At 44.5% G+C, this 72,089-nt stretch overlaps 2 pseudogenes; one reads left to right on the forward strand and one right to left on the reverse strand.

Annotated features, from left to right (window-relative positions):
• Positions 1-4,508: 4,508 nt before the first annotated feature.
• On the reverse strand, positions 4,509-20,569 carry LOC131278784 (transmembrane protein 132B-like; annotated as a pseudogene).
• Positions 20,570-34,552: 13,983 nt separating this feature from the next.
• LOC131278928 (DNA repair protein RAD51 homolog 3 pseudogene) lies at positions 34,553-38,679 on the forward strand (annotated as a pseudogene).
• The last annotated feature ends 33,410 nt before the right edge of the window (positions 38,680-72,089 follow it).

The raw sequence follows: 72,089 nt of genomic DNA on the forward strand, positions 1-72,089 counted from the left end.
GGCTGAAAGGAAAAGAAAACATACATACAGTCAAATCATACAGGTGCTGAAAAGAAAAAGAGAAGTATGGATAAAATAATGAAACACCAAAGAATATTTAAATGTTTATTTTTATGTTAAAAACGATGCGTTACCCTGTGGTTAGAATATACCTTTATATGGGGAAATGAAGTCACTTTATTTCTGAAATATTTCCAGAGAAAAGAAAAGAAATAACCCAAAAGTAATGAAGAGTAAGATCAAAGTGTTCCAGTATTTCCATCAACAATCCCAGCATGAGCGTGTCCTCTCCAGGACAGGATTCCCAAGTCAGTGCATTTTACGATGTTATGTCTCAGTGTTTTACCCATCAGTTTAGATCTTTCTGAGTGGGATGTCTGTACATTTAAAAGCTACAGCTCTGCATGCTTTTATTTTAAAATGTACTTATTTTGATACACCTCTCAATGTTATATTACACACATATATATCTGCTCTCCATAATTCAGTGTAACTTTTCCACCATCCATTCTATCATTTTAGTTAACAGAGGATATGCATTACATTACACATGCATAATTTTAATGGAGGAGATGGTTACCTAGTTTATAGGCCATTTATCTCGTTAGTACAGAGACTGAAACGGGGGGCCAAGACCATCTTTGAGGGGACGTGCAGGTGTCCTCTGGAGCTGCTGTTGCACTGAGTCCTCCAATGGACAGGCTTTACTGTGGTCCCCACATTCCCACACTGGAAGAGCTGAAGAATGAGGAGTGAAGCGCACAAAGCCAGGCTATCCAGGACTTAGAAATCATCAAGGTACCAAAGATTTAGTCTACAGTTGTGGCCATGGGACAAAAATGAAGCCATCATTTCCCCTGCATTGATGTTTTCAAACAGAAACGCCTGGCTAGATTTTAAAGGCTGTTATAGTCTGCAAACTTGACCTTGCTGGTGTGCGATATAAGACAGCTAGGAAGTTCTGTTTCTCCTCTCTTGGTGCATGTAGCATTTTGTGGGCTTTGCTAGGTGGTGTTCTGGGAGAAACTTTGAGCATCTTCTCTCCTTGCTGTCAACTGCAGTGTGTCCAAGAGGAAACTCCAGCTCGCTCCTCTGGCAGGCGATTCTCCACCCCTGCACTCCGGCCTCGGCAGCAGCCTGTCTGGAGCCCGGGAACCGTCTTCTCATGATCTCTAGGGGTTAGGCCGTGTGGTCCCCGTGAGTGCCTGAGCCCCCTGTGTGACCCACAGCCGTCACAGCTGGTGCTGCTTCAGGAGGCATCTGACCCACTCTTATGGAATGGAAGGGACTTGATAAATATTGTTTGGTTCAAGTTATTCATTTAGAGTAAGACTATGGCTAGCTCTGCTATGAACAGGCAGATGTAAGGCCCCAAGGGATTCGATTTCAAGACTAAATATTCTATGTTCCTCCCCCCGCCCCTCCATTTTAGTTTAGATATTTGGGGATGTAATGTCTATTAGTTTTGACTAGTTGGAAAACAAGGCCATGGATTCTAATCAGCAGAAAATATTTAGAACAGATAAAACTTCAATTTAAGTTCTGTTAATCTGAATAAGGTCTATGCCAAATCAGAACAACTGAAAGTCACTGATGATTCCCACTCAATATTCTCGTGCTCTTCAGTATCCACACACACACATTTGTATCTGTGTATATGTGTGTTGTATGGTAAAAGGGACCCCTCTCCCCAGCCTTTCCACTTGTTTCTCATTTTGAATTGTCTGAGATTTTTCATAAAGGAACAAAGGTGATCTAGGGTCACTCCAGCTGAGCCTTCTTAGCCCACGCTTGCTCCCGCACCGCGTCCAGCATGCACAGGCTCATGGTACTGGAACTGCTCTAACCACCAGGCGGCCGTAGCGGCAGTCCCCAGGATGGTAGTTTCTCTTGCTTCCCCAGCCTGCCCCAAATGACACCGCACACCCAAGCCATCCTCTGCAGTAGGAGACAGCCTGCTCTGTGTGGGACACTCACCCTTAACTGAGCTGAGGACCCTCAGTTTCAGAAACACCTGGGCCAAACGTGGAGGCTCCACGGAGAGAGAACTGGCCACGTCTTCCAGAGGGAGCAGGGCTCATTTAGAGAACTGCAGGCCAAGGAGCTCGTGAGCCTCTCTTTGCCCGCTGCATTGGTGAGGCCACCTCCACCACACGCTCTGAAGGGCAGTGGTGCCTTCCTGTGGCTGAGGAGCTCTTCCTACAAGGTGCTCATCTCTGGAAATTCCTTCTGCAGCAATTGCCTTGGGTCTCTTGGCTCCATTCTCTTGTCAAATTTAAGGGTTCTTGAACCTGACCAGCTTCAGTTCCAAAGCCTCACTATAACACAGGACCAAGCGAATACCTGCCTTGGATGTCAGAGGCACCTCACCTGTAATGTGCGCACTGTCCACCAACACACTGTCGCCCTATGGGCAAAAGATACAAGAAGAGCCTTACGGGGAAACGGACTTTGGCCCAGTGGTTAGGGCGTCCGTCTACCATATGGGAGGTCCGCGGTTCAAACCCCGGGCCTCCTCGACCCGTGTGGAGCTGGCCATGCGCAGTGCTGATGCGCGCAAGGAGTGCCGTGCCATGCAAGGGTGTCCCCCGCGTGGGGGAGCCCCCACGTGCAAGGAGTGCGCCCGTGAGGAAAGCCGCCCAGCATGAAAAGAAAGAGCAGCCTGCCCAGGAATGGCGCCGCCCACACTTCCTGTGCCGCTGACGACAACAGAAGCGGACAAAGAAACAAAAGCAGACAAAGAAACAAGACGCAACAAATAGACACCGAGAACAGACAACCAGGGGAGGGGGGGAAATTAAATAAATAAATAAATCTTAAAAAAAAAAAAAAAAAAAAAAAAAAAAAGAGCCTTACGGCTGCCAACGAGAGGAGCCCTGAGAGAGGCTGGGCTATGCTGACCCTACCAGGGACCCTATCGCAAGAGGGGGGACTGAGCTCCTAGGGACTAGCTCCTGGGAACTAGCCAACTGGAGTCAGAGGACCGCCCAGAGGGCTCCTGCAGCTCCTTCTATCTTTTGGTCCTCAACATTCTACTTCTTAGAGATACAAATGCCTCGACAGAGCTTACGGTGGGGCATACGAGCCCAGTGTGTGTTTTGCCAGCAATCCCATCTTAATAAAAATGTTGTCACATTTTCCTAATCATGCTTTGTTGACACCACTCATGCTGTTCTTCAAATAACATTTTCTATTTAAAATTTACGCAGGGAGGCACCTTTTTTTCCTTCTTGCCACTCGGATTTTCCAATTGTGGTGATTTTTCATAGCAACTGCTTATGCTCTGGAACAGTCATTTATTTTTAGGATTCCTTTCAGCATCCCATTGCTTTTCTCCCTTGGTGCACTCTCCGTGAAGGTTTCATCTCTGCCAAAATCATGGTTGAGGAATTTTTTGTTGTGTTTTGATCGTTGTATGGGTGAATTTCTATTTTGCTGGGCTGAAGTATTTTACTTTCTTATTTTTATTTTTGGTCTGATAAAATGGGAGGTTTAATGGACAGCTATTTCCTAAGCAATTTCCTTTCTGTGTATATCAATTCTACTTTGAGCATAATAAATTGTATTGACCGCAAGTATTCAGATAGATACAGCTGTTTTGAGGCCTTGCTGCCCTCAGAAATGGGCCCCAGGAGTTCCCCATGAATTTGCACCAAGCAGAGGATAAGGCGAAATGTTTGGTCTGTGATTCACAACTTTACTTCCAATGTTGCCACTTCATGAAGCACACTGTAAAGAGATGGCCCTCCCTCAGGGTATGTCACTCGCACTTTAAGGAAAAGCCTGGTCCAGGTCTGAAGGAGGAGAGAACGTGAGGACCAGCTTCTGAGCCATGGCCCAGAACACTGGAGTGTGGGAAACTGAAGAACACCTGACATCGTGCACGGACACCAGGAAGTAACACGACACGGCAAAGCCCGGGGAGGAAAACGCACGTGGAAATCAAACAGATCTCAAAGAAAAGACGGAAATCTCTTCATGTTTCAAAAAAGAATTCCAGAGGTCAAAGGAACCAAGTGCAGGTGCAAATGTATATAAAAATAATGAGCCGTGCTCGTAACAAACAAGGAGAGCCACATTCAGTTATCTTTCACATACGTCTAATCTCAGGCCAAGGGCAAGAAATGTCCGCTGTGCTTTAAAAGGTCTAGAATAGAAAAATCAACACCCAAATCTTTCCTAATTCCAAACGGCTTTTTGTCACTAGATGACTAACAATGTCGGTGGGGTCAGGTTTATTACATTCGCACTGAGCTAGTACCAGGCAGTATATAAAACTGTTGTCTTAGGATTTCTCCAGTCCCTACATGTGGCTGTGTTAGAAGCATTTCCCCAACTAAGCCCAGCTGCTTTCACCCTGCAGGCCTCTGCTACTTGCTTAGAGAGGATCCCACCAGCCCTCCACCAACGAAGCTGTGTCAAATCATTCCCTATTGCTCATCAGACTCACCGCTCCACCATTCAAAAAACAGAAGGCATAAAGGTGAATACGAACATAAGAAAGTCGCTCACATCTGCTCCTGCAGCCTTTCCATGTAGTCTCTGAAGTCCTGGGCGTCCCCCAGCCCCATGTCCTGGCAGACCCACTTAATGCTGTCATCGCTGTCGAACAGGATGGAGTTGGTGTACGGGCCGCCGTCCTCCGGGAGAATGGTGGTGTAGGAAGTAAACTTGACTCTCTTCCTCTTGGGGCCTGAAGGGTTTATTGGGTCAGTCTTCATTTCCTTCTCATAGACATAGTCAGGAGGTCTGAGGAGCTGGCTGTGGAAAGTCTTCTGGGAGCTGCCGTTGAGAAGGAAGTTCCTCTCCCCGAGCTGCAGCCCCCTGTCTATCATGGTCGTGCACTCCTCCGACGGGAGCGTGATATCAACGGGGTTCTCCAGAAGCTCCACCTCGTTCCCCAGCCAGACCCAGTCGTGGGAGTGGGGGATGTTGCCCTGCTCGCTCACGGCAAACCTTTTGTGTCTGTACTTCCAAGCAAACGCCACGCAGTTGATCAAGAAGACCAGAATGGCCAGGCAGAAGATGCAGAGCAGGGCGTACATGCCGATCTCCAGGTCAGTTAGCCCCCTGGAGGTCACCGTCAGGTCACCAGGACTGTTGGGCTCGGGTAATTTCCCGCGTGTGGGGAAGCTTGTGAAGGCATCTGGACCACCGCTCTTGAGTAGCTTCTTCTTCTTTCCCTCCATGGGAGACCGCGGCGTTGTGCTTTTGTTGGCACCTTCCCCTTGGCCAACAGATGTGCCATGTTGGAACCACTCCTGAACTGCCCTCTCCTGGTTTCCTTCTCACTCTATGGAGTTACTGAGATGGCCTTTATACTCCCAATCTGTGCCCTCAATGTCGTTGGTGCCTCCTTGGTGCTCACCCACACTTGGTTCAAATTTGACCTTGACATGTCCTTTACCAACAGCAAGAACACTCTTCCTCTTGGTCTTCTGACAAGGTTCACTGATCATAAGTTCTAACTTAATCAAGGGCCCTTGCCCTTCCCCCTCTGCAACCACAATCGGCCATTTGGACTGAAGGTTTGGCTGGACAGACACCACCATTTCATCCAATGACGAGACAGTGATTGAAAAATCCTTGGGATCATAAATGTCTAAAGGTGTTGCTGAACCATCACTGAACAAGATCCAAGAACTGACTATTGCTTCCTAAGAAAAATGAAACCAAAGCATTATGTTATAATCAGGTTCCTTCATGTTTGCAAACAAAAATATGACTTCCCATACATTATTCTTTAAATTTACAAACTGAGAAAAATAAACTATGTTTTATAATCTTGAACAAATTTGGCCTGCCTTGAATTGGCATCAATAATGTACTTTAGCCCCACTGGTATATAAGGAATAAAAAATATACTTCAATGAATACAGTACAATGTCTATTAATTTATTGCATGCCATACAACAGAATTTGACTTTGACCTTTCCAAAAACATTTGAAAGATCAGGCAATTTATCTGAATCAATTTCAGGTACAACTACTCAGGCTACTGTTTAGGACAGCATCGCACTGAACATTCTCTACTAGGAAGCCAATGCACTGGCTGGAGTACCTGTGGAAAGCAGCACTATGAGACTGAACTGCTTGAAAGACATGGCATCCCTGGCATCTTTATAAGTGACTCGCTGAAAGTTTAAAGATGGAGGAGAAATTTAGAGTTGACAATAATTTCAGTAAACAATAGCAATTTGGTGCCTATTAGCCATGCTTGTTTGGGCAGCTCGAACAGTTTCCAAGTACCAGAAAACACCTGCTTTGGGGAAAGTGAAAACATGAGATCCCTTGTGCACAGTCTAGCAGCAGCCCACACCTAGCACAGGGAAGCCCACTGGAAAGCAAATGGCATATGGCAGGTGGTTCATGTGCAAAGGTGTAAAACAAGGAAATGCATCCAAGCCACCGAGTTCTTTTCTCAGAAACAAGACACAATGGATAAGAAGCGGGAAGAAGCTTCAGGAATCACCAGTCCTCGCTGCAAGTACTGCAGGGATCCTCTCTGCAGGGTGTGGTAAGGGAGAGAATGTCATTTCCACTGACCAGGGACACAGGGCCCCTGGCCGCTCACCTGCTGGGGGGCTTGAAGAATATCCTGCGCAGTTGCTGTGGAGACGATGGCTCTTCTGTCTGCTCTGTGCGGCTGCAGGGAAAGAGACAAGCCAGCCACGAGCTGCACGCCCAGGTCTGTGACGGTGACACGGTCATCCAGGACAACCACTGTCTTCTCAGCCAGGATGGAGTCAGAGAGAGGCGAGAGAACCTTCGAAAGCAAGCGGGAAAGCTCATGTGTCCTCTCCCTGCAGCCACTTTAAACTCCTTAACTGACATCTCCCTCAGTGTGTTCTCCCAGCTCTCTGCTCAGTGAACGTGCTCACGGGAATGGCTTAGGCATGTGCTATGCTATTGTTGAGTTACATCTACCCACTGAAGAAGGAGTTTTACCAAGTCCACCCTGGTCTTGTCTTTTCCTTGTTTCATGTGATAATAGCAGTAGTATATTCTCTGGTAAAAGTTAAATGCCCATGTGGGTACTGGGCACTCAAAGAGTAACATTTGCCCAATAAATACTTATACTTTGAAAGTAACAGAAATGTGGTAAACCTGAAACAGGCTCAGCCATCTTCCCCTGCTCACGTGCCTTCTGACGGGCAGCTGTGTGGTCGTCACGGAAATATAACGATGACTGCGTGGGCCGTGGTGACGTCAATGGGGAAACCAGTTAAACAAGGCAGGAAGGGACCCGTGATGTCCTGAAGAGCCGGCCCTCCTAATTAACCATCTAATTTGCAACCAGTGGTGACTGAAACCTGGAGAAAAGCACGTGCTAGGTAGAATTTCTAGAACGGCCCCCAAGGACGACCTGCCCTGGTCTTGGAGCCTGTGCCTAGAGAGATTACTCCTGTGATTACGTTCTGTTAAAAGGCACAGGTGATCTTAAGGTATGGGTCCAATGTAATCATGTGAGCCCTTAGAAGCAGAGCCCCCTCCCCGGCTGATGGCAGATGGGGCAGTCAGGCAGGTTCAAAGCATGGGACAGAGTCTGGACACCATGGCTGATGATGGGGGCAGATGAGCCAGGGTGCAGGAGCCCCTGGGAACAGAGAATGGTCCTTGGCTGACATCCTGAAAGGAAACAGGGCCCTCCCATGAGGAACTGAATTCTGCTCACAACCTAAACTGGAGAATAGTCTGGATAGCTCTTCTTCGAAGCCCCCGCTTGCAAATCTGCCCAACTGCCACCTCTATTCCAGCCCTGGGAGACCCTGAGCGGAGGTGCCACAGAGCTCACTCAGCCTTCTTCCTGACGTGTGGAACTCTGGGCTAATGACAGGTACTCTTTTAAAGTGCTAAGTTCGTGGTAACTTGTGACACAGCAATAGAAAATTAATACATAATAAAACACTTATGGGGAAGCGGATTTGGCCCAACAGATAGGGCATCCACCTACCACATGGGAGGTCCGCAGTTCAAACCCCAGGCCTCCTTGACCTGTGTGGAGCTGGCCCATGCACAATGCTGATGCATGCAAGGAGTGCTGTGCCACACAGGGGTGTCCCCCATGTAGGGGAGCCCCACGTGCAAGGGGTGTGTCCCATAAGGAGAGCTGCCCAGCGCAAAAGAAAGTGCAGCCTGCCCAAGAATGGCAGCACACACAAGGAGAACTGACGTAGCAAGATGATGGAACGAAAAAGAGACACTGATTCCCGGTGCCACTGACAAGAATACAAGTGGACACAAAAGAACACAAAGCAAATGGACACAGAGAACAGACAACTGGGGAGGGGAGACAAATATATACAAAATAAATCTTAAAAAAAAAAAAACTTAGCATCCAGCTTTGTCAAAAATGAACTTATTTGCAAAATTCAAAATGTGACTTAATTAGCGTGAACAGGAATATTTTTAATTTGGAGGAAAAGATTATGTTGCGACATTTCTGCATAATTATCCTGTCAAAATTGGCTAGAAAAAATAGTTTTACTATAATTATGAAATAGAAAGCACTTAACTATGGATGTTTTTATATTTAGTGCAAATACATTGTTTTTAAACTTTTTTATCCACTGTTCAAAGTATAACAGCTAAATGGTTAAACTTCAAGGATAGAAAAAAACTAGGTCTCATAGGTTCCACAGTCTTCCATTTGTGATATGAAGAAAGTAGAGTATCATATGGGGGAAACAATTGCTTACAATGTGTGTTTAATTTCATTTTCACTGGTAAAAGAAATTAGATATCTCAATTCTCCCTAAAATGCAAAAATCATTTTGAGCTTAGATTATCAGCCTCAATGAGCACTGCTGCTCCTCCTGCTCCTCTCCTGATCCCCTCGCACACATGCCGGTTGCACGCATGCACCTGGCACACCCACATGCACACCGCCCGCACAACAGCATCCTTGCAGGTGCCCTCGTGCCGCCTGGCACCAGGGGCGGCAGCAGCAGGAGGGGCCCGGCTGTACCTGCACCGTGGTTATCCCCGGCTCTCGCCCCACCAGGGTCCGGCCATCCTCCAGCTTAGCAATTCTCGGCTCCTCCACTTTCATGAACTCGGTCACGAGGCTGGTGATGTCCAGCTGCCAGTCGGGCCCCAGCATGTAGGTGAGCTGCCCTAACTCGGGCGACTCGGCCACGAACTGGGTCAGGACGCGGACTGTGGCGTGCTGGTACTGCAGGGAGCAGCCTCTCCCTCTCTTCTCCTCGTCGTCCTCGTCCTCGCTTTCCCGGGTGGGCCTGGAAGCAAACGCGCCAAAAAGAATCAGCCCTGCCACTGCCCAGTTTCACACCCTCATTTTTCAGCTTCACGCGACACACGGAAAGCAATGAAACGGCCCTTGTGCCTGCCCGACCTGCTGGCCCGTGGTTTCACCGCCCGTCTGTCCGAAGTTCCTCTTGGGGATCGCTGTGCGCCTCGGGGGCTGCTAGCAGCCTGGGCCATGGGAGCCGGGAGCAGGCCTGCAGAGGACCCGGGCCAGGAAGGCAGGAGGGCCAGCACCGGCAGGCAGAGGCCCTGCCCTTGCCCTCTGGGTCCTGCAGGTTTGTCATTCTAAAATAATTCCCTGCGGGTGACAGAGGCAGAACCTTGGGCCTGAGGGGAGGGTGACTCTGCCTGGAGGACTGTCTGCTGGCCTTTTTTTTTTCTTTCCATTTTTTTTAAAAAGATACATATATCACACAAAATGTTACATTAAAAAATATAAGAGGTTCCCATACAACCCACTCCCCACCCTACCCCCTTATTTCAGCAACTTCTTTCATTAGTGTGGTACATCCACTGCATTTGATGAGTACATTTTGGAGCACGGCTACATAGCATGGATTATAGTTTACGTTGGAGTTGACACTCTCCCCCAGTCCATTCAGTGGGTTACAGCAGGATATATTCTGTCCAGCATCTGTCCCTGCAACATCATGGAGGACACCTCCAAGTCCTGAAAATGCCCCCATATCACAACTTTTTCCCTCTCCTGGCCCTCAGGAACTCCCGTGACCACTGTCTCCACATCAATGCTACAATTTCTTCCATTGCTAGAGTCACAGTAGTTCTATAGTAGAATACCAGCAAGTCCACTCTAATCCTTATTTCATTCCTCCATCCTGAGCACCCTGGGGTGGTGATGTCCCCTCCACCTCTAAGTCGAGAGGGGGCTCAGATCCCACGGCTGATGATGGGATTCTCCTGCTTGCAGCTGTAGACGCTCTCCGTTCCCTGGTGCGGTGGTTGACCATCCTCACCTCCCTGTCAGCTGACCTGGGTAAGTCAACGAACTGGAGAGTAGGTGCTGCAGCTCTGCGGAGGCTCAGGGCCCCCTGGCACACACGCCTCCCTGCGTGGCCTCCACTCAGGCACCCCACCCCTCACCTCACGAATGAAAATAACCACTTGCCTGAGGATCCAACAGGCCCAGGCGTGAGGGCAGCGGGGAAGGGCCCCTGGGAATTCCCTCAAAGCCGGCCCTTGAATCCCAGCTGGGCCGCTTTCAGGTCCAGCCTCCTCCTGGGCTGGGGCGCTCCACATCTGGCAGAGAAGGCCCCTCGGAGCTCACGGTCCTGAAGGCGGCAGGGCACCTCTCCCCTCCCACCTCCCTGCTCTCCCCTGAAATCCCTGCTGGAGGCGCGAAGCTGCTGCGAGGCAGGCTGCCTGGGATGAGCAGGGCGCCTCCACTGCCCCGCCCGCTTCTCCTTCCCCCCTGAGCGCACCAGCCTGGCCCACCCAGCCGAGGCCCTCCCCTGAGGCCTGCTATCCACACCCCCCTGACATCCCATCTGCCTCCTCCCAAAACAGCCCCGCCCTGCGTGCTGTCCTGACCGGGCCTGGCGGGGGACTGCCGCCTCCCCGTGACCCTCCAGGGTGGGGAGCTGTGTCAGGGAAGGAGGGGCATGACTGACGTCTCCGTGTGAAGGCCCAGGCCCAAGGCTCTGGAATCCTGGGGGCTCACCACATGCGTGACATGAGGCGTCTGACCTCCACAAGAGCCCCGAGGGGGCGGACGAGGAGGCCACCCCTGGGGTGCCTCCGCTGAAGTCAGCAGGAGTCGCCTGCTCAGGCAGGGCCCAGCCAGGCCGTCTGCACCCCCTGCTTGTTGTCTCCCACTTTATAGCTGACCCCCTTCGTTTCACATTAGCCATGAAATATGGTCCTGTGTTCACACGGAGAAAACCAGGCTCAGCGTGGTGAGGTGTGCAGCCTCCTCACGGGAAACTGCAGATTTGGGTCCGCTCCATCTGACTCCTTACACCCACTCTCTACAGCACGTCATCCCACCACCCTGAAAGTTCTGGGGACCACTGACCAATTGCTGTGTGGCTCTTTGCAGTTTTATCCCATGTAACCACCACCATAATCAAGATGCAGATCTGTTCCATTTCTCTCCACCACTCCCTCATCCTGCCCCTTCATATCGTCATTCCCCACTGTTAGCCCAGGGCAATCGCTTGTCTGTTTTCCATTTCTGTAATTTTGGTCTCTGCAGAATGTCAGAGTAAATGGAATTATATGGGATGTCACCTTTTGAAGCTAACATTTTTCCCTCAGCATAATTCCCTGGAGCTCCATCCTAGATAGTTCCCTTAATAGTTCACTCGTTTCACTGCTGAGTCGTATCCCATCATTTAGCTTTCCACAGTTCCTCACTCATCCATCCACTGAAGGACATGTGGGTTGATTCCAGTGTGGGATATTACAGATAGAGCTGCCATGAACGTTTGTACACAAGTTTTTGAGTGAACGTAAGTTTTCATTTCTCTGGGATAAATGCGAAAGACTATATTTGAGGTAATGTATGGTAAGGGAATGTATAGTTTGAAAAGAAAACTGCCGAACTGTTTTCAGAAGGCTGTGCGATTTTACACTCCCCACAGCACGGATGAGTGACCCAGTTTCTCCGTAGCCTTACCTCATTTGGAAACACCACTATTTTTCATTTCAGTCATTCTGATAGGTGTGTCGTGGTATCTTATTGCAGTTTTAATTTGTATTTCCCTAATGTCTACTGATGTTGAACACCTATTCATGTGCTTATTTGTGCTCTGCATATCATCTTCAGTAAAATGTCTGTCCATGTCTTGTGCACACTGTTGAATTGTTTACTGTTGAACTGTACAAGTTCTTTTAATATTCTATATGCAGTCCCTTGTAGTATATATGGTTTCCAAACATTTCCTCCCAGTGTACAAACTATTTTTTCCTCCTATTAACATAGTCTTTCTCAGAGGAAACGTTTACAGTTTTGATGAGGTCCAATTTATCATTTTCCCTCTCATGATTCAAGCTTATGGTATCAAATCTAAGAACTCTTTACCTAGCCCTATATCTGAAGATTTTCTCCTACATTTATTTCTAAAAGTTTTATTGTTTTGTGTTTTACATTTAAGTTTGTGGTCCTTTTGAGCTGATTTTAGTATAAATGTGAACATGGTATACCTTGACGTACATTTAGATCTCTTTAGATTGCAATTTTCAACATACAGATCCTGTATGTTGTGTTACATTACTATATATTTCATTTTCTTTGGTGTAATTGCAAATGGTATTGTGTTTTTAATTTAGGTTCTCACATGTTCAATGTTACTATATAGAAAGGTCATTAATTTTTCTATGTTTTTCTTATATCTTGTTGCTTTGCTGAACTAACTTATTTGTTCTACCAGATATTTTTGGTAGATTTTCTACACAATCATATCATCTACAAAGAGAGACAGTTTTATTTCTTCTTTTATAGTCTGTATGCCTTTTATGACCTGTTCTTGCTTGAATGTGCTGGCTGCAACTTCCAGAACTACCCTGAATAAGTGTGAGAGTGGACATCTTTGCCTTGATCCTAATCTTAGAGGGAAAGGATTCAGTCTTTCACCATTAAGTATGGTGTGAACTGTAGGTTTTTGTACATATTCTTTATCAAGTTAAAGAAACTCCCCCTATTACTAATTGACTGAAGTGTTTATTTCATGGAAAGGTGTTGAGTTCTTTCAAGTGATTTCTCTACATCAACTGATATAATTTTCTTCTTTAGCCTTTTGATAATGTGGATTACATTGATTTTCAAATGATGAACTAGTCTTGTGAATAAATCCTACTTGGTCATGCTGCATACTTCTTTTAATACATTACAGGATTCAATTTCCTAATTTTTGGGGGGAGTTTGTGTATCTGATTTCATGAGAGATACTAGTTTGTGGTTTTCTTTGGGGAAGAAGACCATGTTTGTTTGGTTTTGCTATCAGGATAATAGTCATTTCTTAAAATGTGTTTGGAATTATTTCCTCTTCTAATTTTTGGAAGAGACTGCAAAATTAGCATTAATTCTACTTTAAATGTCTGGTAAAATTCTCCACTGAAATAACTTGGGCCCCGGGGAGTTGTTTCTTGGGAACTTCTTAATTATGGAATCAATTTCTTTAATGGTTATAGGACTGTTCAGATAATCTATAGCACCCTGGTTAAGTGCTGGGAGTTTGTGGTTTTTGAGAAAATAGTCCATTTCTTCTAGAATTTCCTTATCCTTTAGTTGGCTGCTGGCTCTATATTGATAATCCATGTTTCATTCCTGATATTGATGACGCATGTTTTCTGTTTTTATCTTTGTCAGTCTTGCTAAAGGTTTATCAATTTCATTGATTGTTTCAAAGAACAAGCTTTTAGTTTCATTGATTTCTTATACTGTTTGTATATCTTCACTTTCTTTGATTTCTGCTCTTTTATTTCCTTCCTTGTGCTTGCTCTTGAAGTATGAACCTAAGATTACTGAAAAGAGGCCTTTCTTCTTTGCTAACAATGTAATTAATTTCTCTCAGCAGTGCTTTATATCTTTGCATAAAATTTTGTAATATACTTTAATTTTAATTCAATTCTATGTAATTTTTATTTCATTTAATATTTCTCTTTGACCATGAGTTATTTATAAATGTTGAATAACTTCCAAGTGTTTGGAGATTTACCTGTTATCTTTCTAATACTGAATTCTTGGTTGATTTCATTATGGTCAGAGAACATAATCTGTATGATTGCAACTCTGTTAATTTTTTCTAAGGATTTTTTTTACAATATAGCTCTTTCCATTCTTTTACTTTTGACCCACTCAAGTTTTGTTTGCAGGTAGTTTCTTGCTGACAGGATATACTTGTATCTTATTTATCATCCATTCTCAATCACTGACTTTTAATAGGTACATTGAGACCATTCGCATTTAAAGTCATCATGATATTTTACAGCTTAAGTCTGGTGTTTCACTGTTTTCTGTCTGTTGCTCCTTTGTTGGGTCCCTATTTGTCTTTTGTTGCCCTCCTGTGGGTTACTTGAACAACTTTTTAAATATTCTGCACAGCCTACTGATACCAATGTCTCACCACTAAGAGTGAAGTACACATACCTTACTTCCATTTAAGTCTTTTCATCATCCCCATTTATAAAACGTAATTGTTTCAAGTATCTCTTCTGTACAACTAAGTGTCATATCAGCTGGTGTTACCATTTTTGCTTCAACTATCAAATACTTAAGAAATTTGTGATAATTTATCATGTTTACTACTATTTTCACCCAGCTTTTATTATCCTTTCCTTTTTTAATGTCCAAACCTTCTCATTCTATCATTTTTTTTTAGTGAATTTTTTTAGAGAATTTCTTAAGGGTGGGTCTCTCAGAAACAAGTTCTCTTAGTGTTTTGTTTTGTTTTGTTTTTATTCTGAGAATGTCTCTATTTTCCCTTCATTTTCAGAAGGATACTTTAGCCAGACACAGAATTCACCATTGATAGTTTTCTTTCAGTACTTGAAAAATGTTATGTAACTTGGTTACATGGTTTCAAGTGAGAAGTTTGCTTCATTCAAATCCCTATTGGTAATGCATCATTTCTATGAATGCCTTAAAGATTATTTTCATTTTAATTTTCAGAAATTTAATTATGATGTGTCTTGACATGGATTTCTTTGGGTTTATCCTTTGTGGCATTCCCTCAGCTTCTTGAATATGTAGGTTTATGCCTTTTCCATACTTGGAGAGTTTCCATCCATTATTCCTTCAAATACATTTTCAGTCCTACACTCTTTCTCCTCTCCTTCTGGGGTTCTAATAACAGAATTTTAGATCTTGTGCTATTGTCTTACAAATCCCTGATGATCTATTCATTTCTTTTGAGCCTATATTCTCTCTGTTGTTCATATTGAGTACATTCTATGGAAATGTTCTCAAATTCACTGATTTTTATCCTCTATTCTTGAGCTCATCCAGTAGGATTTTTTTAATTTTGGTTACTGTATTTTTCAGTTCTATAATTTACTATTGTTGTTTTTTTTAAATTCTACTTCTTTGCTGGCATTTTCTATTTTTTCATTTGTTCAAGGAGATTGGTAAATACTCATGGAAGAATGTTTTTTATTCTACCTAAAATCCTTTTAGATCATTCCAACATTTGGTTCATCTGGGAACTGGCATTGATTGACTCTTTTCTCAAATATTCTAGTTCTTGGTTTGCAAAATCATTTTAATTGTATTCTGAACATTTTGGATATTATATAGGAGATACAACAGCCTACTGAAATCCATTATAGCCACCAGTCACCTAGTTTAGGTTTAGCATGTAGATGCTGACCTAATTTTGTTGCTTTTGGTTTTAATTAAAATTTGGTTTTTAGAGTCCTTGTAGTACTGTTCTGCTTTGTTTCAAGCCCCAGGCACCATGCAGGCTCGTCAATTTCTGAAGGACTATATTTCCCTAGTGTGGTAGTTTGCATGGTTTATGAATTCCAAAAATAGATAATGGATTGTGTTTATAAACTGGTCTGTTCTTCTGGGCATATTAGATTGCAGTAGATTCAGAGGTTTCACTTCTACTTGATTAAATTATGACTAAGGCTTTGAATGGGCCACATCAATAGGATGGTCGAGTTCCTGCCCCATTGCTGGGTGGGGATGGACAGAGAAAATGACACGGCAGAAGAGAGAGTTTGAGTTTTGATGCTGGAGCCCCAGGAAATAAATACAGAGGGAAAGAACATAAAGGAAGAGAGACAACTCTGTATACACAGCAGAGTCCTGGGAAGAGAATGAGCCTGACAGCCTATAAGGCTGCAGCTGAGCCCAGAGAAAAACAAGCCCAGGGAACGAGACAGGTGAGATCAGAAGAAGCTGGGACCATGGAGCCTTAAGAGGAAGGGGAAGGCTGCACTGTTGCAGACATCGCCCGCCATCTTGCTCAAAACATGGCAAATGACTTTGGTGAGAAAGTACCTCTTATGGTACCTTGAGTTGGACTCTTTAGGGCCTGGTATCTGTAAGTTTATGCCCCAAATATACACCCTTTATAAAACCCAACAGATTTCTGGTCCTTGGCATCAGCATCCCTTTGGCTGACTTATATACCTAGGACAGGCGGAAGGTTGGGAGATAATAGGCTTACGAGACAGTATCACCCACCTGGGTCTGCCTGGGTTCTAATGATAAGAATTTTAGATCTTGTGTTTCATCAGGTGAAAGTTATAAACCTTCAGGCATCAGCAAAGGATATGACAGCCAAATCACTGACTTTTCTTTCGAGCGTGCTTTCCTGACAGTGAATGCCTTAATTTCTACATCTTTTGCCATGTGGATAGGCTTAGAATTTCCAACATCATCAGGTCCTTGAATCTTTAAAAATTATCTCTCCTCTTGCATTTTACTAAAAGCAGCTACAAGAAACCAAGATGCACTTTCAAAACATTGCTTGGAAATCTCCCCAGCTAAACCTCAAACTTCATTTTCTTTTCACGGAACCACAGGACACAACTTCGTTAAACATCCTGTCAGAACACAACAAGGGTCCACCTTCCTCCAGTTTCCACTAACATGGTTCCTCACTTCCTTCTGAACTCTTGGCATTGTTTTGGTTTTGTTTGTTGCTGTTGCTGTTTTCTAAGAAAAGCTGTAGTTTACAGAAAGATCATGCATAAAATAGAGTTCCCACATACCTGCTCCATCTACATTCCACATCAGTGTGGTACCTTTGTTACAGCTGATGAGAGAACAGCATTAAAATTGCAGAATTATCTTTAGCCATAGTTTGCATCAGGATTCACTGTATTGTATAGTCTTATGGTTGTTTTTTTTTAATTTTTTATGTTCTAGCAACAACATACCACTTAAAATTTACCCTTTTAATGACATTCTTATATATAATTCAGTGATGGTAACTGCATCCACAATATTGTGTTACCATCATCACCATACATTACCAAAACTTCTGTCACCCCAAACAGAAACTCTGCACCTGTTAAGAATTAACTCCCCATTCCCGATCCCCACCTCAGCCCCTAATATTCTGTATTCTAGTTTCTGACTCTATGAATTTGCTCATTCAGAAACATTTTTAAAGTCTAAGTTTCTAGTAACAGCTAATTCACAATGATTTATGCTTTCTCTGAAACGATTTAGGATTTCTCTAAAATGCTGCTCACTTTGTTCTGGAGCCTGTTAAAGCAGCATCTTTAACACCCGCATTTCTGATCACTGTCTGTTCAAGGTGTTTGAGGCTTTTACTATCGTTCTTACAGCCTTAACCCACAGCCTGATGTCAAAGGCACTCTCTCACATTTAGGTGTTTGTTACAGCAGCACAACAGCACTAGGAAACAACGCATCTATCAGTTTTCTTTTGCAACATTTAAAAAATTACCACACATGTACTGGCTTAGAACAGTTCTATAGGTCAGAAAGCTGGGCAGTAACTGTGATGATTTCAGCACAATATTGTGAATGTAAATTAATACCACTGAACAACTTGAAATGCCACTTGAATGTGGCTAAAAATGGGAAATTTTGAGTTGTACATGTTACTATGATCAAAAAGTTTAGAAAACATAATAATAAAGGGGTCCAGAGAGGCTCAGTTGAGATCTCTGCATAGGGTCTCAAAAGGCAGAAATCACACTTTATGCAAAAATCCATGCAAAAATAGTTCAAAGACATAAATATAAGAGCTAGAACTATCATACCCCTAGAAGAAAAGGAGGTAAACATGTTCAAAACCTTGCATTAGGCAATGGTTTCTTAGGCTTCATACCTAGGGCACAGACAGCAAAGAAAATATAGATAAATGGGACCTCGTCAAAATAATTTTTTGTGCATCAAAGGATTTTATCCTGAAAGCAAAACGACAAACTACACAATGGGAGAAAATATTTGGAAACCACATATCTGATAAAGGTTTAATATCCAGAATATATAAAGAAATCATTCAACTTAACAACAAAAAGACAACCAACCCAGTTAAAATATGGACAAAACAACTTGAATAGACATTTCTCCAAAGAGGATTTACAAATGGCTAGAAAATGCATGAAAAGATGCTCAACATCATTAACCATCAGGGAAATACAAATCAAAACCACAATGAGATACTATTTTACACCCATTAGAATGGCTATTTTTTTTTTTAATTGAAAATTTCAAGTGTTAGAGAGGATGCAGAGAAATAGGAACACTCATTCTTTGCTGGTGGCAATGTACAATGGTGGAACAATTGTGGAAAACAGTTTGGCAGTTCCTCGGAAAGCTAAGTATAGAACTACCATATGATCTGGCAATCCCACTACTAGGTATATACCCAAAAGAATTGAAAGCAGAGACTCAAACAGATATTTGCACACTAATCTTTACAGCAGCATTATTCACAATTACCAAAAGATGGAAGCAAACCAAGTGTCTATCATCCAATGAATGGATAAATAAAATGTGGTAGATATACAATGGAATACTGTTCAGCCGTAGAAAGAAATGAGTTCCTGATATATGCAATGACATGGATGAACCTTGAAGATATTATGTTGAGTGAAGTAAGCCAGACACAAAATGACAAATACTATATAATCTCATTGATTTGAAACAATTAGAATAAACAAACTTATATAGTCAGAACTAGAATATAGGTTACCAGGTGATGGGGTGGGGATAGGGAATGGGAAAGCAAGGCTTAATAGGAAGTTAAATACAGGGTTCCTGTCTGGAATGATGGAAATGTTTTAGTAATGGATGGTGGTGATGGGAGCACAGTATTGCAAATGTAATTAACAGCACTGAAATATTTATCTGAATGTGATTAAATGGGGAAATGTTAGATTGTATATATGGCAACAGAATAAAAATGTTTTAAGAATCCATAGAACTACTCTGCACAAACAGTGAACCCTAAACCATGGACTCTAGTTAATAGTATAATTATAAACATGCACTCTCGTCAATTGTAACAAATGTTCAAAACCAATGCAAGGAATTAATAATAGGGTGGTATATGGGTATCCTGTATTTATTCACGATTGTTCTGTAAGCCCACAACATCTCTAATAAAGAAAAAAATTAAAAAAAAAAAAACCACTGGGAGTGTTTCCCTTTGGCATCATGGTGGAAAAAAAAAGGCTGAAATCAAGGTGCCGGCCTGGCTGTGCACTTACCTGGAGATGCCAGGGAAGAATCAGCTTCCAAGTTCATTCAGAGTGTTGGCAGAACTCAGTTTCTTATGGCTGTAGGCCTGAGGTTTCTGCTTCTGGCTGGGGGGCAGGCAGAGCCTGTGCTTAGCTCCTAACGACTGCCCTCATCCCACAGCACATGGCCTCCTCCCTCTCCAATGCCAGCAAGGGCGAATCAAGTTAGTCTCTCACCTTGAATCTCTCTGACTTCCCTTTTTGCTGCCATCTGGAGAAGACCTTCTGTTTCTAATGAGTGCAAGAGTTGGGTCAGGCCCACCTGGAGAACTTTCAAGTCTCAAGTCTTAAAGGACCTGGGGTTTTAATCACACCTGTAAAAACCCCATCACAGCCATACCAGATTAGTGTTGACTGAACACCAGGGGAAGGAGCTCTCTGGGGCCCCTCATTGGAATTCTACCTATGACAATAGGTATCACTTCTAAGAATTCTTGGGAAAAACTATTCAGTAATATTATTTCCAATTTGTAGATAAGAAAACTGAGGTTAAGTAACTTGTCCAAGATCACACACTGTGAGCGGCAAAGCCAGGGTCAAAAGCCAGGCAGCCTTACTCGAAAGCCTGCATTCTTGACTATAAGACTGCACTCCATGGATGTGGCGTGACATTTACAAGCAGGGAACTGAGAATAACATTGGAATGAATAACGGAGAGATGAGGAATGAAGATGACTACATCCTGCTTGGAAGTGATTCTTGGGCATTATTTTACTTAATCCTAACCACTACACTATGGGGTAAATACTATTTTTAGTCTCATCATTTTCTCAGGCTAAAGTGCTAGTAAGGAGCCAGGTCAGGTCCATCTGACCCCAAGCCCGGTCTGTTGGTACCTGTGGACACTGCTTCCCCAAGGGCCGGCCCACCCCTCCCCACCACCAAGATCTGGCTCGATGGGGCAGCAGGCACACGACCTCTCCGAGAGCGCTTCTACTCTCGGCCTCCTACCTTCTGCTGGGGGCCACTGGGATCCTCCAGCCCTTGATCTGGCTCAGCTCCGGGTCCGAGATCTCAATCTGCAGAGGGAGTCTGGGGGCCCAGACGGTGACCTCTAACTGGGAGGTGAAGTGCTGGTGGGTGAAGTTCACAATCGTGTCCACTTTGCTCTTCATCTCCTTCCCATTCACAAAGATGGAATCGCAGTTGTTGGAAATCTTTGGGGAAGGGGAGAGTCCTGAGATGCATCAGCAGGAAGAAGCCAAACAAAAAATCACAACAATGAGAGTTCATGAGCCACAAGAGCCTAGATTAACTAGACACCAAGACAACCAGAAGAATATGACTCATAGAGAAGCAATTTGTAGGTGCTAATTAGTGGCAGAGACTGATGAATAGACTCTTGAAAAGCCATTTTTTATTACTCATTGCTGACAAGACTATAAACATAATTTAATGGAGTTACATAACCTCTGTCACATTTTTTTGTGTTTTTTCTCCTTTACCTTAACTTTTTTGTGTACTCAACCCTCCAATAATCAAATCCCAGGTGCATCATATTTTATTCTTGTACCATATTTGAAGATACATTAAAGGTGGCCATATGTTACTAAAAAATTTCAATCTATGAAGAAGAGGACCCTTTCTGAAAAATCAAGGTACCTTTGCACCAAATTAAAAATCCTAATAGGCAAAATGCTCATGGAATACAATGGGAACATGGATGTAATTATTTTTGGCCCATTCAACAATTCTGCAGCACAGAAGTGAGTGTGTCACATCCATCACAGCCTCTGACTCAGCACTCGGCCCTCTCTAATGTGCAGGCACTCATGAGTTAAGGATTAGACAAGTAAAGCCCCCATTTCACTTCCTCTCTCCTGGGCCACTGGGAAAATGTCTTCTGTGTGTCTAGGCTGGGAGGGGAAGGAGGGAGCAGGCAGCACTTCCTGAGCAGAAGACAGAGAATCCCACAATCGTCTCACCCAGAATCACACAACTGCAAGGGCCCATCGCCTCCTTTTGCAGATGAGGAAACTGAGGCCCAATGAGCTGACATGAATGGTTCAAGGTTGCACTACTTTTAGAGGTGCAGTTTCAGGCTCAGGATCCTAGCAGGGTTCCTCACCTCAGCAAATGCTCCTCACCTCAGCATCACACAGACCATACTGCAAACCATAAACTCAAGAGATTTTTTCTAGATGCTTCTTTTCCTTACTCAAATTTCTATTCACAGCTTCTAATCCAGAGGCACACAAGTCCAAATGTCTCCCGAACAGTTCAAGAGCAATGTCAGAGTATTAAGATAATCTTGCCAACTCCAGGCTCAAAGAAGAAGCCACCAAATTGTTGGAGACAAATTATCATCCCCCACCCCCCAAAAAAGGCACTTAAATGATGTACATCCATGTGGAAAAAGAAAAGATGAGCCTCCCATCCTTCAACAATTCCATTTTTAACTCAGGAGTTAACTTGAAGTGAAACCAAAGACCAAGCAGAAAATAACTAACAGGACACTTAAAACTCTGCCTGCATGCCCAGTCACAGAGAAGAATCTTGTTGTTTCCACTTTCTGCATCACAAATGTCTTTAGTTATTCAGTGCTCCATTTGGAAGACCTACGGAAGTGGTGTGTCACAGTGAGCTGATCTTACCTGAAGGCCTTTCCACATCCACGATGGTGACCTTCTTGGCATTTGGGCTTAGGTAGACATGACTGGTGCCTACTAGCTATCCAACCACATGTCAGCCCCTCGGCTCCAACACACCCATACACCTTCCTCTTTTCTAAGAGGACTAAGATTTTATTCAGATTTTCCACTGCCCTCCATGTAGCCATGTTCCTCCCAAAGCCAGTCATTATAATTCCACTCCCCGTGTCAGCAACTGGCTTAAGGATGGGCACGTAACACAATTCTGGCCAATGAGGCTTGAGAAGTCTACTGGGAACTCTGGGAAAAGACTCCTGGCTATAAAAAGTGAGGCACAGGAACAGTTGTCCCCCTTCTTCCCCTGGGGGTTGTCACATGGGAAATGATGCCTGGAATTAAGAGAACCAGGCTGACATAGCACAGCAGGACAAAGTGATGGAAGGAACCTGGTCCTGGATGACCTGAATGGGCCACTGGATTAGCCACCCTGGAACTGCCCTACTTTGAGACTTTTCTGTTGTTGTTAAAGCCATTTTGGGCCATGTTTTTATTTTGCTACTTGAATCCAAAGGCACCATGATGTAAGACCTCAACTCCAATGTCATGCCTCTGAAGCCACCCCGAGTCACTCCTAGTAGAAACCTGGCAGCCCCTCAGCTAGTCACCTCCAGCTGCATCACACTGTTTCATTTTATCTTGTTTATCACATGTGCTACTTAGGTACACTGCATTTACGACATCACTATAAACTTACACTATGTTACCTTCACGGTTCTTATTGCTTGTGTCACGACTTCCACTGAAGTAATTACACCAGCTTGCACTGTCTACAGTACGCTGTAGTGTTTACACTGTAGTATTTACCTCACGATACAGAGCACTCTCTGGAGGGTCCTGGTTGCATACTTGTTTCTTATCTCTTCCCCAACCAAAGGTGATCTGCTTGAGAACATGGCCCCTGCCTTCACTTACCTGCTGTCACTGGCTCCCAGCACAGCGTGAGGCACAGAAAGGGAGACTACATCACAGCCATTTCCTCTGGGCCACATTCAGCCTGTGCCCCACAAGCCCAGAAGGGAAAGGCGGGGATTCAGACACGACCATGTGGTCAGTGGAGCAGGGAAGAGTTAGGGTCATTTTGTGTATCATGAGTGGAGCTGACTTGCCGAAGAAACTAAGAGCCAAATGCTAAGGAAGTTTAGGATTAAGAGCTGATAAATTTGAGACCTGTGGTAGAATGTGGCCTTTTTCCTAGAAATTGAGGTTTCTGTGTCTCACACCATGCTCTGTGTGTGTGTGTGTGTTTGTAAAGAGGGAGGGTGATGAGAGGACAAGAAAACAAATCCCACCATTCATCTCAATCATACCTTCGGCACTCTGTGATCCCCAAGAAGAATATCAAAAACCAAGTGCTGTGACTCCTCACAGAAGAAGGGCTGAGAACAGAAGCATGGGGACAGGAAACAGATGATTTTGCCGTGTTCACTTGTGAGCACGTGTGAGAGGGCTTGCACATGTCATCCTGGGGCCAACGGCTTTCGAGGTTAGTATTGTACTGTCAAATTACACACTGGCAGCTCCATTACTCTAGAGTAACAGGGGCAAAAAGGTGCTCTCCAGATGCAGGTATGTTTCCGCTGGGGACATCCTTTATTTCATTTTCTAGTTAGAAAAGCAGCACGAGTTTAACCTGTGCAGCAGTAGTCACCCCCGGAGCCTGCCACACCATAGATCCGTCTGTCTGCACTGATTGAAAGCTGACCTGTTTTCCCTCTCCTAGTCTCAGAAATCTGCCTGTCTGGTAGAAAGAAGAAAAGCTAGAGAACCTGATAATACATTTCTCACAAATCCAAACACACACAAACAAAAAATAGTGAAATTCCATGTTCAGACAGGAAAAAGGAATTAAAACTATATAAAGAAAAAAGCCTTTGATATTTAACTGTCATCAGGATCAAGTATTTGTACTGTGTTTGAGACTCAGGAAGACAAAAAATGTGTTTTACCTTGAGTTTTCATACTTTGTAGATATATAAGGGAATGATAGTAGCTAACACCCAGTGAATGCTTACTATGTACCATGCATTGTTTTAAAATTTTATATAGATGGGAACAGGTGTAGCTCAGTGGCTGAGCACCTGCTTTACAAATACGAGGTCCTGGGCTCATTAGCCAGTATCTCCCAAAAAACAAAAAACAGAAATAAAAACTACATAGAGCTGCACCCACTAAATCCTTCAAATCACTCTGTATGTTAAGCTGTTTTGTCCGTACATTCCCAACGAGAAAACTAGCCCAGGAGAGGCCGCTCACACAGGACACACTGCTGGTAGAGGGCAGAGCAGGGATTTGAACTCAGGGCCCTGAATCCAGAATGTTCTCAAGCACTGCTTTACTACTCAATGTATGTTGGACAAAGAGAACACATGCCCTCTACAGTAGTACAGGCTGATTGGGAAGGTAAAGCCCTAAATGCACACTCTGGTTTGTGAATTTATCAGCCTTACTGGAGTATCATTTACATTCAGTAAACTGCATCCATTTAAACTGCACAGTTCAACTGAGTTTTGACAGTGTGTAACCCTTGAAAGCACCTCCTCAATCCAAATAGCACTTTGCCTCCATCCCAAAAGATCACTGGGTGTCTTTTCAGTCCATCCTTCCCTCTGCCCTGGCCAGGACAACCACTGACATGCTTTCTGCTACAACAGATTATGGTCTGCAATTCTGGAATCCCACCTAAACTCAATCTCAGGGTGCACTTTCAGGTCTGGCTTCCTTCACCAGCATGGTGGCATGAAGATCCGTCCACATTGTGGTGTGGATCAGTAGATGCTCCAGCCCTTCTCTCGGTCTCTCCCACCCAGAACAATGGAGGAGTCTCGACAGCAATTTAACCTGCAAATGCAGGTCCTCTCAGGGCCAAGGCCCCGAATCAGGAGAAATACCCTGTGCTGGTCACTTCTTTCAAGTTTGAATCCCTCTAAAATATTCCTGGTTTTGTTCACTCTCCAGAGTATTTTATCTTGAGTTCATAGGTGACATCTGTGAAGAGTGTTTTTGGGCATTTACACTTCCGTAATGGAAGCATAAGTCGCCACCACATTTTTCCAAGTAGACCCCCAAGATCAGAAGAGGAGCCAGGAACGGCAGCGTGGGGCCACAGACTGGGGCCTCATGCCCACTCTTCCCATCCCCATGTCTGAGTGGGTCACTCCCCATGTCTCTGGTTCAGATGCCACATCTGGGAGCCTCAGTTGACCTAAACTTTCCAGCTCTGGCACTCCGCCATCTAACACATTTGGAGGATTCAGAGGCTGAGCTCAAAGGCCCAGTGTGTGCTGGCACAAGGCAACCTTTCTCTGTCTTAGCTCCCTCAGCTGTAAGAGGAATCATTCATTCATTAAACACATATTTCTTTAATGCCAGCTGAGACTGCAGAATGGCCCTAGGTGTTAGGGATTGAGTGAGGAACACCAGAGCCCCTGTGTCCATGGAACAGACGGTCTAAAGGGGAGACAGGCAGGATCTAAAGACACAAGTCAGCATATTGTAAACAGATGGTGAGAAGGGTTAGAAAGAAAAACAAAGCCATGTAATAGAACAGGCAGTGGCGGAGGACACTACTGCCATGAAAACGAGAGGTGCCACCCAAGTGGAGACCTGAACAAGGGAGGAGGTGAACATAGAAGAAATGCAGAAACATTCAAAGTGGAGGAAACAGGACGTGCAGAAGCCCTGACACAGGACCGTCCTTGCCACTTTCAAGGGCCAAGAGGGAGGGCAGATGGGCTGCAGGCACGTGGTAGGCGTGGGGCTCCCACCCACTGCCATGGAGGCTCTGGAGTCTGTACCCGCGGCAGGGAGGCCCCGGGCCGTGCTGCATCCGCACTGCTCCCAAGCTATGTGCTCCCAAGTGAGCAGGAGGGTCGGGGCTGTTGGTCCGGCATGGAAATTTCCTACCTGATTTGGAGATTATTTTTCTTATTCTTTGATGCACCACCTGTGAAATCATTCTTCAGTCTCTACCATCCTCCAGATCAGATTGCTAATCAAGAAGGATTTTTTATTTGCTGCTTCTGAGGGGAGACTTTTCCAGGGGCTGCCTTGTGTCACCATGTTGATGACATCACTACCATTCTCTGTAGAGCCCACTCCAATCAGGTGTTCGCCTCTGCTATTCCATTAATTCCCCTTTGTCAAGGTCACCAGGGTCTTCCAAGCCACCCTTTCCAACAGTCGACTTTCAGTCCTCACCTCCCTTCTCAGCAGCATTTGGTAGTCAGCCACTCTCCTGAAATACCTTTATCACTGGTCCTCTGTCTTGTGGCTTTCTTTCCACTAACAAATGGTCCCATGTTCTCAGTGTCTGTTTCTGGATTCTTTTACTCACTGCTCTCAGTGCTGGCCAAGTTCAAACTTAAACTTGGTCTCCTACTCAGTCTCGCGGCTTTAAATATTGATTCTAGGATAGCATAATCCAAACTTATTTCTTTACCTTGAACTTCTTTATATGAACTCCGTATGTGTGTATCCAACTTCTTAGTTAACATCTTTATTTGGATATACAATAAGCATTTCAAATTGAACATTTCTTAACTTGAACTCTTTATTCTTTCTCTTCACCAAACCTGCTGTTCCTACAGCTTTCCCTTATCTCAGCTATGGTGGCTTCAGACTTCTGGTTGCTCAGGTCAAAAATTGAGAAGTCACCCATGAATTTCCCTTCTCTCTCACATCCAGTGACCAATGGAATTGCACTGAGAGTTCAGAAATAGACCCTCACATCTACGGTTAACGGATTTTTGACAAGGCTGCCAAGTCTACTCAACTGGGAAAAAAACTCTCTTCAACAAACAGTGCTGGGAGAACTAGAAATCCTTATGTAACACAATGAAGACCCCGATCTCACACCATATACAAAAATTAACTCAAAACAGATCAAATACCTAAATATAAGAGCCACAACCATAAAACTCCTAGAAGAAAACACAAGGAAGCATCTTTAGGACCTCATGTTGTATAATGATTTCTTAGACTTTATACCCAAAGCAAAACTATAAATGAAAAATTAGATAAATGGGACCTCCCATTACAAACTTTTGTGCATCAAAGTACTTTATCATGAATGTGAAAAGACCACATATTTAGTAGGAGAAAATATGTGGAAACTGCATATCTGATAAGGGTTCAATATCCAGAACTTACATACAGAGATAGTACAACTCTACAACAAAAACACAAACAACCCAATTTAAAAATGGGCAAAAGACTTGAACAGACATTTCTCCAAAGAGGATACACAAATGGCTAAAAAGCACATGAAAAGGTATTCAACACCATTTCCTATTAGGGAAATGCAAATGAAAACCACAATGAGATGAAATTTCACACCCACTAGAATGGCTACTATTTTTTAAAAAAACAAAATTACAAGCACTGGAGAAGACGTGGAGAAAAAGGAACAGTCATCAATTGCTGGTGGCAGGGTAAAATGGTACAGCACACTGTGGAAGACAGTTTGGCAGTTCCTCAGAAAGCTGAGTAGAGAATTACCACATGACCCGACCATCCGGCTACTAGGTATATCCAGAAAAACTGAAAGCAGGGACATGAACAGATATTTGCACACCAAAGTTCATAGTGGCACTATTCACGAATGCCAAAAGATGGAAGCAATCCAAGTGTCTGTTCACCAGTGAATGGATAAACAAAACATGTTACATACATATAATGGAATATTATTCGGCCAGGAAAAGGAACCGAGTTCTGGTCTATTGACAACATGGATGAACCATCACGTTGACTGAAATAAGCCAAACACAAAAAGACAAATATTATATGCTCTCACTAATAATCAGAATAAGGAAATTCATAAAGGTAGAATCTAGAAACAGGTTACTGGGGGCTGCACTGGGGGTAGGAAATGGGGAGTTAATGCTTAATTTGTATATAATTTCTATTTGGGTTGATGGTAATGTTTTGGAAATGGAAGGTGGTGACAGTAACACAACATTCTGGTATAATTAATAGCACTGTATTTTATGCATGAATGTGGTTAAATGGGGAAGTTTTAGGGCATATATATGTTCCTAGAATGAAAATTAAAAGATTAAAGATAGGACTGTACAATACAGCCCATATAAACAATGGGCTACAGTTAATACTACACTTATAAAAATATCCTTTCATGAATTGTAACAAATGTACCATACTAATGCAAGGTATTAATAATAGGGGTATGGGGTAAATGGAACTCTGTATTTTTCACATGATTTTTCTGTAAACCTTCTGTAAGCCTTCTCCAGTTTAAAAATTAAATAAAGGTAAAAAGAGAATGAGAGATGGGGAGATACAGATAACACAGGCAGCTTTTACAGGTAGATTTCCTGGAAAGGGGGGCAGAGAAATGAGAGAACAAATGATGATAGCTGCTGGAAAAGGTTGTCATAGGTGTTAAACGAGAGGACCTTCAAAAATCACTTAGCATATGCCAGCACATGGTGAGTACTCAAAAATAACACCTCTTAACTAAGATCACTCACAATGATGAGAAAACTAAGTAAATACAGCTGCCAAACAGGATGCCACCAGATCTGATGGCACTGGCCACACACTGGTACTGCAGTCAGGGAGCAAGTGTTTTTCCATGCTGATCATATGTCCCGTTTTTCTGTGCTAAGAAAACACAGGTTTACTCAGATAGTTTTCAGCTGGAATGGTTGTCTTACTCGGCCAGGGCTGCTATAATACAATAGCACAGACTGTTGGCTAAATCAGCAGGAAAGCGCTGCTCACAGCGTCTGAAATCAAGGTGTCTGCAGGCCAGGCCTGCTCCGAGGTCTGCTGGCAGCCTCCTGGCAGGTGGTCTCTGCCGTCATCATGTGGCCATCTGTCTCCCTCTGTCCTGGGGCTTCCACCTCTGTGCCCAGATTTCCTGCTTATCAGGACTCTGGTCACAGGGCTTAAGGCCCACCCTGGTTCAGTTTGCCTCATCTTAAGATCTGTGCCCATCTTGCTGGTCAAGTCTCCGTAATGAAGCTGGGCATCAGATTCACAGATAACCCCCAGCCATTTGTCCTCTAACTGCTTTGTGATTCCAAGTGTCTCCTATGAGGGATTTTGGTTTTCTGAGGTTGAAAATAAAATGAATTTCTAGGCTCTGAGCTCCCTAAAGACTGCAAGAGCAGAAGGACCGAAAGTGTGGAGGAGATTTTAAATTCCCAAGTGGGCTTTGATCATTTAGCTATAGTTAGTCACCAGGCGCTTAGCCGCTCTGCAGCTCCAGCGTGCCCCGACACAGGCTCTGAGTGCTGGCTTTCCTCCTGAGAAAGGGAGACCAGGGCAAGTCTGGGTCCCCTTCAGCTATGGGAGTCCCTCCCTCCCTCCCTCTCAGTATTACTCAGTATTTGACTCTTTTCACAGGGACGGTCTCAGGTCAAGCACCAGTTCCTTCCAAGAGGCCTTCCTATCCAAAGATCCCCTCGGTCACACCCAATCCTGACACTCTTTTTTTTCCTTTACAGAATTGCCAAGGTCTGAGACGGTCCTGTTTCATCTGCTGGCTTACCTATTTATTGTCCGTTTCTGCCCTGACAGCGAGGGCTTCCTCTCTCTTGTTGTCTGCTGTACCCCAGGGCCTGGCACCTGGTACCACTCAAGATATATGTGCTAACAGTTTAGCCACCTCGTTCCCCATTCACCCAGCAGGCAGTGTATCATGAGCATCACAAGGTCCCTGATTTTCCAATGATGTTGACTGGAGATGGTGACCTAGCCACTGCTTATCACAAAAGGGGAGCCCCGTGTTTCCTTCCAGCCACCGCTCAACAGGGGGTTCCCCAGCTGCCCTGTCACCCCAGCAGCCTTCAGGATTCTGGAGAGCACTTGGGGGGTTCTCTATTGCTTCCACTTCCACGCCATTGCAGGGACGAGGCCAGTGTGCGGAGACAAGGGGCACATCCACAACGATGTCACACTGACGCAGAAGCCTTCCCCTCCTTCTCACAAGAGCATGCCGCTTTTCCTTTGAAGTAGACTCCTTCGACCACCCCTGATGCCACCACTGGGGTGGGAAGAGAGTACTGGCCACACAGGGAATTCTTTTCTGATGGTGCAGAGATTGTCTGGGGGTGGGTAGGTGACTCAAAGTGGAATGAATGAGTCTCGGTACCCGGACTTTGTTGAAATTGCTGAGACAAGACGTTCTCTTTCTATTGGGAGGTTGACAGGTCACGAGCTCGAAGCTTCTGATGGCCATGGTGCCACCATAAGAGTGAGCCTGAAGAGAATCAAGTAAAAGGAAAGCAAATCTGAGAGGCACAGAGACATGGTCCTGACCATGCTGTGGAGGCACCTGGATCCAGCTGCACCTGAGCTGGTTTAGTTTCCACCTACACCAGGCAGTGATTTTCTATTAAACCAGTTTGAACCTAATATATGCTACTTCATTGAAAAAAAATAGTGCTACCTCACTTGGACAGAACAGCCCTGTGTTCGTGGTGACGAAATTCACTCAGGTTAAAAATTAGATAAGAATCTCTAGACAGAGCAGTGCCCATCCCCAAGGGTTCCCAGAGGAAGCTAAGCTGTCACTGGCCAGACGCCATCCATCTGAGCCCTAAGCTTCTACCCCTTCCCACTGACAAACAAGCATTAAAATGCCACTTGCATAACTGTGTGTTTCTAGAACATTACTGAACTATACTTAATAAAACTGTTTGCCTATGAGCAAGAAATGGAACCTGAGTCTTAGCTTCTAATATCATCTGGCCTTCACCTGGCTCAAATCCATCATTTACATATAAAATACATGTCTTTTCTTTTTTTCAATTATCTACACAAAATTCTACCAGAGTTCAATCACACTTTAAATGGCAATTGTTTCTAGAGTTAAAAACTAAGGTAATAGTTATATTCAAACAAAATTATACTTGAAAATCTCTTAAATTATCCTTAAGGCATGGTATGCATGGTTTGGAATATAAAAATATGTATAAGATTATGCAAGTATAAGCAGTAATATATATAGTCATGTGAGGCGTAACTGCACAGAGGGACAGTATTTAGAAATTATTCAATTCTTACTTTCTGCTCAGAACATTTGAACAAATTTATAGAATTCCAGTTAGTTCCTCCTGATTTGTGTCATCATTCATCTCTTCCTTAACATTTTTCAGTTCCTCTAACACTGCATTAGTCAAGGGTTTCTGGTTGCCCTCAATATATTCTTCAAAGTCTTACCAAAGGGAAGAGGTCAGTGAAGCCACACAGCCCCACCCACTTTCCTAGACACCAGAACAATAAATCTCCCTTCTGGGACAATGGTTGGGAAAGCCTTACAATAACACACACGCTTTACCCCACAGGTTACACTAATATGTGCCAACTTAGGCCACTCGAGGCAGGGTAACTGACATAACCAGACTGAAGGATGTTAGTTCTACCTATAAGGAGATGAATGCATGCAAATACACATATATAATTTATTTTTGGACAAATGCACAGTTGACTTTTCAACCGTGAAATGTCCATGAGATACAGCCTTTGGGCCCCTCTGAACACAAAAGCAAACATAGGATCCACTGTCAACGATACAGGATGCTTACATGTTTGTAAAGACCATTATAAAGGGAATTTGCCAAATCAAATCATTCTCCTAGAAAGTTCTAGAAAAGCCACGGCCCTGGCCTGAGGAGCCTTCTGTCCGCCTTTCTATCTTCACGCACTAAGACCTGCTACTTGGACGCTTCCTCCTCTGTCCCCTCCTGGCCTGTAATGCGAATCCTTTGGGGACAAGTGCGCCTGACTAGGTTTCCCGTGGCCCGGGGTAGAGGTGCGGGGCTGCACAGGGAGACTGAGGACCAAACAAATGAGGGTGCCTGGGGGCTGCAGGGCCGTCCAGCCAGTCACTGCAGGCCCCGCGGGCCCTCCCCCACCGGCCCCCCCCAGCCCGGGACCTCCCGAGGCCCTGGCCGCCCTGACGGCCACGCGCTCTGAGGGACGCGGCCTCAGGGCAGTGGGTCCCCAGCGACCTCGTGCACGGCGCCGGCCTCCGGCGCTGGACCTCGGCCGCCACATGCCCCTTCTCCTTGGCAGGCCCAGCGCTCGGCCTGGGACGGACGGACGGTCCAGGCCTCCCGGCCAGGGCGGAGCCAGGGCAGCGTGGGCAGAGGGACCACTGCGCCCCCTCCCGCCTCGCCCCACACCCGGCACCTCCCTGAGGAGCCCGACGTCCTGGGCCGAGGGCCACCGCCGGGACTGCAGGATCTGCGCCCCCGTCGTGGGGAGGCAGCCCAGGACACGGCCCCCGGAAGGCGCAGAGTTCACGGCGAGTCTGAGGTTAGACCCAGGCCGGGCTGGGCGGGCGACGTCGTGTGCCGGGCCCTGGGATGGGCCCCGAAGACCCAAAGTGAGCAGAGGGGAGGCGGCCCGGGTGTGGACGGAGGTGGGCTCCAGGCGGGAGCAGCCAGGCCTCCCCGGCGCCCACCCGGGGCCAGGCCCGCTGGCTGCCGTCGGCCCCCTGACCCTAGAGGGGCTGCGGCTGGCCCTGAGTGACCGCGCCTGGAGCAGCCCCTCGCCACGGGCTCCCTGGCACCCCTCCCTCCGGGCCCCCATTAGGTGGCACCAGTGCAGGGCACAGGTGATTTCCCGAGACTCTGCGTGCTGGGACAGCCCGACAGGAGAGACAGGAAGTGCGGGGCCTCTGTCCCTCGGGGCGGAAGCCCTGACTGAGACAGCAACACGGCTTGCTTCTGCCTTTGCAGACAAGGGCTCTCAAGAAAGCCCCTCACCGAGAGCACCCCTGGCAACCCAGGGCCAAGTTCATTGCTGGGTACAAAGTTTAGCACACGCTTATCTGTGGGATGTGTTCACTTTAGCATTTTCTCCCTTGACACTGGGAGAACTAAAAAGCACCACAGCACTTGCTAGTTTAGGAAAAGATGCAGGATTCCGGTTCGCACGTGGTGCCCCAAAAGGGATTAAGACTCCTTGAGGTGGTGAAGGCTCAGCTCATGGGGCACCCAGCCCCTCACCCAGCTCCAGCCGCAAACACGGAGCCTGTGGGAACGGCTGGTAATGAGCTCCCGGGCCCAGGTGCTGGAGCTGCGGCTTAGGGGTTCAGGGTTTGCATATAAATGAGCCACATAAAAGAAAAGCATTTTGGCAGGAAAAGCATATTCTCAGGGGGAAGAGAAAGAGAGATCTGCAGGGTGCATGTTTTCCAAACTTATTTTGAAACTACTTATGAAAATTTCTTTCAGAAAAGAAACTTCTATAAAAGAAAGCTGTGAGCTGCACACCCAAGGTGAAAAATCAGTAGCTGAGAGTTGCCTTCTGAGACTCCAGGAAAAGGGGCTGTAAATACAAAGGGGGGCCTTTCTCCCACCTGCTCTGGACCCCGAAAGTCGAGGCGAGGGCTCTGAAAGGCCCAAGCTAAAACTCCTGGCAAAGGCAGATCCGTGCCCTGCTGCCACGAGAAGTGTTTACGTCCACACTCACGCTGTCAGTGAAGGGCCCCAACGAGGGACCCCAAGTCCCAGGACGTGGCCAGGCTGGGCCAGACGCAGGGAAGGCGGGAGCCCCAGCGCCTCGGCCACATGGAGGGGCCGGGGAACCCGCCTGCGATCAGCTCCAGGCCTGTCCAGCAGGGCGGGGCCGGCGCAGTCCCTGGCTCTAAACTCTGCTTCTGGACGGCTGGGAAGTGGCCCCCCGTGGTGAAATCCTCGTGGGTCTTACTTTAAGTGCTGATTTGAGAAAACCTCTATTTCCACTGGCAATCAATGACAATCTATTGTATCTAATAAACATTTCTAGTACTTTATATAATGTAGCTAATCTTATCTGTTTGTCACAGAATTCAGTTATGTGTGCAACTGACCCCTAACTTTTCAGCACCACTGTCCTGGGGTACACTGCAAGAGCTGCTGGTGGGGGTTGACTCCACAACCAAGTCCCTGCTGGGGCCAGGAGGTAACGTGAACCAGGAAGGTGGGTGCTGCGTGACTGGGAAAAGCAGGGGCTGCAGCAAACACCCCACTTAAAGGGGCAGCCGCTCCTCGGCCGAGCCTGCCCGGCCACGTGGATGCCAGGACAGTGGACACAGACCTTCTGGCTTTTCAAGAGAAACAGGGAATCCAGATTCTGGTGACCACTACTGATATGTCAATACTGGCATCTAACTACATGTGTTTTCACTTACAGGCTGGACAGAGCTTGTCTTTGCTCCCAGGCCTGTCCTTTTAGGGCCTCTGGCCTAAGGACCTCCTGACGTATGTGATCTGGCCCCACTGGAAAGGAAGGGAAGTGCCTTTTTACTCCTCCAGAATAACAGGTTCATTAGCATCGTGCTTTCCATCCTTATTAAAAACTCTCGCTGGCTCCCTAGGCTCTACCAGGCACAGAGGCAGGTTCATCTCACCTGCCCGCGCCCATCAACGCCGGGAGGCTGCTCAGTGCTGGGGGGAACGAGGGCTCGCGCAGGAAGGCGTGCTGGGCTTGCCTGTGATGGCCACCACGGGACAGGTGACGCAAATGGCTCTCTGGGCCATCCTGGCCCATAAATTAGGCCCCCATTCCTTAGCATGGTTTGAAGGTCGTCACATCCCAGTTGCCCTCTCGAGCTCAGGCCCTGCCCGTCCTCCCACCTGCACGCACCTTAACCTATCCCACCAGCCACATGGAGAGAGGCCGCACTCCTTACCCCACCCACTCTCCTGCCCCTGCTCCTTCATACTTTCAGGCTCCCTGCTCTGGCTGACATGCCTCTGCCACTTGTTTGCCTGGTGAACTCCTATGCATCCTTCAACACACAGCTCAAACACCCCTTCCCCTGTGAAGTCTTTCCTGTCTCCCCAGCCACAGCTCTCCTACACCCCATTCCACACTGCACCCATTTACTGGAGCTTTTTTCAAACTGTATCAGGGCTCCCCTAATATGGCATGAGACATTCAAGGTCTTAATTATCTAGTCCCAGCACCTGACACTACAACAGTATATGGAATAACAGAATTAAAATTAATTTATTAATATACCTTTAACTTTCTGTGAAACAAAAGGTTGAATTAAGGACATCTCTTGGGCCAAGACTCCCAAAATTCGTGTGGCACTCTCATGATTGCTGCCATATCGTCCTTTCAAAAATTACTTAAACTTTTGATGAATTACTGAAGTAACAGCACAGCAGGTACTCTGAAATGAGAATATGAGAAACTCCAGAGGTGGCTGATAACCATCGGCTCTCTCCTCACTGCCATATACTGGTAACAGGTGTTCAATTTCACAGGCACAATGCTGCAGTACCTCCAACCTAAGCAGTCTGGGTGCAGCTGATAACTGCACTCTGCCCACTCATAGCTGCCCCAACAACATTACCTGCAAAACTGTGGATTTTATTTTCTAGTACACTAATATAAATATATATTAAAAAATTAAAAAAAAAAAAAAGGTTTGTCTCTGTTCCACCAAACCCCATTTTTCAGACCACCAGAGGTACATGAGCCTTACTAGAGAAAGGCTTAAGCAAGAGACATTGCTCTTGAAAGCACATGGCATGCCCCACTAAAAGGCTCTGTTGACCCGTCCACAGATGATTTAGAAATCTCATTTGAAGATGTGGTTAAGGTATCCATCTTATGAAGGGCTACCAAACACAAGTCCCAGGAAGACAGCATCTCCTCCTCACCCAACACCAGCCCTGTAACCTGGAAGAAGAGCCCACAGACAGTTCTTCATTCTAAACCCCAGCTGGAAACTCCCAGTGTGGAGAGTGCTTGTTTTGAACAATTGCAGGCTTCTAGGCCACCCCTTTCTTCCGCAAATGGAATTAGTTACCGAGTCTACCTGTCTTGCAACAAGATACAACCCAACATCACAATAAGAGTATTTTTAAAATATCTGATCCCCCCGTCTAGTAGCACTCTTCAAAACGGGCCACAAATCCTGCCTGCCAAAAAGGAGGTCCACGTCTCATTAAATGCTGCAGTGGGCTGGTTGCTGGTGCCCCTGGAGGTCTGGGAAAGGCCACAGAGCCCACACAGCAGGGCTTTCCTGGGGAGCTGGGTGCAGGTCCTCTGCCTGGTTGCTGTGCTCAGGGACTCTGGATGCCAACAGGCTGCCAGCTGTGACCCAGCAGGACCACATTTAGCCAATTCATCACCAGCCAAAGGAACTCTCCAGCCCAGAGAAAGGAGAGTCTAAAGTTCTCCCAAAGGAACTCACTTTATTTGGAAGAGAGTATGTGGAAATTCGGGCCTCAGGACATTACCAAAAATAATGGAGATTTTGGTGGTAATAATTAAGAGGGGAATGGTAGTCAGGAGAGCTAAAAGCCAAACTGTAGGCCAGTTTTCCAGAGAGAACTAGGTAAAAACAACTAAGAATAGCCCTACTAAGGTCAGGACAAACTCGAAATACTAGCTACAAAAACCATTATGCAAAGGGACCCAACTTTAATACAGCAGACCATGGAAAAATGTATGTCCACGCAATGTTAGAATCATCAGTGGGAAATTAGTGGGGCCTAACAGCTGGGTGGGATGCCAATGAAGACAGCTAAGCAGAGGGACCAAGGAAAGAGTCAAAGAGAGCCCTGATAAAACCACCGTCTCCCCAGAAAGGCTTCACACTGCAGGAGAAACAGGCATTAATGAAAGAGTCCATGTGGTCACTAAATAAACAGGCCAGCAAAAACAACAATGAAAAGCCCTAAGGGTAGGGGTCTGTACCCAGAGGTACAGGATATTATCTAAAATATCAACTTTTGAGCAAAAAAAAAAACATTTTAAGACATGAAAATACAGAGGAAAATGCTATCTATATAAAGGGAAAACAGAGGTAACTGAAACTGCCTATGAAAGGGCCAGATGTTGAATTTAACAAAGACTTAAAAGCTGTCACATGCATGTTGAAAGAACTAGAAAAAACAATGATTAAAGCAATAAAGGAAAGTTTGATGACAATGCTCCTCAAATAGAGAATATCAATAAAGAAGTAGTAATTATCAAAAAATATCAACTGGAAATCCTGGAGTTGAAAAGTGTAAGAATTGAAATGAAAAATTCACTACAGGACATATGGCACAGGCTGGGGCACTGACAAGCAGAGTTTGGTTGCACGGAGACTGCAATCAAGGATTCTGCATTGAAATGCAGCAGGATTTAGGGAGTTTTCCCGCTGTTCACAGCAGTGCAGGTAAAATTAGTGTTTGTGAGTTCCTAGACTGCCAAGGAATTCCTCGAGGTGAGACCTTCAGAGCTCAGCAAAGAAGTTAGGATTCCTAAGAGGAAGCCTTAGAAACTCTACATATCATGTCTCTTAAATATGCCAAGATATGCTGGTACATCTGAGACAGGCAAGGAGCGTACAGCACTGGAACTCCTTGAGCAGGAGCATACCAAGGGCTTCTGTTCAGCACTATATAATGACCTTCTGTTCAGCACTATATAATGTTCTTGGGAGGGGAGTACCCTTAGCCAAAACAGAAATCTCTGGTGCACCTGATATTGGGAAAGCATAATTACGTATGCAGTTGGCAGCAGATGAGCAGATACCAGAGTGTTTTGGAGGAGTGGCAGGTGAAGCAGTTTTTATTGATACAGAGGGAAGTTTTACAGCAGACAGAGTGGTAGTCCTTGCTGCTGCCTGCATTCAGCACCTTCACCTTATAGCAGGAACACATGTGGGAGAGGAGCACCGAAAACTGGAGGATTTCACTCCTGAAAAGATTTTTTCCCCATATTTGTCATTTACATTGGCATGATTACACAGGACTTTTGGCACAAATTTATTTCCTTCCCGGCTTCATTTCAGAACACTCAAAGGTTTGATTAGTGCAGGTTCTTAACCATTTTTTGTTCCATGGACCCCTTTGCCAGTCAGGTGAAAACCACCAACCCCTTACTAAGCCCACACTACACCGCATATTAGTTAATAAACATACCACACCTTGGGAAACGGACTTTGGCCCAGTGGTTAGGGCATCTGTCTACCACATGGGAGGTCCGCGGTTCAAGCCCCGGGCCTCCTTGACCCATGTGGAGCTCGCCCATGCGCAGTGCTGATGCGCACAAGGAGTGCCGTGCTACACAGGGGTGTCCCCCGCGTAGGGGAGCCTCACGCGCAAGGAATGCACCCATAAGGAGAGCCGCCCAGCGCGAAGGAGGGAGCAGCCTGCGGAGGAATGGCACCGCCCACACTTCCCGTGCCGATAACGACAACAGAAGCAGACAAAGAAACAAGACACAGCAAAAAGACACAGAAAACAGACAACCGGGGGAGGGGAGGGGAATTAAATAAATAAAAATAAATCTTAAAAAAAAATAAAAAATAAAAAAATAAATAAACATACCTTACCTGCACCAACACGTCCCCACAAGAATAATGTTTTCCTGAATTTCAATTCAAGCTCATGGACCCCTGGTTAAGAACCCCCAAATCAGTAAGTACTCCTCTTCCATTATGTCATGACCTAGATGATCTATCACTTCATACTCAGTAACTAAATAGCCTAGCCCAGGAAATGATCAGTCTTGCAAAGAACCACAGATTAGCTGTAATTTTTACCAATCAAATGACAACCAAGTTTGATGGAAGTCAGGCCTCACTGGTTCCTGCTTTAGTTTTAGGGATTTAGAGATGCTGTTGTTGCTACTGAATGTTCATTGCCAGCAGAATGAATTTCTGGAAATGGTCACAAGAATCAGAAGAATAGAAACCCAAAGGCTAATCTCAAAGTATGCAAATATGCTGATGCTTTGACATCCAATGTGCACAAGCAGGAGATGTGTTACTTTAAAATATAAAGGCATACTACGGCATGAGTGAATGAGAAATATACTGAAGTGAATGGGAAAAACAATTAAGAAATCTGATTCTCTGAACAAGTTCTTTTAAAGCACTGTTCTACTATTTTGTTCTGTTTTCATTTTCTGTAGCGTTTAGTAGAGATGATATAGGTATTGTGATTCACCCAAGTGGAGAGCTGATCTCATGTGGCCAATCTGAATTTATCATTCAGAATGGCCCCCTTCTTTGACAACTGCCCAGAAACTATTTTGTTCTCTGTTTGAAATGTAACTTTGGAAACTCCTAAAAATGACAGAAGTTTTTTTTGTTTAGCACCATGAGTCAGTATATCATTATATTCAGATTTATTAGTAAAATAAAATTTTTAACTGACCAAATTGATTTAGGTAACCTCTATTCTAAAATTCCAAGCCATTGGTTTAACTTTCTATATTGTTTTATGATGTTAAAGGAATGTCTTCGGTGCTATTATCTCATCTAGAAATTGTCTAGAACATATATCTTCCAGAATAGGTTGATGAATACACCATTATTTATTTCTGCAAAAAAAAATTCATAGAGGCTCAAGAGTAGGTGTGAGCTGGCAAAAGGGAAAAAAGGCAGCAAAACAAATGGATTGATAGAAATTATGTACTCCAAAAAAACAGGCAAAGGAAGAATGAAGAAAAATGAACACAGCCTGGGACAAAAGTGGACCATAATCAAGCATACCAGCATATATACTGGGAACAACAAAGGGAGAAAGGAGAGAAAGAAGTAAATATTTGAAGAATAATAGCTGAAAAACTCCACACTTTGTTGAAAAGCATTAATCTACACATCTAAGAAGCTCAATAAACTCCAAGTAAGATAAACATAAAGGGATTCCCACCTAGACACATCATTGATGAAAGCCAAATAGCAACAGAAAATATTGAAAACAGTAGAACAAAAATGACTCATCACATACGTGGGTATTGCAAGATTAACATCTGAATTTTCATCAATTGCAAAAGAGGCTTGAAGGCAGTGGTGTAATATACTCAAAGTGCTCAAAGAAGAAGAAATCTGTAAACCAAGCATTCTAAACTATCTTTCAGAAATGAAGACAAAATAAAGATACCCTTAGATAAACAAAACTGAGACAATTCACTGCTAACAGATCCACCTTACAAGAAATACTAAAGGAAATCCTTCATACTGATAGCAAGGGATCCCAGAGAGTAATGCTGAATCCATATGAAAAAAAAAGAGCACCAATAAAATTAATTATGTGATTATTTTTTAAATGGTACAAATACATATTTCTTCTTTCTTCTCCTTTTTTCTCTTAAATGATTTTAAAAGCAGTTGTATAAAAGAGTATGTATATAATATAGTTGGGCTTATAACATAAATTCAATATATGTAACAAACATAGTACCAAGGACATGGGTGGGATCAAAGCTATACTGAAGTAAGGAAATGAAATCAGACAGTAACTTGAATCCAAAGGAACAGGTGCAGAGAACAAGGAATGGCAAATAAGAAGGTTACTATAACACAGTCTATAAATGTACACTTGTTCTTCTTTCTTCTGTCAGCTTCTTTAAAATATATTCAATTATATAAAGTAAAAAAATAACACATTTTTGCATCTGTAACATATATGGCTGTACCATATATAACAATAGAAGCACAAAAAAAGAAAGATGAAATAGAGCTTTGCTCTATAGAAGCAATATTATATAGAAGCTATAGCTCACTGGAATTAACTTAGTAGAAATCTTATATAGAGTTTTGATAAGTTAAGAGATATATAGTAAGCCTCAAAGCAACCACAAAGAAAAGAACAATAGTGAAACATCATTAAAAGAATTAAAATATTATACTTAGAAAACATTCAGTGAATGCAAAGAAAGCTTAAAAAGGGAATATGGAATAAAAGACACAGATACATAGAAAACAAAAAGTAAAATGGCAGATGTATATTCAAATATATAATTAATGACTTTCAAGTGACTAGATTTGACAACCAAATAAATAGGCAGAGATTGTCAGCATGGATGAAACAAAAAGGAAGATAAAACTATATGCTATCTGCAGTAGTATACTGTGAATTCTAAGATACAAATAGGTTGAAAGTAAAAGGATGGGAAAAGATACTAATATATCATCCAAAACCACAAGCACAAGGAATCTGGAAGAAAAAAAAAGATTATGAAAAATATTGCCAGAAATAGAGAGGGACGTTTTATAATGATAAAATGCTTGATCTATCAGGAATATATACAAATTATAAACATATATGCACCTAAAATAGAGCCCAAAAATACAATAAGGAAAAAAAGCAAAGAATTAAAAGGAAAAATCGAAATTTCAACAATAATTAGAGACTTCAATACCATTTTCAAAAATGGATAGAATGACTAGAATGATCAACAATGAAACATAATACTCAAACAATAAATTAAATTGACTAAGAGGCATCTACAGAACATTTGACTCAACAATAGCAGAATGCACATTCTTCTCAAGTGTACATGGAACTTTCTCAAAGATAGGCCATATTCTAAGCTATGGATTAAGGCTTAATACATTCAAATGGATTTAAGTCATACAAAGAATGTTCTCAGGCTACAATGGAATAAAATTAGAAATTAAAAGCAGAAAGAAAATTGGAAAATTCACAAATAAGGGTAAATTAAAACAATGAAAATGACTCAAGGACAAATAGAAAATTTGAATGGGTCTATCACAAGTGAAGGGATTAAATTAGTAATTTAAAAAATACCCATAAAAATTAACCTCACCCGGATGGCTCCATTGCTGATTTCTAACCAATGCTTAAAGACAAATAAATCAAGCCCTTCACAAATATTTCAAAATAACAAAAGATGAAGAAACACTTCCAATTCATTCTATGAAGACAAAATTATCCTAACACCAAAACCAGACAAAAATACCATATGAAAAGAAAACTATAGACAAATATCTCTAATGAACACAGAGGCAAAAATCCTCACTCAACAAAATGCTAGCAATCCCAATACAGCAACACACTACAAAAGATACTTTGGCCAAGTGGGATTTATCCCAGGAATGCATGGTTGGTTTGATACCAGAAATCAAATAATGTAGTACACTATTATCATCTCAATAGATGCAGAAAAAAAATGTGACAAAATGTAGCACCTGTTTATGAGGAAAACACTCAACAACCAAGGAATTGAAGGGAATTTCCTCAACCTGGTAAAGGGCATCTACAAAGAACCCATGGTAAAAGACTGAATAATTTCTAAGATGAGGAACACAGCAAGGGTATCTTCTCTCACCACTTCTACTCAACATTGCACTAGAGATTCTAACCAAGGCAATTAGGCAAGACAATGAAATAAAAGGCAACCAGATAAGAAAGAAGGAAGTAAAACCATCTCCCTTTATAGACGACATGATCTTGAATATAGAAAATCCTAAAGAATCCACTAAAACCTATTATAACAAATGAATTCAGTAAGTTTGCAAGATACAAGCCCAAGAGACAAAAATTACTTGATTTTGTATGTTAGCAATGAACAACCCAAAAATGGAAATAAGAAAAAAATTCCATTACAATAGGAACAAATTGAATAAAATACATAGGAACATATTTACCAAAAGAAGTGCAAAACATATGCTCTGAAAACTAGAAAACAATGTTTAAAGAAATTAAAGATGACCTAAATAAATGGAAACACATCCCCTTATCATGAAACAGAAGAATAAATATTGTTAAGACAATATTTCTCCCCCAAATGATCTACAGATTCGATGTAATCTCTATCAAAATCCCAGCTGCTCTTTGTGCAGAAACGGGCAAACTGATCTTAAATTTCATATGGAAATACAAGGGAGACAGAGTAAGCAAAACAATTTTGAAAAAGAACAAAGTTGGAGAACTCACACTTGATGATTTCAAAACTTTCTACAAAGCTGCAAAAACCAAGACAATGATACTGGCAGAAGATCTAAGTCTACATCAATGGAACATTACAGAAAGTGGAGAAATAAACTCTCACTTTTATGCTAAATTGATTTTCAATAAGGGTGATATGGCAATTCAATGTTGAAAGAATTGTGTTTTCAACAAATGGTGCTGGGACAACTGCAGATCCACATGCAAAAGAATGAAATTATCTTCATTCACACCATAAGTAAAATTCTACTCTAAATGAAACAAAGACCTAAATGTAAGAGCTGCAACCTTAGAAGAAAACATATGCACAAATCTTCATGATCTTGAATTAAGCAATGGTGTCTCCATTATGGCACTGAAAGAACAATCAACCAAAGGAAAAAAAATAGGACTTCATGAAAATTAAAAGCTTCTCTGTTCTACATCAAAGGACACTATCAAGAAAGTGAACATACAACCAGCATTATGGGAGAAAATATTTACCAATCATACATTTGATTAATAACATATCTATAATATATAAAAACTCACACAAATTAATAAAAAGATAAATAACCCAATTACAAAAGGGCAAGAAAGCTCAACAGACACTTCTCCAAAGGATATATAAATGGACAGGGAAGCATACTAGACCCAATGGATAGAGCGTCCACCTACCACATGGAAAGTCTGGTCCAAACCCCAGGCCTCCTTGACCCATGTGGAGCTGGCCCATGCGCAAGGCTGATGCACGCAGGGAGTGCCGTGCCACGCAGAGGTGTCCCTCGTGTAGGGGAGCCCCACGCGCAAGGAGTGTGCCCCGTAAGGAGAGTCACCCAGCGCAAAAAAAGTGCAGCCTGCCCAAGCATGGCGTGGCACACTCAGAGAGCTGAGACAGTAAGATGATGCAACAAAAAGAAACACAGATTCCTGGTGCCGCTGACAAGGATAGAAGTGGTCATAGAAGAACACACAGTGAATGGACACAGAGAGCAGACAACTGGGGGGGGAGGGGAGAGAAATAAATAAAAAATAAATCTTTAAATGGTCAATAAGCACATGAAAATATACTCAACATCACTAGTCATTAGGGAAATGTTAAATCAAAACCACAATTAGACACCATTTCATATCCACTATGATGGCTAGAATGTGGGTGATGGCTGCACAATCTTGCAACTGTTATTAATACTACTGAGTTGTACACTTGAACATGGTCAAAATGCAAAATTTCAAGTTCTATATATGCTACTACAAAAAAAAATTTTTTTTCTTTTGAGATACCAGTACTGGGGATTGCACTCAGGACCACTGGGCCACATGGTCTCCCTGAGCTTCGCTTGTTTGCTTATTATTTTGTTTGTTTGTTTTTTTTGTTCCTGGGAGGCACCAGAGCCCAGCCCTAGACCTCCTGTGTGGGAGGCAGGCACCTAACCACTTGAGCCACATTTGCTCCCCCCAAAAAAGAATTTTTTTAAAAGAACAGATAACAACCGTTAGGATGTGAATAAATCAGAATCCTTATACTCCTGCTGGTAGAAATGAAAGGTTAGTGCAGCCACTGTGGAAAACAGTAAAGCAGTTCCTCAAAAGGTTAAACATGAAGCATCCGCATGACAAAGAAATTTCACTCCAAAGTATATACCCAAGAGAAATTAAAACAAATGTCCATGCAAAAACTTGTCATGTTCAGAGTAACATTAATAGTCAAAAGTAAAATAACCCAAATGTTCATCAACTTATGAATGAATAATTAAAATGTGGTATATCCACACAATGGAATATTATTCAGCCATAAAAGGGAACGAAGAGATGATGCACGTTACAAAATGAATAAACTTTGAGAACATTATGCTAAGTGAAAGCCAGACATAAAATACCACTTATTGTATGATCCCAATTATACAAAATGTTAAGACGAGGCAAATCTATGGTGACAGAAAGTAGATTCATGATGGCCTACAGCTGGGGGAGTTGGGAAGCATTGAGGAGTGACTGCTAATGGGTACTGGGAGGTTTGAGGGGATGAACGTGTTTTAGAAGTGTTTGTGGTGACACAACTGACTTTAAATGGGTTTCCTCAATTTTCTTCTACCTAACCTCATGTTAAAATCACTCACTGATGAAAAAGCATGCTTTAAATGCTAGTTTTACACAGTTACATACTGAAATACATTTACACAAGAATACTAGTATATTAGATATATTTACACTAAAAAGGCCATCCCTGTATCATCCAAACCACATTCTCCGTACCCTGGGAGCACTGCATCATTTCTTTGGACCATAAAGATGGAAAAGAAGAGCAGGCGGAGGCTCCCAGGGCCCCGCTACCCAGACCACAGGTAGGAAGGCACAGCTGCCTCCAGGGGACTCCCGGTGCCCCCACATCCTCCTGACCATCTCTCAACACCTTTACTTATGGCCCTCCCTGGATTTCCCAGAAGCTGCCTCTCCTAAGGGTCTGGGCTGGCCAATCAGCGCGCCCCGTCCTCCTGGCCACAGTGATTGGCTCAGGGATAGTCAGGTGATCCAAGTCAGCCAATGGCAGGTGAGGAGACGTTTGCGGAGGCTTCTGGGAAGGAAGCTCCCTCACTCGGGACCCGTTTTCCTGCTCCCGGGGCGCGTGGTCGGGCAGAGGCCTGGGGCTGCTGCTGCCTCGGTGCAGGCGGAGTGCGGCCAGAGGGGATGGCGGCCAGGAACCACCGAGAAGCCCATCCAGGTGGGGAGATGGGGAGGGCGGCAGAGAGGGCACAGGGTGGTTAAGCCCAGGGAGCCAGACGTGCCTGATGCCCGGGATGCAAACGTGCGCGCGTCGGGCACGTTTGAGGCAGACTGTAACTATATTCACACACCCACACATACTAACACAGTCATACACACAAACTAACATGTACTCACATACATAACACAGCTACTGACACACATACTAACATGTTCGCACATACTAACACATGTACACACATTAACATGTACTTACAATACACACACATATCCTAACATGCTCACATAACAACATGCTAACATACTCACACATACATACTGACATATATATACATATAAACATGCTCATTCACAAATACAGTCACACATACACATATATTAGCATACATACTAACATACACACTCACATATATACTAACATACTCATGCTTACATCATCTTTCCCTATTGCAAGAGCCACCAATTGTAAAAATAACAGTTCTTTAGTCCTCCTAATTCTAGTTGAATTCCTTTCATCTCCAAGAAAGCCTTTCTTCATCTTTCCCTTTGTTCAGATATTAACTTCTTGAGAGCATGTTTTCCAGTGACCAAATCCATCATAATAACTTAACTGGTTATTCAGAGTTTCTCTACATCTTGGGCTCTACAGAAAGGGCTCGGTCTCTCTGGACTCACTGTTCCCTTGCCACCCCACCCGCTTTGTTCTCTTTAGCTGCATTTCAGCAAAATATATGACATACAATGTATTATTCTCTTTGGCTTAGTTTTCCATTTCCTTTTCCATGTCCAAATTCACTCCTCCACTCATTTTATCCTTTTCCACCAAAATACTACCATCATTACCCTCCTCTTATTTCTGGTACCAGCTTTAACAAAGTATTATACTTTTATCTTTGTTATCCATATTGAATTACCCTAATTTCTTTATCTTCTCAATAGCGAACTAATTCTCTCTCTTTTCTTCTTCAGTCAGCCTACTTGAGACTGAAACCTAGGATTATCACTAACTAAATGGGGGGCTGTGAGCCAAGGTCCTTAACCTCTTGGCCTCCGTCTCGTCATAAATTGATCTCCTGTGTATAAACTACTTTTCACAAGGCCTGGCACAGAGTAAGGCTCAAGGACTATTTACTATTATTTTGACTATACGCATCAACTCTTTACTTATAAGTTAAAGAACCCCACCGAAGCTTTAAAAAAGAGGATTTTTCAGACTAATGTAGGGGGTTCTGATCAATCCTAAGGCTAGAAAGCAGTAAAACCTCAAGAATCTGGAACGAGGAAATAGAAGGGATTTTACCTGTTGCAACTGCAACTACAGTGAAAGACTAATTTTACATCCTAGGAGAGACTGATTGGTCCAGCTCATGGGGTTAACTGTCCAATCAGTTAACACCGAGGGAATGGGCCACGTGATATGAACATGGCTGCCAGCAGCCCTCCCACATGCACCAGGGAGGGGAAGGGAAAGGGAGATGAGGAAGCAATTCTCAAACACACGAAAAAAGGGAAGAAAGGTAAGCACCTCAAGCTGGGAAGAAGGCCAGAGGAGTCTACCACAGTGATAAAATTAAGCAAACAAGGTTTTCAAACTGCTTTCTCATTAGTAATGACCGATACCACATTTGTATTCAAACAAGCCAAGAATCACCCAAGCAGTATTTTCTGCAAGCATTATTTAGTGGTCATTTAGTTGTCCTTTGTACAGTTTCTCTCAATTTCTCATTCGAGGTAAGAACTGCCTCTTCCCTCACCTCCAACAGTTCTACACACAAACTCTGCCCTTGCAGAATGAAGGGGCCTGAGGCTTGGGAGTCTATAGGTCATCCATCACAGTCCCCTACATGGAACCTGAGTCTATGACAATTCACTCAGCCATGATTCTGAGAACAAAACTTCCTCACTAAGTGCCAGGCATTACACTACAGAGACCTTTTCTCTAGTCACAAGCAAAGATGTCAGAATTTATTTCCAAAAGGAAAAGTCCCCCAACAGGAACTGCACTTCTTGGATGTCCATGTCCCACTATGTCACAAGGGCATGTGGCAGGATGAAAAGCGTGCCCTGCAAGCTCTTTTCCAAACAAATTGTACACTATGTCCTTTCAAATTCTGCTGTGGGACATGTAACAATAAATACCCAAAGACCAAATATGAACTGTCCCTTTAATGCATTGAACATAGTGGGAATTCATTCAGTGCTGCATTGAAAAATCAGTTCACTGAATGAATGAATGAACAAACAAAGGACTTCATGCCCACACCAGGCTAGATGCAGTGGATGCAGATGTGAACAGTGGAGGGGGCGGCCACATTCTGCCATGATGGAAAAATGATAACAAACAGACAAGTCAACAAACAAGTCAAAACTAAGCCAGAGGTAAATGCTCTGAAGGAAATAAAGCATGGGAATGGGATGGAGAGAAGCAGGGCAGGATGTGGTCAGAGGTGAAGGAAGATGGACTTATGATGACAGGAAGGTTCTATTTCTGCTGAATCTTTTCAAATAACTGGTCTCCTATTTCCTACTTGTCTCCACTTAAGTATTCCATTGATTTTTGTTTTATGGAAGGAGATTCTTTAAGGACTCTTTCTTTCCTTTAATCCGTCCCTCACACTGTTGCCCAAAATCACATCTGTCTTCAGTTAATGTTCTAAAATAATCCACCAATCAAAAGCCTCTTGAATGACCTTAGACTAAAATGCCAAGTTCTTGGATTAGCTGAAATGGTTATTACAGTTCAGCCCTGCCTGTCCTTCTCACCCTCTACCCTATCCCCACCATCTCTGCTGGGACCATGCTGCTCCTTGTGCAGGGAGGATATTTCTTTTCTTTAACTGTCTGGGCATTTGGCAAATTTGAATTCTCCATCCCCTTCTCTTCTGAAGTCCTTGAAAGGAAAGGACAACCTGGTGGATTTTGAGAGCTCCTCCTAATCCATTTCTTTAAAAAAATATAAAAGCGTTCTTGGATTTAATATTTATTGTTAATATATAATGTAAGTGTCTAGGATTGTGATATAGGAGAAAGACAAGAAGGGAAAGATATGGTCCCTGATTGGTGATGCTGATGTTGTTATATAATATGCATCAATAGGATTAAAGGAGAATTTTCCTTGCAGTTTTAAGGCAGAAATCATAAATATTTATCTGCATGAGATAAGCAGGCAAAGCACCTCCAACCCTTTCTGAGCAATGAGGAAACTGGAGCCGGATGTGCCAAGTGCTCACCAGGGACACACAGCATCAAGGTGGCAAAACAAGGGTTGAAGCATGGCCTTGTGACACCCAGTCTCATGTTCATGTTTGTGTTTTTCTCTTCAATTGGAAATTCCAAATTTTTAATACGAAAACAATTAAGCAGACAGTTTAAGACCAAGTCATAATCATAACGGTGATCATTAACAAGTGTTGGTTACATTTTTTGTGCCAGACCTTCTACCATGCATTTTATTTTATTTTAAAGATTTATTTATTTATTTCTCTCCCCCCCCACCCCAGTTGTCTGTTCTCTGTGTCTATTTGCTGTGTCGTCTTTGTCCGCTTCTGTTGTTGTCAGCGGCACGGTAATCTGTGTTTCTTTTTGTTGCGTCATCTTGCTGTGTCAGCTCTCTGTGTGTGCAGTGTCATTCCTGGGCAGGCTGCACTTTATTTTGCACTGGGCAGCTCTCCTTACGGGGCGCACTCCTTGTGCATGGGGCTCCCCTACGCGGGGGACACCCCTGCATGGCAGGGCACTCCTTGCGCGCATCAGCACTGTGCATGGGCCAGCTCCACACGGGTTAAGGAGGCCCGGGGTTTGAACTGTGGACCTCCCATGTGGTAGACGGATGCCCTAACTACTGGGCCAAGTCCGCCGCCACCATGTCTTTTAAATACGTATAAACTGTTTTATTTGTTCTATATTATTTGTATTAACTCACTTATGAAACCAGAATACTCTTGTCCAATGTGCTTGGCCCAGGTCTCTCATCCCAGCCATCACTGTTGTTCAAGGACTAGAATCAGAACTGGCAGAGCTGCAAGCTCTCAGTAGTGTCTTATCGCCTTAGACTGTCCATTAAGGCTAGAGAGCACAGCACTCGGTGAGTGGCCGCAGACACAGACGCTCTCAGCACGTGGCTGTCTGCTGCTCTTTGTGCAACTGTGCTCATGTGAAGAGCGACTCAGATGGTAACACAAATATTTACTGACTGTTAGACACAAAGGTTGAGAGGCAACAATTATCTTCATCTCTGTTGGAAATGAGTGTCCTGGGGGAGGTGTGGGTGAAACCCTTGATGACAGCAGCAGCTGAGGGTCTGGAGACTGAAAAGATGGCCGTACAAAGTGGTGCCTGGGGGCTGGGGCCTTCCATTTTAAAAGGGGGGCTTGGAACACTGGGCTTTAGAGGTGGTTGAAACTATACAGAAACATTTGGGAGAGGGGCTCTTTAGGAAAGCTAACCAAACCCTGTAAGAAAATCAAAAGAAGTATGTTGAAATCTGAGATTTTATCTTAGTATTTTAAGTTAATCCTTAAATCATGGCACTGTTTATATGGCCAATTAATCCAACAGCCAGCAGTTTAGAACAGGGGTTCTTAACAAGGGGTCTGTGAGCTTGAATTGAAATTCAAAAAAACATTATTCTTGTGGGGACATGTTGGTGTGGGTGTGATATATTTATTAAATAATACATGGTAGAGTGTGGACTTCGTATGGAGTCTGTGGTTTTCACCTGACTGGCAAAGGGGTCCGTGGAACAAAAAAAAATTAAGAACCCCTCGTTTAGAAGATATAATCAGAAAAGAATGACTAAATTAAGTATAAGACTAGAAACTGTCTTTCACTGCTGGAAGCACATCTCACTTCACAATGGAACAGGAGACAGGTCTGTCTGTTTAATAGGCGAGCTGCGCCATCCACACCATCCACTTCCTTAGAGATCATGCTTTGTTCTTTCAGCTGAGATAGAATTCCTATTTCTACCAGCTGCGAAAGGCAGCATTGCTTTCTGAAATCCTTGCTGGCCTGGTGGCACACCTCAATACAAAGCCCATGGGGCACTCAGGCTAAGTTCTCTGCTCAGAAGATCTCTCTCATCTATGCCTGTTACGTCTCTATTGGGGCAAATAGGAAAATTGGAGGGAAAAGGAGTTTACATTCTTTGTGGGTTTTATTATGTTCACTAGTTCCTAACACACAAGTGAATTTCTCTGTGTACACCTGTAATGTTTAAGAGAAAAAGAGGGCACCTGTTCACCTGTGGCAGTTAATAATCACTACCTCTCAGCATCTGCTAAAATCACATCAATATGCAGCAATTCCAGAGCAGGGGGAGAAAGCCTGGCCCTGAAATAAGCAGCCTCACCACTCCATGGGACCACACCACGTGAAACTGGTCCTCTCTTTACTGCAGTGCTTGAGGGCACTGGCACAGGGCACGAGCTGCCTGAGCTGGACCCCCAGTCCTGGCCATCCGAGGCAGCTGAGCCTGGAATGTTATCTAACCTCCCTGTGCAGCTGTCTGCTCATCTATAAAAAGGGGATTCTAACAGTCCTTATGGAACTGACACATGGGAATAGCTTAATAAATATTAGCTTTTGTCACATACAAAGCCTGTCTCTGGGGCTTATCTTTAAGAGCAAATTCCCCAGGCACCATAGAGAGGGGTGCTGAGTCAGAACTGGACCCATGTCCAGCAGGCCTGCCTCTTCCAGGGGCAGGGGCGTCATCTTCAGGCACCAGTGAGCTCCCCCACTAGACACATTCCCTGGCTACGCAGAGTGCACCTGCTCGGCTCCAGGCCCAGGGCTCTGGAGGTCAGGAAGGGCACAGTCCCTCCACCACAGAGCTGCCAGTAGGTCGAAGGTGACACAACACACCTCCAGCATGGGCCTCCAACAGCATTTGTTCAATGAATGCAAGCAGGACACAACTGAGTGGAAAGAGGTGGAAGCGTAGGGAAGACAGAGCTGCATGGAGTGTAGTTTCCTCCTGGTGGGGAGGATGTCACCCATTCATTCTTCAGGTTTGTGTTGCCTGCACTTCCTCCACTGTGGGAGGCGCTGAAGCTGGGAGAGGTCAATTAGGCGAGCCTGCTGCCCTGGGGAGCTCATTTATCACTCCAAACAACCCTGGGACAGAATATTTTGCTTGTGATATTGTTGCTATTAAACAACCAAAGATATTTCAAGTTTCACTGCAATTGAAATGTGCAAACCTACACCCTTGCTAATGGTGCAAATGAGAAGCCATAAAACTGAAATGCAAGTTTGCTTGCTGCCCTACCACCCCCTAAGAAGGGTGCCAAGAATAAAAGCTATTCCTATAGTGTTCCAGAGTAAACCCGCTCTCATCCTCTAAAGGGCCGTGCACGCTCCAACCTGGCAGTGCCCACCGAACGCACAGCCAAGATCCCAGCATTGTCTTCCGTCCAAACAGGAGGTTCAAGGAAGTGATGGCAGGTTGCGCTGTGTTACTTTTGGATGTTGTTTTTAGAGGTTTTTGACGTTCCTGCATCCGACAAATACTCACTGAGCACCCACCGTGTGCCCCGCTGTGTTCAAGGTGAAGGAGACTCAGCAGTGGGCAAGGGAGACGGAGTCCCTGCCCTGCTGGCGCGGCCTGCCTCAGCCCTGCTCTCTGATTTTTTCCTCTTTAGACCCACTCACCAGCTATGTGATGTCAGGACAAGAGAAGGGTATGAAGACACGCCCACTATTAGGCTAGATTCAGTCACCGCCCTGCATTCAATATGAAGTGCAGACACTTAGCACACACGAGAACCCCCCAGGTAAGGAGCAGAAGCAGCGCCATGGGGCCAGCTGCCTCTGGCTCCATTTCCCTGCAGGCGGTGGGCAACAGTCAAGGACCCACCCAGGAGGAGGAGGGTTGTGCCAGATCGAAGGAGCCTGATTTATTGCTGTATTTTTAAAAATCCTTTTGTCACTGTTCAAGAGACACTGTATTGTCAGTCTGTGCTCCCACCTAAGCAAATGACTAAAATCATCAGAGGCACCATTGTGCCCCAGATAGCATTTCTGCCCTGAGGTGTCTGGCACCCCGGAAAGTCCACCTCCTTTGCTGGCTCACAGTTAGTAACTTCTGATCATAAAACACAAGCTTCCAGAGCAGAAGACTCCCACCCATTCTGCTCAAGGCTGTCTCTAAATTCCTAAGACATGGGGGGAAACAGCCTATTCTTTGAAGTCTTCAGAGATTTCCACCATATGCTGAAGTGACTGCTCAAAACACAACTGCCACACTTGGAGTCCTGAAGTTTTCCCCACCTATCTTGGGAAATGAGGAATAAGCAGGCAGCATGAATGTACCTGCCAAATTTAAAAATAAAAACAGAAACCAAACAAGATGGTTACAGAATTCTGTCTCCTAATCTATTGAACATTCAGAGTTTCCAAATACATCAAAACTTGTTTTCCTATACAGATAGCCTTATATCAATTGAATAAAAGACCAAAACCACATGATCAATATATACAAACAAGCATTTCATGAAATCCTACTCATTTTTGTGATAAAAACATTCTTTGAATTAGAACAGAAGGAAATTTCCTCAGCCTGATAAAGGGCATCTATGAAAAACATGCAGCGAACATTATACTTAATAGAGAAAGAGTGAATGTTTTCCCCTTATATCAGGGGTAAGATGTATCTATTCTCATTCATGTCTATTCAACATTTTCCTGGAGATTCTAGCCAGTGTAACTGGGCAAGAAAATAAAACAAAATACATTCCAGATTAGAAAGGAAGGTGAACTATCTTTCTTTGCAGATGATACGATCTTATATATAGAAAACCCTAAGGAATCCACTTAAAACTATTAGAGCCAGAAAACAAGTTCAGCATTGTCCCAAGGTATAAGATAAATATGCAGAAATCAATTGTATATGCTAGCAATAACTAATTTGAAAGTGAAATTAAGTCAACAATTCCATTTATAATAGTGTCAAAAAGAATAAAATACTTAGGAATAAATTAGAAGAAGTATAAAACTTATGCTCTGACAACTACAAAACATTGTTTAAAGAAGTTCAAGATCTAAATAAATGGAAAGATATCTCATATTCATGAATCATACAGCTTAATATTGTTAAAATGGTAATTCTCCCCAAATTGATTGGCAGATTCAACATAACTATCAAAATCCCAGCTACCATTGAGGTAGAAATGGATAAGTTGATCCTTAAATTCAATGGAAATTCAAGAGACTCAGAAGAGCCCCTCACACATACATAAAATTCAGTTTTGGATTACTCCATGAACATCCCAATTACAAAACTTACTAAGAAGTTATAGTAGTCATAACTAGAATAAGTAATCATAAAATGATACTGACACAAGGAGAGAATAATGGAACAACAGAATATAATTGAGAGCATATAAATAAGCCTTCATATTGATGTTCAGTTGATTTTTTGGACAAAGGTGTCAACATAAATTCAGTGGAAAAAGAATAGTCTTTTAAAGAAATGGTGCTGGGACAACAGATTATCTGCATGCAAAAAAGAAAATTATAATTTAGACCTTTATCTTAAACCATACACAAAATTAACTCAAAATGGATCATAGTCTCAAATGTAAAAGCTGAAATTATAAAACTTTTAGAAGTATAGGAGAAAATTTTGTGACCTTAGGGTAGGCACTTATTTCTTAGATATAATACCAAAGGCATAATCTGTAAAAGAAAAATTGATAAATTGGACTTCATCAAAAATAAAAACTTCTGCTCTTCAAAGAATCCTGCTAGGGTATGAAAAGACAAACTGCAGACTTGAAGAAAATATTTTCAAATCTCAAAAAGGACCTATATTTAGAATACATAATGAATTCCAAAACTCAAGAAAACTAAAAACCCAGCTTAAAAATGGGCAAAAGACTTAAACAGATATTCACTAAAGAAGATATGTGGATGACAAATAGCACATGAAAAGATTCTCAACATCATTAGTTACTAGGAAAGTGCAAATTAAAACCAAAATGGCATACTTCTATATCTACTCAAATTGCTAAAGTTAAAAAGACTGACCACACCAAGTCCTGGCAAGGATGTAGAGGCACTAGAGCTCTCACATCTTGCTGATGGGAATGTAAATGGTACAACTTTGGATAACAATTCGGCAGTTTCTTAAGTTAAACACACACCTACCATATGATACAGCTACTCCTAGGTATTTATCCAGGAGAAATGAAACCTTATATCCAGACAGAGACTTGTACAAACATTCATACAATGCGTAAGATAGATTTAGATGTAATATTAAAAAACTGCCCATCAACAGATAAACTGTGGCATATTCATACAATGGAATAATGCTCAGCAATAAAAAGAAATGATACATAGGAAAGCAGTTGTGGCTGAATCATTGATTGGGCTCCTGTCTACCATATGGGAGGCCCTGAGTTCACTTCCTGGGGCCTCCTTGTGAAGGCAGGCTCACCCGCACACAGTGGAGAGCAGGTAGAGCCAACTCAGCAAAGGTGATGCAACAAAAAAAAGGGAGACAAGCACAAACACAGAAGAGTGCACAGCAAATGAACACAAGAGAGCAGACAGCAAGCAAGACACAAGGGGGGAGGGGAAATAAAATAATAAAAAAATTTTAAAAAACAGGAATGGCACATGTAACAACATGGAAGAATCTCTAATTAAATATGCTTGGCAAAAGAAACCAGTCAAGAAAAGAGAAAAAATATGGTGTGTTAGCCAAAAGCGGCACTGACGCAAAGTGCCAGAAATCTGTTGGATTTTATAAAGGGTATTTATTTGGGATAGAAGCTTATAGTTACAAGGCCCTAGACAGTCCAACTCAAGGTACAGTAAGAGGTACTTTCTCACCCAAAGTCTATTGCCACATATTGAAGCAAGATGGTGGATGATGTCTGTAAGGGTTCAACCTTTCTTTTTCCTCTTAAGGCTCTGTGGGTCCAGCTTCTTCCAATCTCAGCTATAGGCTGGCTTAGGGATCATCTCTTTTCTGGGGCTCATTTCTTTCCGAGCTCAGCTGCTCTGTTCTCTTCACAAGGTCAGCTGTAAACTGTTAGGCTCATCTCTCTTCTTGGGGCCACAGGATCCTTTGTATCTTCTCTGTGTATCTACTTCCATGTGAGAGTCTGTTTTATCAGTCCACCAAGGGGTCTGGGACTCAGTGCTGAGTTGCACTCTAATGACGTGGTTGAATCAAAGCCCTAATCTCAACATAATTTAAACAGATACCTCAGCAGAATCTAATACAAAGAGTATCACACCCAGAGGAACAGACCACTTTAAAACATAATCCTTATCTCTTTTTGAAATTCATAAATAATATCAAACTGCCACATATGGTATGATTTGATTTATAGAAAACTCTAGAAAATGAAAATCTTAAGTGACAGAAGATCAGTGGTTGCCTGGGGATGGGTCAAGAGGGGCAGGAAGGAGGAAACACCAAGGAGCACAAAGAAGCTTTTGGGGTTATAGGTAGGGTAGATCCATGGTCTTGATTTTGTACACTCATATGCTTTAAATAGGTATAGTTTACTGTGTATCAACTATATTTCTATAATGCTTTTAGAAAGGAAAAAGATGAAGGGGGACATAAGCCTCAAGACATTGTGTACCTAGATCCAGTTATACCTATACTTAGATCTTTGTTATATAATCCAATTAACTCCCAATATTTGTTTAAATGATTTGAGTTTTTCCATTATTTTTGTTTGCTTGGCTGCTGAAAGCAACATACCTTGAAATGGGTTGGCTTTTAACAATGGGAGTCTATTAGCTTACAAGCTTATAGTTTTGAGGCCATGAAAATGTCCAAAGACATCAAAATAATGCACTCTTTCTGAATACTGGCTGCTGGTGATCCGGGCCGCCTCTGTCACATGGTAAGGCACATGGCAGAGTCTGCTGGTCTCTCCCTTCTCAGTTTCGGTGCTGTCAGTTTTTTGCTTCTGGGGCTTTTTATCTCTTTATCTGAATTTCTTTCTCTTATAAAGGACTCCAGTAAGAGAATTAAGGCCCACCCTGGGCCATGCCTTACCTGAAGTGACCTCATCAAATGGTCCCACTTGCAAGAGCTTTACACCCAAAGGAATGGATTAGCATTAAGAACATGATTTTCTGGGGTACATACAGTTTCAAATTACCACACTCCACCTGCTGGACTCCAAAAGACATGGTCTTTCAAATGCAAATACATTCATTCCATCACACTATCCCAAAAGCCTGAAATCATTTTAGTAAGAACACTAAGTGCAAAGTCTCCTCAAAATCAGTTATAGGTGTTGTCTCTCCTGGGACACAGTTTCCCTCTGGCTGTGGGCCTGTGAAACCTAGAGAACAAGTTATCTTCTTCCAGTATACAAAGGAGGGACAGCCATAGGATAAACATTCCCATTCCCATAGGGAGAAACTGGAAGAAAATCAGGGGTTACTGGTCCCAAACAATTGCAAAAAAACTGCAGGGCATACTCCATTAGAGTTCTAGATCTGAAAGTCATCTGTAGGACGATGTTTTATCCTCCAGGCCTGGTGGAGGGGCAGCCCCACCCTTTGCAGGTGCTTGCACAATGGCCATGGGGTGAAGGCTCCAACCACTTCAAGCACTGGGGTGGTGGCCAGACTCTCTGCAGGTGTCTAGGCATCTGAGAACACTGGGGCCTACATGCTTCCTGGACAATGGGCAGGAGGCCCGCCCTCTCCAAGTACTGAGGCGCACTCACCCTTTCCACACACATAGAGGGGTCTGCTCTCTTGGCCCAAGAAGAGGTCTTCAGTCCAAACCTCAGCTTCCATGGTCCTGCCCTCACAGTGCTTTTTCCTTCCCTTTTCTGTCCCTTTTAGTCTGGGCTGGCAGTGGTTCCTTTCATACAGACCTCACAAAAACCTCATATAAAGTACACAGGGTCCAAACCATCAGACAGAAAATTCCCACAAATCCTTCCTGGGAACTACATTTCCTATCCTGACTTGCACTGAAACGGCTGACTGAATCCATGGTCAGTTAAACCCTCACATGGAGCACTATTCTCTTGGGGAGTCACTTTCCAGAAGCTCAGAATTTTCCAAAAATTCCAAAAATTTTCCGAATTTTTCTGGTTTCTTTGTGCCCAGTTCATTTCTCAGGTTATTCTTTTCCTCTCTCATTTTACTATAAGCTGCAAGGAGAAATCAGGCCACACTTCACACATTTAGTTTGGAAATCTCAGCTAAATATCCAAGCTCATCACTTTCAAATTCTGCCTTCCCTCCAACACCAGGACTCAATTTTGCCAAGTTCCTGGCCATTTTAAAACAAGGGTCAGCTTTCTTCCAGTTTGCAATGACATATTCATTGTTTCTATCTAAGGCCTCATCAAGAAGTACCTTTAGCGTCCATATTCCTACCAGCAATATGGTAGGAATCTAGCACACTGCTGGTAGGAATCAGCCATCTAGGCCTTTCCTACCAAGCACCTCACCATTCTTCCAGGCTCTTTCCATTACCCACTTATGAAGCCATTCTCACATTTTTGGTATTTGCAGTAGCACCCCACTCTCTGTACCATGAAATGGGTTGGCTTTTAACAATGGGAGTTTATTAGCTTAAAACCTTACTGTTTTGAGGCTGTGGAAATGTCCAAATGAAGACTTCATCAAGACAATGCTTTCTTCCTGAAGACAGGTGGCTGGTGAGTTTTCTGTCACATGGGGATGTCTGCAGGTCTCTCCCTTCTCTTCAGGTTTCATTGCTCTCAGCTTCTTGCTTCCCTGGCTTTTTCTGAATTTACTGTTTTATAAAGGACTCCAGTAGGGGGATAAGCCCAACCCCTGGACCATGCCTTAACTGAAGTAACCTCAAGTAAAGGTCCTACTTACAATAGGCTTTCACCCACCAGAACAGATTAGCTCTAAGAGCAGGTACAAACCACCACATCCAGAAACCCAACAGCCCAAATATGAAGCCAGTGTGCTCTCTGTCCACCAGCAAAGGCGCACGGCAGGCGTTAAATGCGAGGCAAGCACCACACATCAAGGAGGGGCCTCTTTGCTGTCTGGACACAGGTAGATGGTTCCCCCGGAGACTCGGCTCTGGGGCCACACCTGACCAGGCCTGACACCTGAGACACATTCAGGGTCCAGGCCTCCCATCGATCTCGGGCCTTGGATCCAAGCTGGGCCTGATGTGGAGGAGCAGACGAGTGGAGCCTGGGGAGGAGAGAGGGCGGCGCGTGGCACTGTGTGCTGGGGAGGAGGGCAGCCTGCAGCCTGGACCGTCAGGGGCTTCTCTGCATTCTGCAGAAACACCACCAGAGGCTCGTTCTTAATTAGAGATGCCAGAGGCAGAAATGGATGAACGATCCAATTAATAGTGAAATCAGAGGGAAAGTGACAGGAACAAAAGGCTGAGAATGGAGCAGTGTCTATTCTCTGGCCAGCAGGAAACAAATGACACATCTCCAATTAGAAAGGGAAATAAAAGTCCAAATTACCAGCATAAAAGACAAAATTAGGCAGTAACATCCAAACCGCTTGACGACTTATTCTTAGATGCTTGGCTCCTGGTGATGGCGAAGGGAAGGAAATCCATGCCCAGAAATAGAATCACAGTGTTTTTGTAGGAATTGTTGCCAAGCATGGCTAAGGGGGAAATAGCCTTATGCCTCTTTGGATCTCTCCACAGCTTCTAAATAAAATTAGGGTCGTTCTGCGGGTTTCTCTAGAAGCCTGTAATAGCCCACGACAGAGAAGACCCTTTCAAGATAAGCAATGCAGGGACTGTCAGGAAGCCCCCCTCCCTGCAGCACCCCGGAGTCCTCACAGGAAGCCCCCCTCCCTGCAGCACCCCGGAGTCCTCACAGGAAGCCCCTCCCCTCCCTGCAGCACCCCTGGGGTCCTCACAGGAAGCCCCCCTCCCTGCAGCACCCCTGGGGTCCTCACAGGAAGCCCCCCTCCCTGCATCACCCGTGGGGTCCTCACAGGAAGCCCCCCTCCCTGCAGCACCCCTGGGGTCCTCACAGGAAGCTCCCCTCCCTGCAGCACCCCTGGGGTCCTCACAGGAAGCCCCCCTCCCTGCAGCACCCCTGGGGTCCTCACAGGAAGCCCCCCTCCCTGCATCACCCGTGGGGTCCTCACAGGAAGCCCCCCTCCCTGCAGCACCCCTGGGGTCCTCACAGGAAGCTCCCCTCCCTGCAGCACCCCTGGGGTCCTCACAGGAAGCTCCCCTCCCTGCAGCACCCCTGGGGTCCTCACAGGAAGCCCCCCTCCCTGCAGCACCCCTGGGGTCCTCACAGGAAGCCCCCCTCCCTGCATCACCCGTGGGGTCCTCACAGGAAGCCCCCCTCCCTGCAGCACCCCTGGGGTCCTCACAGGAAGCCCCCCTCCCTGCATCACCCGTGGGGTCCTCACAGGAAGCCCCCCTCCCTGCATCACCCGTGGGGTCCTCACAGGAAGCCCCTCCCTTCACTGCATCACCCTTGGGGTGCTCACAGGAAGCTGCTCCCTTCCTTGCATCACCCCTGGGGTCCTCGTGGAAGCCCCTCCCTTCCCTGCAGCACCCCTGGGGTCCTCAGCTGCACCCTCCATCCCCCCACCCGTGGTGGAGACTCCAGCTTCCATTTCCTTTAGCTGCTCCTATGCTGTTCAGTGAAAGCTGGAGCAGACCTGTCTCCCTGGGGCAAAAGTGGTTTGCAGACCGCTGTATTTGGTGTTTGTTATTACTCAGTTGAATGAGAAGCCACCATTTAAATTTTAAAATCTTACATTAAAACTTGGATTCCCAGGTCAGTCTTTAAATTTGTCTTTAAATGAAAGAGGAAAATGGACTTGCCTGTCCATTTTTTGAATCAATAAAGTTAGACGTGCACTGGAGTAATATTTATTCAAAGCCTGCTAAGTAGCAGCCACGTAACTCCTGTACCTCAGTTTCCTGAGCTGAGCCTACCGCATGGAGGTGCCCATGTATGGAATGTTCTCATGTATTCAAAACAAGCAGATTCATGTCCGATGCCAAGCACCATATGCTTGAGCGAGTGGTGGTGATCATTCTGAGAGACTCTGAGGATACAAATATAAATAAGATGCAGCGCCTGGCCTCAAGGGGTGGTCAACATGCACAAGACATCCAAGGTGCTGAGTCCCCACGTGTGTCTGTGGAGGCGAGACCTGGGGGTGAGGGTGGGGGAGGCTGCAGGGGAGGGGCTAGGTGAGCAGAGTCTGCAGGATGGCAGCGAGGGGGGAGCGCGGGAGCCCAGGAACCACGTGGAGGAAAGTGGAAATAAGAGGAGAGAAGCCGAGTTCCAAGGAGCCTCCGGATCCAACTTTGCCTCAAGTCCTCATGGCCCATTTTAGTCACATAAGCCAATACCTTTCCCTTTGGGGCTGAAAGCAGTTGGATTTGGGTTTCTGTTGCTTGCAATCCATACCCAGCCTTCCCCAAAAAAGCCAATACTAACCAATACAGGAATTCTTAGGCCTTTCCGATCCCCCCAGTGCAGAGTCATGTCTCGGGCTCAGTGGCAGCACCTCCCGTGTGGCTCTCCGTTGGACCATGTTCAGGACACACCACCTTCTATCTGATCCTCTCCTTAAATGCAACCACTTAAGGGAACTTGGTCACGGAGCCCTTTTGTAGGTGCTGCATATTAGCACAGGAAACGAAGCTGTGCCTTCAAACCTGCCGTTTTCTCTAGTTAGCAACCAGTGATGCACACATGGCTAAGCAAGCAGCAAGAATCTAGAGATTTCACTCTACCAGCACATCCAGAGGAAGACACACTGCCTTACCTTACTACCCGCAGCCCAAGCTCAGAAATGAGATGCTCCCCTGGGGCAGGGAAGGCTTTAAAATGTTAATGCCCTTTTATTATCCCTTTAGCATGTCATTATTTCCTAGTCCAGCTGATATTAGAGCTGGGAAACTTAATTATCATAGATATATGTTGGAGGGCACCATCTTTGAGATCAGCATGAGTTTATTTTTATTTCTGTCCAAGCATGACAGAGTATGGCCCCTGCTGATGATGCATGACTGGCTTTTGGAGTTCTGAAAGCCACAATTCATTGACAGAAGTACTATTATTCATACAAATACATGAAAACATGTATTTGTCAGAAACATAGACACTGAAATATTACAATATAATAACAATATGGAAATTGCACTTTTATTCCTTCCCCTGAAGACCTTTAAAGAAACTTAGCAAAGAGAAGAAAACATGCTGGGGACAGAAGGTACAGCCCCAAGACACTCGTGCCTTCATCCTCAAAACCCTGCGTGGCAAAAGGGGCTTTGCAGATGGGATGAAGTTAAGCATCTGGGAGGGGGGCTCTCCTGGATTATCAGGGGGGCCCAGTGTAATCACAAGGGTCCTTCCAAGAGGGAGGCAGGACGGCCAGAGTCAGGAGATAGGATGATGGAGGCAGAGGTCAGAATCTGAGGATGGGGAAGCAGATTTGGCCCAACGGACAGGGCGTCTGCCTACCACATGGGAGGTCTGCGATTCAAACCCCGGGCCTCCTGACCGGTGTGGGGCTGGCCCATGCACAGTGCTGATGTGCTCAGGGAGTGCCGTGCCACGCAGGGGTGTCCCCCGCATAGGGGAGCCCCACACACAAGGACTGCGCATTGGAAGGAGAGCCACCCAGTGTGGAAAAAGTACAGCCTGCCCAGAAGTGGCACCACACACATGGAGAGCTGATGTAGCAAGATGACGCAACAAGAAAAACAAGACACAGATTCCAGGTGCCACTGACACAAGCAGACACAGAAGAACACACAGCGAATGGATAGAGAGAGCAGACAACTAGGGGGATGGAGGGGATGGGGAGAGAAATAAATAAAAAATAAATCTTTGAGAAAAGAAAAGAAAACCTGAGGATGCTACACTGCTGGCTTGGAAGACAGGGAAAGAGGCTAGGCGCCAAGGAAACAGTGAAGCCTCTAGAAGCTTCCCTAGAGCCTTCCGAGGGACCTGAGCCTTCTGACCCCAAGCTTGGTAAGGTAATAAATATGTGCTATTTTAAGCCATAAATGTGTGCTAATTTGTTACAGCACTAATCGGAAACTCATATATATGACTTCAAGGTGATATGGATGAAAACAAGTGTTTTGCAAATTTAGAAAAAGCCCATTATCAACTGACTCCCTATTGGGAAAGCTGCAGGAATGATATTTTGCTGCTGGCTCATAAGAATACCTGCCCCTCTGCCTACACAACCTGAGAGAGAACAATTCAAGATGCACAGGGGTGGAGAACCTGGGCTCTGCGGCCAGCCCATCTGCTGGGAATTCTGGCCTCTACAGGCATCAGCTTCATGAGTTCTTTATCCCTTTTCTGCCCCACGTCCTCACCTGTAACCTTCAAATGGTAGGATTACCCACTTCAAAGCCTTGTAGTGAAGATGCAATGGGTCAATACCTCGAATGTTCTTTGTATAATAGTATCTGGCTCTTAATAAGTATTCAATAAGTGTTAGCTATTAACATTCATAAGCTGGAACTGTAAACTCCTAAGGGTAGAATTTATATGCATTGCACATTGTCACTCTTAAAGTTCTCTAAGATTGCCCTCCACACATAGAAGTTCATAAAGTATTTGTGGATTAAAAACATCCCCTGGGGAAAAAGGAAAACCTGGGTCATAGGATCAGGTCCAAGTATCCACCTAATCCACCTCTCTTTGGAAATTTCCAGTAACAGAAAATTCACTGGAGATATTCCAATAAAGTCAGACCTCTATTCTTGCCTAGTAGCTTGCTCCATCTCTGGGCAGCTCTAGCATTCATTCAATTATTCATTCACTCATGCTTTCATATATTCAAAAAGCATTTATGGAGCATACTGTGTTCTAGGCATTGGACTTAGGACTAGGAAGAATGGTTAGTAAAACAGACAAAGACACTGTGGACCTAACAATAAAATAGAGGTTAAAAATATGGGAAAGTGGACCTGGCCCAGTGGTTAGGGCGTCTGCCTACAACACGGGAGGTCCGTGGTTCAAACCCCAGGCCTCCTTGATCCGTGTGGAGCTGACCCCTGCGCACTGCTGATGCGTGCAAAGAGTGCCATGCCATGCAGGGGTTTCCCCGACATAGGGGAGCCCCACGCACAAGGAGTGCACCCCGTAAGGAGAGCCGCCCAGTGCAAAAGAAAATGCAGCCTGCCCAAGAATGGCGCCACACACACGGAGAGCTGACACAACAAAAAGAAACACAGATTCCTGACACTGTTGATAAGGAGAGAAGCGGTCACAGAAGAACACAGAAAGCAGATAACTGGGGGGGCGGGGGGGGGAGAGAAAAAAATAAAACATAAATCTTTAAAAAAATAAAATATATAGATATAGGGAAGTACATGTGGCTCAAGCAGCTGGGCATCTGTCTACCACATGGGAGGTCCTGGGTTTATTTCCTGTTGCCTCCTAAAGAAGACTAATGCAAAGGGCTGGCCCTGCAAGCTGCTGCAGTGAGATGATGCCACAAAGAGACACATCAAGGAAACATAATGAGAGACTAAACAAGCAGGGAGCAGAGGTGGTCCAAGTGATTGGATGCCTCTCTCCCACATGGGAGGCCACAGGTTCCGTTCCCTGTCCCTCTAAAAAGAAAACAGAGAGCAGAGAGTACAAAACAAGTGGGTAGGAAGAAATAAAATAAAACTTTAAAAAATATATATAGATAGATATGGAAATAGATATGTTGGTAAATAGATATAGATATAGCTATAATATTCATTGATACATTACTGATCAAATACTATGTGACTCCCTGTATGGTTTACATATATATATAGAGAGAGAGAGAGAGAGTCTTATTTAATCATCTCAAACACTCCACATTGGGATTAGATCCTACAGATTTAACAAATGACAATTCAATTATATGTGGTCAGAATAACTTTTGTCATCTGACAACACTTCCATCAGAAAATATAAAAGAGAAGAACAAAAGAGAGGGAGAGGGAAATTTATCTTATCTTCAACTCTCCCCAAATCTACCTTATTAGACTTCCAATACCCTCTTTGAAATTAGGCCCTGCCCTAAAATGCCCCAGAAAATATAGCCATAGCTCAAATGCAAGGAGAAATTTAAAAATAAGTCCATTCCCTTTTAAACTTCAGATGATCTTTAAAAGATTTTCAAGGATCACTTTGACTATTGGTCATTCTGCTTTAGACACTTTAGAACAAATCTCCGCAGACACTTCCTTTCCACCTTCCACTGACGTAGGAGCAGCCTCATTTTATTGAAAAGGGAACTGGCCTGGAGCAGCTCAGCAATCAACCCAGGCCACAGAACAAGGAAGGAGGAGCCAGGATTCGAACCAAAACCATGGTCTGAAAACACAGCCAAAGAACGTGCTCCCCAGGAATCCTTTGCTTTGTGTTGAGCTAAGAAAGGTTCTCTTTCAGCTTTCCCTTTGGAATCTAAAAAAGAACAAATCTATTCCATCTTCCACACAATGGTCCTTGAGAGGCTTCAAGAGCTGCCAGGCATCCCTCTTTACCTCCTTTACCTCGCCCTGGGCTACACACTCAGGCCCCCTCCAGTCCCGCCCACTGAGCTTGTTTCAAGGGCCCTTGGCACACCAGCCACTCGCAGAACATGATCCATCCTCCAGAGCTCCGCTCACAGCCTGGAAAGTGCAGGACTGCTGGCGAGGGACAGAGCGAGTCCATCACCTGGGGCTTAGTTTTGCTAGAGACCAGGGCACAAGGCTACCTCACTCTCCTCTGGGTCCTACTATTAGAAAACCAGCAGCCAAATATGAGGAGAAAGGGGCAAGAGCTCCTCAGCCTCCATGTGGAATAGGAGCGGGGCAGTGGCCAATTGGCAGGACAGACCTCAGGGAGAGGTGAGGTTCACGGGAAGGAAGATCATTCCAGGGCTGCGTGACCTCGTGATTTTTCACAAAAGCTGGAAATCCAGATTTCAGTGTGAATTTGCCCATTATAACATGCTGGCAACACATTTAATAATAGCGATTTTTTAAAGTGCGGATGCTCTCACACACACACACACACACATACACGTTTGGGCACACACACAGATCTGATCCGCGGCCTGCCTGTGAGTGGCCTCTGTTCTGGGATGAGGAGCCAATCGATGCCAATGAAAACCTTGTGGCGCCTCTTCAAAAAGCTGATTTGTCAGGTCTCACCACTGAGAAAAGTGCCATGGCTCCTCACATACACAGCTCTTAAGCAGCATCCTCTCCTTGTAAAGGGTTTTGGATTTGTTTTGTTTAACTTAAAAGTAAGACTTAGCATTTGTCCCTCCTAATCTTACCAGATTAGGCCAAGGTTTCAGACTTTCAAAATCAGTCAAGTCCTCAGATTCTGTCCCCCAAAAGTCATAGAATCTCAGATCACGGAAGCTGATTTATTTGTATATTACCACAATTTACATATTCCTAAAGTCACACCATCTCCCTTACCTAAATCACAATCCCAATGCACAGAATTTCTAACACAAAAATTCTCAGTGAACCCTGAAATCTTTTCCCTGGGAGCACAGTGTTTTCTACACCTTCACAGAGTAATGGGGTGACAATTCTGCAGACTGAGGGGTCCTCTCCAGAGGCTGCTAATGAAAGGGTCATGCCTTTGGGGTGCAGAGGGCCCTGGGATGTTGCCGAGGTCAGAGTACAGCTCTGTGGATGACTCCATTCATCCTGGGGTTGTGGCAAATGTATTATAAATATGGACATTGAAACCATGACAGATGCATCAGTCAATTAATTAATCCTTCAATTAACACAGGATTTGCAGGCCAGCCTGGAATGCCCTGGAAAAGTCTTAAAGCAGTATGGTGACCTGCACGCTCTATTTTGTTCCTCTGAAGACCAGGCCATGATCAGCTGGAAGAAAGAGAAAGCCCCATTCTCAGGTGGCTACTGAAGGCACAGCTGAGCAAGATGCTTTCGTTTTTCAAAGCAAGTTATCTCTTGGGTTAGGCAGAGGAGATTTTTAGTATGTTTTGGTGAGGTAGAGACAACCAAGTACAGGGCAATAATAATCCCAGCCCTCCATGAACTTGGAGTGGCCTCTCCAGGAGGAAGGCAGGGCTCCACTGGGAGGCGCCCCCAGGCCCTCTGGAGGGAAATGAAAGGCTCAGGGAGCTGCAGAGGTGAGCAAGTTCCTTGGGCCCAGGGTGGCATGAGCACACAGATACCATCTCCAAATGCCATCCCCAGTATCTCCTTTCATCACAAGTTGGGGACAGTAAATAATGTGCATTGTCAAAAGCACCCAGGGCAATGCATCCTCAGTAGTTTTCGTTTCTGGGCAGATGAACTCCAATGACTGGAATCTGACCTTTCTTACTCTGAAGATTGAATGCCTTGGGTTTAGTCAAACACTCCCATGGAGTGCAGGGACTGCTGTGAGCCCAGGCAGGGTGGCATGGACAGGTTTTGAGCTGGACCACCTTCTGTCTCCAGGGGAGCACTAAGTCTTCCAAGACCAGGAAGCAGGCTGGGCCACATCTGGATGATTGACAGTGCATTAGGCTTCACAGACACCGCATTTCTTCTTTATGAAAACCATCCCAGGAGCAGCCCCCTGCAGACCACAACAGGGAGAAATCAACCCCTCCAGATCTCCGCTGCCACAGGAGAAAGCCCTCATGGCCTTTCAGTCTACCGTGAAGTTCTTAAGACTGAGACCAAGCCTCGCTGACCCTGTAAACGGGAGCCCGTGGAGCACCAGGAGGGACAGAAGTCCGGGTGTTGTGTTTCTCTGTGGAGGACAGACTGCACCTGGGGCTCTCTAAGCAGCTTAGAGGAGGAAGGATGGTTCTGAAGGCTTAAATCCTTTCTCCCCGAAGTCTCTGCTGCAAAATGAAAGGCCAAGAAGAATGTTAAGGAAAAAACGGCAGAAGCATCAAATATGATGGTTCAAACAGACCACGGCAAAGAACATGAAAAAGCCAGGGGCTGGCTCCTGGCCAGATTTGGAGTCATAAATAAATCCAGTTCATTAGGATGAAGAAACCCACAGAAATGTGCCAAGGCCAGACCTGCCAAATTGTGTGCATGTTCCTTCTAGAGCTGAAGGCCAGGGGCTGGGACTCCTCTCCAGGAAGAGGGAAGCAGCCCTGCCTGCTGCAGCCGCTCCTGACCCTCGAGCACCTCTGGACCAGGCTCTCACTCCTTAGTGACGGTCCCCTGGCCGCCAGCCCTTCAGCACAGGGGGCTCAGCCAGGATGGACCCCAGGGCCCGAGAAGGGGTGACAAAGGAGCAGGTGGCCAGGGCATAAAGCTGCGGGTACCTTGATGACGTCTTCATCAGCAGATTTGCATTCTACAGAGTGCGACACGTCGACCACAGACCCGTCCTCTTGAACTGCCACGACCTTGATGGGGACCGAGACAGCCTTTCCCGTGAGGATGGCCGTGTTCAAGACCTCCGTGTCCTGGACAGAGAGAGGAAAGTGCACGTCAGCAATGGGACACCAAGCTGGCCGTGGCAGCAGGGCCCCTGCCTGGGGCACCCGCCACCTTCCTGCTTGCTCTGCAGTTTCCAAGCCATCTGTGCGGGGGACGGCGGGAAGCCATCGCACACACCCAGGCTGGGACGAGCAGGCCCGAAGGCTGCCCGGCCGCTGAGGGGCAGCTGCCTGCCTGCCCTCCCCCTCCCGCTCCCCTCACTCCCACCCCACCGTCCAGCAGATGCGTCTCACGTGCCCGCAATGAGAGTTCTTCACAATATTTTCCAATCCTCATGGGGAAGGGGCTGCCTAATCTCCAGGGTTTATCGACACGGTGAAGGCATTTTTGTTTCAGGTTAGGCAAGCAGAGGAGCACAAAGACCAGCAGAGGCCTGGCGGCAGGTTAAAAGCCTCTGCAGGCCGGACAGCCACCAGCACCCACCTCAGCCCCATTTCCAGTAGCCCCAAGCTGCCCTGCCAACCCGGGGACATGCATTAATTTCGCGCCTCCTCTAACATCTCTCAGAGTCTGGTAGGTCCTGTCGCCATAATTTACCTCAAATGTGTCAAATTCTCACCATCCCAACATCCTCCACCTAAGTCCCAACATCCTCCGCTTAAGCCATCATCTCTTACCTAGACAAGGACAGTAGCCCCCAGGGGCACCACTGCTTCCGCTCTGGCCCGCCTCTGGGCATTTGAAATAGTAACTTCTGTGCTCCGGCAGGCAGAAGCTCCCTTTGTGCTAACCTCTGCCTTGATGGAACCCTTCCATAGCGATGGGGGGTGAGGAGCCATGCAGGGGCTCTGGAGCCACACCGCCTGGCTTGGAATCCAGCTCAGCTTCTGTTTCCATGAGGGCTGTATTAACTGCTGTGGCAGAAAACCCAACTCAGAGTGAAACAAGCCAACACAGGTGTCTATGCTTCTCACAGAACCAGAAGTCTGGGGGTGCTGGCTTTGGTCCAGTGAGCCAGTCAGGGCAGGGTGACACCCTTACCTTCAGCGTAGCAAGATGGCGCCCACAACCTAGCCACCTACATTCATTGTCAAAGCTGGAAGGCAGTGGGACAGGTGGGAGCACACCTGCCATACTGGTCCCTTTCTATCAGGAAGACAAATGCTGTGTCACACAGCCCAACCGCGATGCCTTCAGGAAGGGAAGGTAGCAGCAACTCCTCCTAGTCGAGAAGCTGAAGCCCAGTGGGTGCAGTGGACTACCCAGAGAAAATACAAAAGAGGAGAGAAAAGTAGAACCCTGGACTTCAGGGCAATGGAGCTGGGTAGCAGAACTACACTCAAGAGAAAAGAGTAATGAGAGTTCTTACATAATGAGCGTCTGCTGGGCTAGGTATCGTGGCCAGGGCTTCATGTTATCTTGACACAGTTCCCATGACTTTGGCTCTATGTTACCTTCATTTGATCGAGAAGAGCATGAGAAATGAGGAAGCTCTACTGGTAAAGAAATGGGACTGGCCAGCTCTTCTATCTCTGGGTATCCTCACTGACAGAAAGGGATCTTAGACAAGGTACTCATTGGAGTGTTGTTTCTAATAGTTAAAAGCTATCAAATGCTTTCTAACTAAATACCCATCAGTTGTGAAATGGCCCAATGAACTTGATATGCATGTTTAATAGTGACTATTCTGCAGCAGGTAAAATGATGAATTGCATCTATATATTGATTGAGATTAGAACAGAGTGCTTCAGTTTCCTCCCTATACAATAAGAATTTCTTCCAAAGTTGTGTAAGGTTGAGATTGAATAAATAAGGCATGTCTACCAGATCTCTTTCTGAGCAAAGTAATTGGATTTTTCTGCCCAGTTGAACTTAAGTTTGACCATGTGACCTGATTTGGCTGAGATGTGAGTTCAGAAGCTTTAAGAGCACAGTATATCGTGCTCTCCTTTCCTCCACTGCCATGGCAATGGCTGCTTTCTTAACTTGGGTCCCAGAGTGAGGCCAATGCCGAGCAAAGTCCCAGGTGAGCAGTGAAGGACATGTGTGAGCAAGAAGACACCTCTGTTGTTTTAAGCTCCTGAAATTTAGGAGTTGCAAGGAACTTTCGAGAATATTGTTTTGGCAATATACTCTCAGGCTAAAGACAAAAAGAACTGTGAACATGTATTGAATTCTAGTTAGGTTTGTTTTCCACAGCAGTATGGGGCTAGCAGTTCTAAAACTAGTGTATTCTAGAATGAGCAAATAATATATTTTGGATAATGAGAGATAGGTTTCTCAATGCTGGAAAAGTGAGTTAAAAATGGAAGGAGGAGATTAGAGTGAACTGTGTGTGCTGAACTGGAATTGGAAGTACTAGTAGAAATTAGAGCAGGGGAGAGGGAGAGTAAAGGAGGAATGAAGAGAGAGAGGTGTGTTAAATACATGTCAATGTGTGTATATATATTTTTTCCTAGTTCTGTTTGCTCAGAGGGCTTACAAACAATAACACCTCTCTATCAATGAACACACACCTAGAATCCAGATTTTAGTTCTAAAGTCCATTCTCCAATAAAAGAAAACAGAGCTCCTGGGAGAAATGGCTGCTCCTAGAGCTGAGGCAAAGAAAGTACATGATAAGGAACCTAAAATATATTTTGGAACCAGCAGGTAACAAAGCACTCAAAAAATGTTAAAAGGACACAGGAGCCAGCTTGAAGAAGTTCCCACCAGCCAGTCTGGGACAATTTTAGTTTCAAAATAAAGAAGGCTGTAATGCTAGTAGTGGGTTATACTACATAGAATAAAATAAGCCACTGCATTGATACTGAACATAAGCACCCAAACAGGTTGGGTGGAAGAAAGAAAGGCTCATCCCTATAGGCTTCCAACCAAAAAATGTAAAAAGAGCAATGAAATTAGAATGCCACCACCTGGCAACCAACATTTATTACTGTAATTGTTCTGGGCAAGAATCATTAATGGATGCTAATGGCGACTGAAAGTGATAAAAAGCAGGAGATTTGCATGGTGTCAAAGTATCTCTTGCAAGAGACTAATTTCAAAGAGAAAAATAGGAGCTTTACATTACATAAACCTGGCAGATGCCACCTTAGCAAATGATCAAAGATAACATCACTAGTAATGGGATAAATAGAAACCATATGTCCTGAAAAGGATGCAACATCACTTCTAAGTTTCCAACAAAAAAAATATATAAACTGAAACGAATAATGAGGAAATGTCAGATAAACCCAAATTATGGGGCACCTGACCAAACAATTTATCTATTTTAAATATGTCACAGTCTAAAAGACAGACTGGAGAACTGGTCCAGATTCAAGGACATGAAGAGATATGAAAATGTAACACGTGAGCCTGGATTGGATTCTCAAACAGAAAACACATTTTTCTTTTGCTATAACAGGACAATTATTAGTAAGATAATGGATTGAATTTAAAGAAGGTATATAAATCAGATAATTCCTTGTTTCAATGTTAATTTCCTAATTTTTAAAAATTTTTTAAATTTTTTAATTTTTTAAATTTATCTCCCCCGCCCCCTGTTGTCTGCTCTGTGTCCATTTGCTGTGTGTTCTTCTTTGTCCGCTTCTGTTGTTGTCAGCAGCACAGGAATCTGTGTTTCTTTTTGTTGCATCATCTTGTGTATCAGCTCTCCATGTGTGCGGCGCCACTCCTGGACAGGCTGCACTTTTTTCACGCTGGGCGGCTCTCCTTACGGGGCACATTCCTTGCATGTGGGGCTCCCCTACGCAGGGACACCCCTGCGTGGCACAGCACTCCTTGCACGCATCAGCACTGCGCATGGGCCAGCTCCACACGGGTCAAGGAGGCATGGGGTTTGAACCACGGACCTCCCATGTGGTAGACGGACGCCCTATCCACTTCCCAATTTCCTAATTTTGATCATTTCACTCTACAAATATAAAAGGCTTTGGGAAATTCACACTGAAGTATTTAGGGATAAAGAATAATCATGTGACAAACAATCTTGAACATTTCATAAATAATCATAATATGTGTTGTATAGAGAAAGGAACATTTGGGGGATTGGGGTGAGAGTGTACAAGAATTTGTATTTTTAAATTTCCTATCAGATTGAAATTATTAACTAGAAAAAACCTTTATAAAAAGGATTGGGGCTTGTATGTTGCTGCAGCAAAGTCTGGCCTGTCCTGGCAGGTTCAATTACACACACATACACCACATGTTTAGATAAATATCAGTTTTATTATGCACAGATCTCTAAAGCAAAATCTTGAGT

The sequence above is a fragment of the Dasypus novemcinctus genome, chromosome 6 (genome assembly GCF_030445035.2).
Source record: "Dasypus novemcinctus isolate mDasNov1 chromosome 6, mDasNov1.1.hap2, whole genome shotgun sequence".
In the NCBI taxonomy this organism is placed as follows: Eukaryota; Metazoa; Chordata; class Mammalia; order Cingulata; family Dasypodidae; genus Dasypus; species Dasypus novemcinctus.